The following is a 62,636-nucleotide window of genomic DNA, read 5'->3' on the forward strand; positions in this document are numbered from 1 at the left end:
TTGCCATGGCAATAAGCCTGGCAGTAATATCTCTAAACCCAGCAAGGATTAATCTGTACACAGATGGCCGGGGGACAGCGTCTCTTCCTGACCACTGTGGCAGCCAGCGTCATCACCATCAGCAATATGGCCTTCGTCCTCATCATCATTGTCACCAAGGCTAGTATCATCATAAACATAAACATCAACATCAATCTCGTCATCTTCATCATCATCATAATCATCATCATCACTGCCATCAAGACTAGTATCATCATAAACGTCTCAAAGGAAGGAGGAGGAGGAGGAGGAGAAGTATAAAGGAAGAGGGTTAGAGCGCGGCAGAGTTGGGAACAGGCTGGATGTTCTGCCTGGGTGCCTCTGCCTTGTCTTCAGGGGGAGCAGCTGAGGAGCAGGGACAGGTGGGCCACAAGACAGGGGAGGAGGAGGGAGGAAGGGGAGGGGACACTACTACAGGACCAAATAGAGGGCATTCAGAGAGAGAGAGAGAGAGAGAGAGAGAGAGAGGTGGGGAGAATGAAAAGCGATAAGTGGAACTTCATTGAAGGTGATGAGCCAAGAAGAGAGGAAAAGATCAAGGTAGAAGCAATGAGATTGTCATTAAGAGACAGAGGAGAGGAGGCAGAGAGGGACAGAAAGAGAGCGAGAGAGAGAGAAACATAGAGAGAGAGACAAAGAAAGTGCAAGCGAGAGGCTTAGACAGAGAGACAGAGGCAGTCGCTGTGGGGTGGCTGACAGGAAGTGAAGCGTGTCCTAACAGGAAGCAGCAGATCTTAGCTGCACACACCAATGAAACACTAGCCTTCCTTGGCGGCCTCGCACACTCTCACACACGCTGACGGGTTGGCAAGGCTGCCGTAGCACGACACGGGCGATGTCTGGTCCTCTACTCAGCGCTGCACGCCACCATGCCTGTCGACATGGCAGAGATACGTCAGGCTGACAAGCAGTGAATGCCGGGGACAGATCACTTAGAGCAAGGCTGGGATACTATAGGCTACGCATCTAGAAGTTAACACGAGGATAGAAAAATGCCTAAACACACAGCATCTTACAATTAGTCACATTACTAAAAAGATTGTCCATAACTTAACATGAAGTTGTGATTACATATATTAGGTTCCATGGTTCCATGTTGTCCTAATATCTTGTATTCCTCTGATGTGACCCTAAAACCGAACCAACTCTAACCCATTGTAAACAAGACAGTCCTTACATAACCAGAGGAACAGGGAGAGACAATATAGGCCTATATTATCTCCCAAAAGAACACTGGACTCTCTCTGTCGTAAGAACTCTGAGAGCTGTACAGTCCTTATGTAATTCTCAGTCAGCTCAGATCCTCTGATTTTAAGGCTGGCCCCTCAGTTAGGGAACCACTTTTGCTAGCTTCCTAAGTCTTTAGGGCCATAGGGAATACTATGGCAGACCATGGTGATAGTCCTTGTAAGACAAAAGATCAGAGAGTGTTTGATGAGTGATGATCCTGTCTTATTGCTGTGTGTAACACTGGCGGGTCGTAACACATGGAAATATTGATCAGTGAAAACGGGTAGTCAGCGATTTCTGATTTGATCTTTGGTCTTGATGTTGATCATCCTTAGCCACTGAAGAGGTTCAGTTGTCTTCCATTGAAAATAAGCCTCAACCATAAAGTTACTGCAAACAATGTTAATATTGTGGATTTACAAGTTTGCATTTACAGCTCACAAGAGAGATACAATATTCACCAAAATCCTACTGTAGATTAATAGCGTCCACCGACTACTCAAGCAGGCCTGATATAGCGCTCCATGATTGAACATGAGTGCAGTTACATTTTCCATAGATTTTGTATCAATCCATGTCATCATTTGAAATGTAGCTAGTAAATCTGCATCTATGCATTACCAGCAGCATAGAGTAATTTCCTCCACTCATAAATTATTTAAACAAATCCCTATTTTTTTGTATATCAGCTCCAATTCGATGTATTACTCAACATAATTCCAAGTGCTGCGTTTGCTCGACTTTTATTTGTTAATGCACCTACCTCTAAGACTACTCATGCGAAGCAAAACATTCTGCCATTTTCACCTTAAAATAGCTTTTTCCATTTTCCATGGCTGAATACGCAATGATAATATTCATTACCATAATCTTTACTTAAAATATATTGTCTGTCTACTGGCTTTGTTAGGTTCATGTAAAACTCTGTGAGGATTTCACAAGAGTGTTTTCATTTTTCAACAGGGATATTAAATGGATTAAGCATATGTTCGCTTTCTACATCGTCCTTGAACGTGCAGTCAATTTCAATGACAGTATCTATCTCTCACATGCATGCACACGCAAGCACACACACCAAAACGCATAAGGCTTAATGCAGTGGCTGTTTCTGAGGACATGAGAGAAATACTGAAACTGTAGCAAGGCAAGCTTAAAGTGGTTTTGGCCGAGAGCTGCTTCAGATAACATCATTACAAAATCAACAGGAAGGTCAGTTACATCAGAAACAGAGCATCGGAGGGCAGTGCTTACTTAAAACACGGATGTGCTTCTTGATGTACTCAAAGACGGCCCTCAGACAATTTTTTGTTTTTATGTGCTCTTGCCTTTCCGGGTTCGATACTAGCCCCATTATGGAAAATAAAAATAGTCTTTGTTTTCCTCTCTAATAGAAAGATAATGATCCTAACCCCAGTCTATTTCCAGTCTATTCAAGTCCTGCTCTGTGTCTGGGGGGGACCCATATCTCAGCGGAGGAGGAGGGGCTGGCTACTAGGCTACTCCCTAGTCCAATCCCCGATGTTTTAATGACATCAACCTACCACTCTAATTAGGAATTGCTAGGAAATATGTGTAAAGCTAATTACATTTCAACCAAGACCCTTCAACATGAGAGAGTACCCCCCTGACAGCAGATATGGAGGAGAGGAGGACAGAGAGAGATGGGAGGACGGGGGAAGGAGGGAAGGAGGGAAGGAGGGAAGGAGGGAGGACATTATGGAGTGTGTCAGAGTGAATTCATGAGTAGTCGAGGAGGGAGGGGAGACAATAAGATGGAGAGAGGTAAAATAAGAGGAGTGAAGAAGAGAAGAGAAAACAGAGAGAGAAGAGATAGAGAGTGGAGAAGAGATAGAGAGTGGAGAAGAGATAGAGAGTGGAGAAAGGCAGGGAGCACCAGAGGTCTTGGTAGACTTTCATAACTATGGATAAGAGAGTGAGTGACGGGTGATCTGTGTCTGTCAGTCTGTCCCCTCACCACTATGGCCCCTCAGAAAGGCCCCTCAGAAAGGCCAGTCAGTCTGCAGCCAGGGGCACTGAGTATCTTCCTGTCTCCTGTTAGTGTGTCTGCATCCCAAATGGCACCCTATTGCCTTTATAGTGGACTACGCTACATGGGAACAGGGTGCCATTTGGGCTGCATCCTGTGACTTCATTGATAGTAATATCTGGGTGGATGACAGTAGCAGGATGTCATGATGACGTAACGAGGCTGTGGCTAATCGCCTGGCCTTTCCGCTACCTTACTGTAATTAGACGGTCATTACAGTTTTTCCCAATTGCTAAAACACAATTTTGCAAACTAGGCAGGTTTTTATCAAAATACTTAACACAATTCACAAAACCACACACCCAAACTGCAAAATACCTCATATATCCTGCAAAATGAAGCACTGCAATCAAAACTACATATAGCATTATCAAAATCAAACGTTTGCACGAAATGGCACACACTTCATTCATATTACCAGATTTTTGTCTAACCAACTACACACTGTTGGGCATAATGAAAAGCACTCTCATCTTTAGTATGCTTTGCCATGATACTAAAATAGTTCAAATTGTAGAAAATTCTTCAGATGCACCGAAATATCTACAGATACACACACATGCTGTTGAAACATTATATATTTTATTTTTCACCAAACAAGTCAGTGCAATATATGCACAGCAGATATATTTACATTGGACTGAACAAAAATATGCTCACAAACAGTAAACTGAAAAAGAAAATTGCAGAAAAAAAAGTGCAGAAAAAATATATAGAAAAAAAGAGTCAAGAAAAATAATTAGGCAGCATCTTGCCGCACAGCTGGGTCTGTCCACAACGCCTCGTCCACGTCACAGCTGGGTCTGGCCACAACACCTCGTCCACATCACAGCTGGGTCTGGCCACAACGCCTCGTCCACGTCACAGCTGGTCTGGCCACAACGCCCGTCCACGTCACAGCTGGGTCTGGCCACAACGCCTCACAGCTGGGTCTGGCCACAACGCCTCGTCCACACGTCACAGCTGGGTCTGGCCACAACGCCTCGTCCACGTCACAGCTGGTTCTGGCCACAACGTCCACGTCGCCTCGTCCACGTCACAGCTGGGTCTGGCCACAACGTCCACGTCACAGCTGGGTCTGGCCACAACGGCCACATCACAGCCTCGTCATCACATCACAGCTCACAGGGTCTGGCCACAACGTCCTCACAGCTGGGTCTGGCCCACGTCACAGCTGGTTCTGGCCACAACGCCTCGTCCACGTCACAGCTGGGTCTGGGGCCACAACGCCTCGTCCACGTCACAGCTGGTTCTGGCCACAACGCCTCGTCCACGTCACAGCTGGGTCTGTCCACAACGCCTCGTCCACGTCACAGCTGGGTCTGGCCACAACGCCTCGTCCACGTCACAGCTGGTTCTGGCCACAACGTCCTCACAGCGTCCACGTCACAGCTGGGCTGGTTCTGGGCCACAACGCCTCGTCCACATCACAGCTGGGTCTGGCCACAACGCCTCGTCCACGTCACAGCTGGGTCTGTCCACAACGCCTCATCCACGTCACAGCTGGGTCTGGCCACAACGCCTCACAGCGTCCACGTCACAGCTGGTTCTGGCCACAACGCCCTCGTCCACGTCACAGCTGGTTCTGGCCACAAAGCTGGTTCCCTCGTCCACATCACAGCTGGGTCTGGCCACAACGCCCACATCACAGCCTCGTCCACATCACAGCTGGGTCTGGCCACAACACCTCGTCCACATCACAGGCAATATCTTCCCTTGCCAGACATCAACGGAAGAAGCGCCTTGAGTGCCTTATCCATCCCTGAATCGCACCCACATCCATCTCATCACATGTGCACAAAGGGCTGCTGGTCGTATACCTTCCACCGCCATGGCGAAAATAACTCTTCTATGGGGTTCAGAAATGGTGAGTATGGTGGGAGGTATTGCAAGAGAAATGGTGGGTGGTCAGCCAACCAGTTTAGGACTGGGGCTGCATGATGAAAGCTCATGCTGTCCCATACTACAAAGTACCGGGTTCTTTGATGGTCTGCATCATTCATACACTCTGGTGGTATGAGAATGTTGTGGAGTCTGTCCAGAAATGTGAGAATATGGGCTGTGTTGTATGGTCCAAGGTTGGCATGAAGGTGGAGGACACCATGCGTATTGGAGATGGCAGCGCACATTGTGATGTTCCCACCACGTTGGTCAGGAACATCTATAATGGCTCTGTGGCCAATGACGTTTCTCCCCCTTCTTCTGCTCTTTGCTAGGTGGAACCCAGCGTCATCTATAAAGATGAACTCATGTGGGATTGAGCATCCATTTCCAGTACTCCCTGAAAACAAAGAACAAAAGCAGTCAATATGGTGTTATCCAGTACACTGGGAAACAATGTTGCATGTAGTGTACTGCAGTCAATATTGTACTTACATCCACATATGCTCGTCTGGCCTCTTTGTTTCTTTGAGAGTTTATCTCAAACGGCACCTTATAAAGTATTTTCATTCTGATTTGGTTTCGCTTGAGAATACGAGCCAATGTGGACAGACTGACTCGTTGAATGTTGTTGAATATGGTGTTGTCTTGGATGATGTGGCTTTGAATTTCTCATAATCTGATTTCATTATTTTCCAAAACCATGTTTACAATGTTAGCTTCCTGTACCCCGGTGAACATTTGGCCCCTTCCTCTACCATGGTTGTGTCTCTCAGTCCTTTAGAAAAACAGAAAAACAAAAATATAGGGCTTGGACAATGCAGCCTAAAGATATTTCCCCCACAGTAGAGTAAATTCTACAGGAAATTTGTGCAGTTAGTGTATGACATCAGCCGTTCATGAAGTAAACAGGTGTCACCCAACTGATACACTATGACATGGGGTGTACTACATAGTGTGAAAGACATTTTGGTTACATACCTGTACTCCAGTCTAAATGTCCGGACGACACAGGCGACAGTAAAACGGCTCATGTTGGGCTGCACTCTCTGCCCAGCCTCTCGCATTGTCAGCCCATGGTTGATGACATGATCAACAAAGATTGCTCTGATTTTATTTGAAAGTTGTCTTCTTTGGCCATGAACTCCTATACCAGCTCTACCCCTACCTCTCACTCTTCCTCCCCCTCTCATTCTCACCCTCCCTCTTCCTCTTCCTCTCTCTGCAACGGCTTCCATTGTTGTTGTAAAACAAAAGGTGGTCACCTGTGGTCTTTTCATAGTGCTTACTTCCTGATTGAAGTGGTAACAATTAACCATTGAGGTGTTTGGCCAGGTGGCACATGTATTGGCCAATTAGCTCATGTCGTGTCATTTTGAATGGCAGTGTTTTGAAATGGCAAACATGTGACTTTATGTCAGATTGTTGTGTCTTATGCAGAGAACCGTGTGCAGTGCATTTAAAAAGTGCCATTTTGAATTGCAAAATGTGTGTAAAGCAGAAAATGTGTTTAGACTTTGGAGACTTGAGAAGAGGTTTTGCTCTCTGTGTGTCAGTTTAAATAATTGTGCTGTGCATGTCATTTTAGTGTGTTAGCAATTGGAAAAAACTGTAATCAGCTTATCATCTGAGAGAACACAGGGGCACCCAATAACAAGGGACGGGAGAATGAGAGGTCAGACTGGATGCTTATACAACAAATCCATAATATGACACTTACTCTCACATAACAGGTCAATGGCATATTGTGATATATAGGCATAACAGATTTGTTATCGGCTAGAAGACAGCATATATGATTGATGTTGACTCATTGCATACTCTGATAGAATATGAATCTGTCATAAAGTATTTATTAGCCAATGTCATTTGTAATGCTTCCTAAATATGTGTATCAAAACAAATGTTATTTGTCACATGCTTGGTAAACAACAGGTGTAGACTAACAGGGAAAGGCTTAGTTACAGGCCCTTCCCAACAATGAAGAGAGGAAGACAATACAGCAATAATAGAAAAGTAAAACACAAAAGTAATAATAAATACACAGTGAGTAACGATAACTTGGCTATATACACTTTGGGTGTGTGTGTGTGTGTGTGTGTGTGTGTGTGTGTGTGTGTGTGTGTGTGTGTGTGTGTGTACGAGAGAGAGATAAGAGTGTGTGCTTGTGTGTGTGTGCGAGAGAGAGCGATAAGAGTGTGTGTGTGTGTGTGTGTGTGTGTGTGTGTGTGTGTGTGTGTGTGTGTGTGTGTGTGTGTGTGTGTGTGTGTGTGAGAGAGAGAGAGAGAGAGAGAGAGAGAGAGAGAGAGAGAGAGTGTCCATTAGAGTGGTTTCACACAGCTAATTTCACACTAGAAGCAGCATGGTGCATTATAGATCCTGCTGACTAGTAGAGCACCGAGATAGAGGGGGATGGGGGATTGAGGAGAAAAAGGGAAAAGAAAAATATATCCCATTGATGCTGAATTTATACATTAAAGCCAAAGGCTTTCTGGCAGAAAAAGTAGGGAAAGGGGGATTGAGAGGTGAAAAAGAAAGAGGAATGTGACTTAGGGATGCTAAGGTTAGAGAGAAAGACAGAGAGAAAGACAGAGAGAGAGAGAGAGAGAGAGAGAGAGAGAAAGAAAGAAAGAAAGAAAGAAAAGGTATATGGGAAATGGGGGAACAAAAATGGTGGAATGTATTGAGAGAGTTTTGGAATGAATAAAGGGCAGAGGGAGAGAGTGTGAGAGGAAAAGCAAGGGAATAAAAGAGAGAAAGTAAGGGAATAAGAGAGAGAAAGCAAGGAAATAAGAGAGAGAAAGCAAGGGATTAAGAGAGGAAAAGCAAGGGAATAAGAGAGAGAAAGCAAGGGAATACGAGAGAAAGCAAGGGAATAAGAGAGAGAAAGCAAGGGAATAGGAGAGAGAAGCAAGGGAATAGCAGTAATGTAAACAATAACTTATGCAAATTAACCAATTCATTTGAGAGGAATTTGTTTTCTTTGTTTTAGCAAAGTCAAATAAACTGAACTGAAAGCACGTAACCACACCCACCAAACCACCTCAAACCACTTAGACTCTGATCCCCTTTAGTATCAACTGGAACAACGCTTTATCAGTGTCAGAAGTCATTTAACCTTTTACACACACAATGGGCATGACGGAGGCTTAAACGTGCAGACCCATAAACCGTAGCATCACACAATAACCTATATCCATATCACAGCACCAAGTAGCCTTTAATCTCCAATGCATTATTCATCCTGCACTTAATGCTACTTTCAAACAGAGGTCCCTAAGGGAATCCCTGACATCTCGTCTTTCTCAGAGACGGCCTGGATGACCAGAGAGGAGTTATGGGCTTGAGGAACTTGTATCTACGGAGTTAGTGTCGCTGCAACTCTAACCTTTCTCTCATTACAGTTCAAAGTTACTCAGCCACACACACTCAGCTCTCAGGGCCGCACATCAGAAGAATTCAGATGGTGGATGTTTAAGTAATGTGTGTGCGTGCGGATCTGCAGTTTCATTCCCTTACACAAATTAAACCATGAAGTGTTCTTATGGAGACTTCATATATAGTGGATTCTACAGTATTTTGCGATTTTCGTCAACACAGCTAGGCCATTGTGAGCGGCAGACTGCTGTGGAGATAATGAAGTAATTTAATTGAGTTAAACAGTAGACTGGCTCAGCATCTTGCAGTCATTAGCATGCCTCACTGTGGTAATTACAGCTGTCAGCTCTAATCGCGACAGTAGCGTGGTTCAGCGAGACGCCAAGCTGAGGTAATGCCGCCATTATCCAGATCCTGGGGACTGAGCGCTCCATATGAGATACCGTCACATCTTATTTGTATGGAATTGACACACTTAATTGCGCAAGGCAACGGTAGGACTAGGTTTGTGTGCGTATGTGCATGCGTGTCTGCGCGTGTATGTGCGTGTGAGTGAAAACTACTGCCAATTTTCACGTCTTTAATTGAATTTCAATTCACTCTTTGAATTGACTGAATTAAAAACAAAATAAATCCCAACTCTGCTATAGACAACAAAACCAACTGGATCAGGGGGGGTTCCAACTGGATAAGAGGGTTTCCAAATGGATCAGGGGGGTTCCAACTGGAAAAGAAGGGGTTCCAACTGGATCAGAGGGGGTTCCAACTGAATAAGAGGGGTTTCCAACTGGATAAGAGGGGGTTCCAACTGGATCAGAGGGGGTTCCAACTGGATAAGAGGGGGGTTCTAACTGTGTCAGAGGGGGTTCCAACTGGATAAGAAGATTTTATAACTGGATAGGAAGGGGTTACAACTGGACCAGAGGGGAATCCAACTGGATCAGAGGGGGTTCCAACTGGATCAGAGGGGGTTCCAACTGGATCAGAGGGGGTTCTAACTGGATAAGAGGGGGTTCCAACTGTATAAGAGGGGCTCTAACTGGATAAGGGGGTCTAACTGTGTCAGAGGGGGTTCTAACTGGATAAGAAGGGGTTCCAACTGGACCAGAGGGGGATCCAACTGGATCAGAGGGGGTTCCAACTGGATTAGAGGGGGTTCTAGCTGGATAAAGGGGTTCCAACTGTATAAGGGGGTTCCAACTGGAGGGGTTTCGGGATCAGAGGGGGTTCCAACTGGATAAGAGGGGGTTACAACTGGATCCGGGGGTTACAACTGGATAGGAGGGAGCTCCAACTTGATCAGAAGGGCCTCCAACTGGATCAGAGGGGGTTCCAACTGGATAGGAGGGAGCTCCAACTGGATCAGAAGGGCCTCCAACTGGATCAGAGGGGGTTCCAACTGGATACGAGGGGGTTCTAACTGGATAAGAGGGGGTTCCAACTGGATAAGAGGGGGTTCCAACTGGATCAGGGGGTTCCAACTGGATCAGAGGGGGTTTCAACTGGATAAGAGGGGATTCCAACTGGATCAGGGGGTTCCAACTGGATCAGAGGGGGTTCTAACTGGATCAGAGGGGTTACAACTGGATCAGAGTGTGTTCCAACTGGATCAGAGGGGGTTCCAACTGGATAGGAGGGGGCTCTAACTGGATCAGAGAGGTTTCCAACTGGATACAAGGGGGTTCTAACTGGATAAGAGGAGGTTCCAACTGGATAAGAGGGGGTTCCAACTGGATAAGAGGGGATTCTAACTGGATAATAGGGGTTCCAACTGGATAAGAGGGGGTTCTAATGGGATCAGAGGGGTTCCAACTGAATAAGGGGGTCTAACTGTGTCAGAGGGGGTTCCAACTGGATAAAAAGGGGTTCCAACTGGACCAGAGGGGGATCCAACTGGATCAGAGGGGGTTCCAACTGGATAAGAGGGGATTCTAACTGGATAATAGGGGTTCCAACTGTATAAGAGGGGGTTCTAATTGGATAAGGGGGTCTAACTGTGTCAGAGGGGGTTCCAACTGGATAAGAAGGGGTTACAACTGGACCAGAGGGGGATCCAACTGGATCAGAGGGGGTTCCAACTGGATAAGAGGGGTTCCAACTGGATCAGAGGGGTTCCAACTGCATAGGAGGGAGCTCCAACTGGATAAGAAGGGTCTGCAACTGGATCAGAGGGGGTTCCAACTGGATAGGAGGGGTTCCAACTGGATACGAGGGGGTTCTAACTGGATAAGAGGGAGTTCCAACTGGATAAGAGGGAGTTCCAACTGGATCAGAGGGGGTTCCAACTGGATAAGAGGGGGTTCCAACTGGATCAGAGGGGGTTCCAACGGGATCAGAGGGGGTTCCAACTGGATAAGAGGGGGTTCCAACGGGATCAGAGGGGGTTCCAACTGGATCAGAGGGGGTTCTAACTGGATAAGAGGGGGTTCCAACTGGATAAGATGGGTTCTAACTGGATAAGAGGGGGTTCCAACTGGATAAGAGGGGGTTCCAACTGGATCAGAGGGGGTTCTAACAGCAGACATACTGGGAGGAACTTTGGAGACACAGCCAACCAGATAATTGCTAATTAGTTTGGGCCTTTAAAAGGTGAAGCTCTAATCAACATTAGGACTGGAGTAAATCACCAGAGAGGCTGATCTTATTTGCTAGTTGCCAGTGACAACCGTCTGTTGGTCCGGAGCTGCCCCAGTGGACTCTGGGAGAAGAGAGGAGGAGAGACGAAGGGGATGTTAGTGTTTCTTCCATGTATCGAGCCGTCTCCTCATCTGTCAGGCGTGTTTTTCTCCTATGCTGGCAACGTATGTGGAAATGGGAATGATGGGAGATGGAGTGAAGCCATTGGGAGAATGGGATTGTGGAATAAATGGATTGGAATGAGACAGGGGAGATGTTGCCTCCCTTTTACATTCTTACTTAGGCTATTATATCACTCTCTTTCAGTTACTGTAACTCTCAAATTCTTTAAGTTGCCTGTATTCCCCAGGCATACTTTCTAAAATCATTCACTCAACACACCACCGACAGTCCTGCACCACCAAATGATTAACCGATCCACCAATTTCCAGATCCTAAAATGAATCTAGAGGGACTGACCTTCTCTCAGACTGTTAATAATAGCTTACCTTACTGTCATTCTTCAAGTTATTTTGGCTGTGGTCTAGGTAGGAGACATTGAGAGGAAAGGGCAGAGACTAAACAGATTCACACAATGTCTAGTGCTATTGCCAAAGAGAATGATTCAACAACAACAATATCTGTGGTGATGGAGTATCCGGCCTCATTTATTCTGGAAAGGCCTAAATCACGACATATCTTGGTGTCAAATTACAATAGCTTCTTGAACGCAAGGGTTGTACAACGTATAATTTGGTGAAATCACCTGTTGCACTTTTTGTGAGACTTTTTGTGAGACTTTCTTCGCACATAGCACGTAGCTATGACCCCAGTGAAATTGTCTTCTCACCTCTGCCTGCTCAAATGTTGTTTTATAGTGTCACAGACAAATTAGTGAGGGACCACTAAAAAGGTCCTACCTGTCACATTTTTCAAGATGATCAATAAAATAGATGTGATGTCTAATCATATACTTTTGGGGATCAAGTGATATGATTGCTCCTCCACACTAGAGCAGGGTGGGCCGTTGAGAGCTGAAAAGTAACTAGCTAATCAAATCAACAATATATTTTTTTGAAGTGCAAAACTCTACACATACGTGAGGCCCTTCAGGAACAGGAACAGGAACAGGAACAGGAACAGGAACAGGAACTGAACTATGAAGTCCAAATTCAAATAATGCGACATCACACACGGATGAGAGTGGAACTAAAGCACTCCTCTCACCACTCTTAGGTTTATGGTTACAGCATATCAACATGCCTAGTAGATTTCCTCTCCTTTGCATTGTGCAAATGTCTCTCTTCTTTCTCAATGCCCATGTCCTTTGTATCTGTCTGTCAGTTGATGCGGCGAAGCTGTAGTCAGGTGACCCTCTTGGTCGCCACATCGCTTTACAAGAGTTCTATCCCTGTGGCTCCGCCCTCACTACAAGCCAGGCTCCTCCTCTTCCTGAGCCAGCGTTTCCATGACATCGAGACTCTCCTCAGCTGGAGCTCCTGGTTCAAGAACCGAGGTCAACGTCAGCAGAATTTGTATGTGTAACAGGAAAACACACCGATTATTCTAGCTACATGCATTTCTATCAGCACGCCATTATCCCAAATCGTTCCCTATCCCTCCCCCTTGCCCATTACCCTTCAATGCACGATCTGTAAGGCGTTGGTGAGCAAAATGGTGGACACTCCAACGCTGCTTTTTCTATCCAGACCCTTTAGATCTGCATGCAATGAAGGGTTAGGGCTAAGGCGAATGTGTAGGGAGCGAAGTGGAACTGGCTGTCCCAACTCCATAAACATTGCTCTCAGCCCAACCCCTGTCTCCTTCCCCTCACAGTTTCTATGGTTACACCCAGCAGAACTATGGGGACTACGTTGCAGCTGCTTATTACATCCTTAGCCTCAAGGGAGGATTCAGGTAACTGTTATGCCATTTTGGGCTGCCCATAACTGCCTGTGCATGCCCCCTTTTTGACCTGTTGGTGAGTATTAGTGTGCTTTGTGTTTTTTTGTTGTTGTTCTATTTGCTGATCACCGTGTTGTTCACTTGTTGTTAGTGATGACTAGTCTGTTGTCCTCCAGGTTTGCAGGACAGTCAGAGTGGTTCCGATCAGACAGAAGAGGGAAGTTCAACTGGGATTTCATGAACCGCCGGGACAGCGCCATAGAGGAAGTGGATGTCAGCAACACACTCATTAACTACACAGGCCTAGAAAACCTGGGTACATACCACTTTATTCATGTCTGGGGGGTGGGGATTTGTATTTATTTCACAATGCAGGTTCAATAAGAAAGTTACCCTTCATAAATATTCATGGGTATCTTTGCATTTTGGTTCAAATGTATTTTTATTTATGTACAGTCGTGGCCAAAAGTTTAGAGAATTTTCACAAAGTCTGCTGCCTCAGTTTGTATGATGGCAATTTGCATATACTCCAGAATGTTGTGAAGAGTGATCAGATGAATTGCAATTAATTGCAAAGTCCCTCTTTGCCATGCAAAACATGGCCACTGCATTTCAGCCCTGCCACAAAAGGACCAGCTGACATCATGTCAGTGATTCTCTTGTTAACACAGGTGTGTGTTGAGGGTTGACGAGGACAAGGCTGGAGATCACTCTGTCATGCTGATTGAGTTTGAATAACAGATTGGAAGCTTCAAAAGGAGGGTGGTGCTTGGAATCATTGTTCTTCCTCTGTCAACCATGGTTGCCTGCAAGACAAAAAGGGCTTCACAGGCAAGGATATTGCTGCCAGTAAGATTGCACCTAAATCAACAATTTATCGGATCATCAAGAACTTCAAGGAGAGTGGTTCAATTGTTGTGAAGAAGGCTTCAGGGCGCCCAAGAAAGTCTCCTAAAGTTGGTTCAGCTGTGGGATCGGGGCACAGCCAGTACAGAGCTTGTTCAGGAATGGCAGCAGGCAGGTGTGAGTGCATATGCACGCACAGTGAGGCGAAGACTTTTGGAAGACGCCTGTTGTCAAGAAGGGCAGCAAAGAAGCCACTTCTCTCCAGGAAAAACATCAGGGACAGACTGATATTCTGCAAAAGGTACAGGGATTGGACTGCTGAGGACTGGGGTAAAGTCATTTTCTCTGATGAATCCCCTTTACGATTGTTTGAGGCACCCAGGAAAAAAAGCTTGTCCGGAGAAAACAAGGTGAGCGCTACCATCAGTCCTGTGTCATGCCAACAGTAAAGCATCCTGAGACCATTCATGTGTGGGGTTGTTTCTCAGCCAAGGGAGTGGGCTCCCTCTCAATTTTGCCTAGGGACACAGCCATGAATAAAGAATGGTACCAACACATCTTTCGAGAGCAACTTCTCCCAACCATCCAGGAACAGTTTGGTGACGAACAATGCCTTTTCCAGCATGATGGAGCACCTTATGGCCAATCCTCAAGAGGTGGGTGGACAAACAAAAACCCATCAATTCTGACAAACTCCAAGCATTGATTATGCAAGAATGGGCTGCCATCAGTCAGGATGTGGCCCAGAAGTTAATTGACAGCATGCCAGGGCGGATTGCAGAGGTCTTGAAAAGAAGGGTCAACACTGCAAATATTGACTCTTTGCATCAACTTCATATAATTGTCAATAAAAGCCTTTGACACTTATGAAATGCTTGTAATTATACTTCAGTATTCCATAGTAACATCTAACAAAAATATCTAAAGACACTGAGGCAGAAAACTTTGTGGAAATTAATATTTGTGTCATTCTCAAAACTTTTGGCCACCACTGTACCCTATGCCTGTCACGGCTGTGGTAAGAACGGGACCAAGGTGCAGCGGATGTTGAGTTCCACATATTTAATACAAAGAGAAACTTAAACAAAACAAAATATATCAATAAACGAACAACTAAAAGTGACTACGTGGTGCACAAACACAAAACGATATCCCACAAACATAGGTGGGAAAAATAGCTAGTTAAATATGATCCCCAATTAGAGACAATGATTACCAGCTGCCTCTAATTGGGAATCATACAAAACACCAACATAGAAGATATAAACTAGAACACAACATAGAAATTATAAACTAGAATACCCCCTAGTCACGCCCTGACCTACTACACCATAGAGAAACAAGGGCTCTCTATGGTCAGGGCGTGACAATGCCAGTGGTATTCAACCTGTTGGAACCAAAAATCTCAAATTGGGACTCATCAGACCAAAGGACAGATTTCCACCAGTCTAATGACCATTGCTCATGTTTCTTGGCCCAAGAAAGTCTCTTCTTATTATTGGTGTCCTTTAGTGGTGGTTTCTTTGCAGCAATTTGACCATGAAGGCCTGATTCACGCATTCTCCTCTGTGAAGCATTTGGGATGCAATTTCTGAGGCTGGTAACTCCAATGAACTTATCCTCTGCAGCAGAGGTAACTCTGGGTCTTCCTTTCATGTGGCGATCCTCATTAGAGACAGTTTTGTCATAGCGCTGATGGTTTTTGCGACTGCAGTTGAAGAAACGTTCAACGTTTTAGAAATGTGCTGTATTGACTGAACATCATGTCTTAAAGTATTGATGGACTGTATATACGATGTTGGTACAGATTATTATTATACATTGTATTGGTGACACAATTAAATATTAAATTAAATGTATTTATTTGTAAAGTATGCTTCATGTTGTACATCTGGATCAATACAGACATTTATGGAGCAGACACAGAAAACCAAATGGACAGATGTTATGGTTAGCATTTTAAAACGTGTGTGAATCTTATTAACTATAAGTGAGGGATGTAAATCCTATAATCCTTTGAGACTGAAGAGTGGAGAGGAGACTTTAAAGGTGAAGTTGAATAATAGGAATAACCATTCAAGAGGTAAACAGAGAGATTAACATATTTTATAGATTGAGGTAATTATGTATTAACTACATGATATACTGTTGCAATCATACTGTAACAAAAAAAATGCTGTCATGAGTTCATGCTTAAACTACTTCTGCAGGTACATATAACCATATTGAGTCATTTCAGCGATATTATTTGCTTATTTTTGCTAAATGATGACAATGTAACCGATTGTGTTTTACTTGCACGATACAAAACAGCTCGGCTAATATATAAATCCAACTGCGATCTGCAAAAGTAGGCCGACGCGTGCGCATGTGCTTGTTTATTGTTGGAATATTTCTTATGCGGAAGTTAGCAACACGGAATTAATTCGCGACGTACAACAACAATCATATCGCAACTGTACGAATCAACTTGCATATTTAGCAAGTTAAGTTAAACATACGGGAGCAACACACACAATAGCATACACATCTGTGTAGGATTAGTCTAGACGGATAAATGTCTGATGTACCAGGTATACCTTTTTTCGTCTTGGACTGGCCTTGGCTCGAAAATTAAGTGCAGCCAGCCAGCTAGCTAATGTAGCTAGCTACATTGCTAGCTAGCTGCCTAGGTAAAGCTAGCTAACTAAAGCGTTCAGCATTGTTAGCTACTTGTAAATAGTAACATGACATGGATTTGTTTCGTTTTTTTCCAGAAGCTTCTAACAGAGAAGAGGTCGAGGAGAACACCCCTGAACCAGAGGCAAGAAATACTACATCTGTGGTTAGGAATTGTCAGTGTGTGTGCATGCCTTGCCCTATGGATGGATACCTGGCTGGCTAACGTTAGCCAATAACTAGCTAGTAGCAAGTTGTCACGACTAGTTTGTCAGGCACACGGTTAGTAGAGAACCTGTCATGACTTGTCACCAATCGTAGACTGTGTACTCTGCATCCATTGACATGTTGACACACTGACACTGTATTGGCATGCAATACAATGCACAGCTTCTTATGATGTGCATAAAACCAAACAAGGATTATATTGTAATGTTCTTGATCAAACGAATGTTTCCATGTTTACACTGAGTTTCCTCTTGATTTCTGCTAGGAGCAGTCAGACGATAGCAGTGACGACGGCGAGGCATCAGGGGACACAGAGAGTAAGTGTCAAAAACCTCAAGGTTTTGCTGTCAACACCAAAGTCTCATATTTTCATCAGAATAATTATTTGTTTATTCTCATACAGTGGATTTCCTGCGCAATCTCTTCTCTAAAACCTTGGGCATATCTGGAGAGAAGGTTTTGGATGAGCTGACTCTTGAGGGGGTGGCCAGTTACATACAGAGTGGCAAATGTGAGTCTATTATTAATCTCTAACCCAGCGTGTGCACATTTCATGTAGGGGTTGATGACTATGTAGCCCAGCAAGCAGTGCATCTGTCAGCATCTAGGCCTAGTATAAATGTGCCATTAGTCAACACAAGAAAATAGACTGTATTAGGAATAACATCATCTGTCTAGCCTGAGGCCATATAATTTGCTTGCTGAAAAACATACCCATATTTAAGTATGTTACTACAACTACCTGACTATGTGATACTGCTTCATTGGTTAACAAATGGTACAATCCAGGAAGTTAAAGGATTCTCTCTGCTCCTCTATCCTCCACAGGCAAAAACATAATCTGTATGGTGGGTGCAGGGATCTCTACATGTGAGTAACTCCCCCTCTTGCATAACCGTGGGCTGAGCATAACATAATTAGTCTAGACCTGTTTTGTTGGACAAATAAGACACTTAGCCTAAATACAAATAGATTTCCCTCTAAATTGTGTGTATAATGTATCCACCACTTTTGTGATGATGACACTGCCCCTCTGTCCCCCTCAGCGGCTGGGATCCCTGACTTCCGCTCCCCAGACACGGGGCTCTATGCTAACCTGCAGAAGTACAACTTGCCATACCCTGAGGCTATCTTCCAGATAGACTACTTTAAGGTCTGAAGCGTTCTGTCGAATTCTTTTGGCTTAAGAAAGTAATTAGCTTGCTACACTAAAGATCTGCGCAGATTATTTTGTTATTTGCTGCTATCACCACTCAAGATGTACCTCTTTCTATATCAGAAACACCCTGAGCCCTTCTTTGCCCTGGCCAGGGAGCTGTACCCAGGACAATTCAAGGTAAGATCTAGCTTATTTTCTGGCCTTTCAGTTTCTTAACTTTATTTCCTGAATTGTGCATTGTGCCTGTTTATTTTTAGGTATCACTAACAGCAGTGTTGTTGTATGTTAAGCCCACAGTATGTCACTACTTCATCAAGTTGCTGAAGGACAAAGGGCTACTCAAACGCTGCTACTCACAGGTTCGGTATTCTTTCATATCCTTTGTTCTGAGTTAGTCACCTACAGCCTGTATTGAAGTGTTTTTGAAGTGTCATCAACCCCTCCATTTCTGCCTGTGCAGAATATTGACACCCTGGAACGTGTAGCAGGACTGGAGGGAGAGGACCTGATTGAAGCCCACGGCACCTTCTACACCTCACACTGTGTCAGCTTTATGTGCCGCAAAGAGTACGACTTGGACTGGATGAAAGGTTAGTGTATGTGGTACGGTAATATCTAACTGGGGTGGTTTAACAAAACACTGTTATACTACCTAGGCAGACACTCATTTACATGGATATGCTAATTAAGTTGTCATTTAAAAGGAGCGTTGGTGCTATTCAAACAATTGTTGAATTCTAATCTTGTTTACCTCTGACCTGCAGAGAAAATCTTCTCGGATGACATCCCCAAATGTGACAAGTGCAGCAATCTGGTTAAACCAGGTGAGTGACTGCCTTGTCATTTCCTTTTACTTCTTATCCCTCCTTACTTGAATATGCTCTCTCCCTTTTCAGTTCCTTATAGTTCAATGTTCATACCTGTTTATTACACTTTCTTTGTAAAATACTGGATTTCTCCTTGTTCTCCATTTTCAGACATTGTTTTCTTTGGTGAGAATCTACCGAAGAGGTTCTTCACCTCAATGGCCATGGTGAGTGTGGTCTGGGTGTTGACTTGATAGACTACTTAGAGTTTGTGCCTCTGTCTTTTCCATGAATGTGCATATTAGGGTGTGTACACCCATAATGAAGTGATGAACCATAATGAAAGGCACAGTACTGGTTCCTGTTACCGTCGTCTCCTGTTTCTATTCTCCTCCAGGACTTTCCTCGCTGTGATCTGCTGATTATAATGGGGACCTCCCTGCAGGTTCAGCCCTTTGCTGCTCTGGTTGGCAGGTGAGTCTTTCTGTCTGACTCTTCACAGAACCATGATTATAATGTTATCTGATAGACTACTATATTGGTATAGTGTTGCGTTTCAACATGTGTCCTCTTCAACCATGTGCTCAAGCATCAACGAGCTCATAAATGGTGTGTGATGGAATACATGTTTGTGTTTGCAGGGTTTCAAACAGCTGCCCCAGACTGCTCATTAACCTGGAGAAAGCAGGTGGTGTAAGTCCTCTGTCCCTCTGGATTTGCATTAGACTTTCCTTCCTCTATCCACCTCTGTATGTTAACGTGTATATCTTTCTGTCTGCGTCTCCCTGTAGGCAGATCCTATATTAGGGATTATAAGCATTGGCGGAGGGATGGACTTTGACTCAGCGAAAGCATACAGGCGAGAAGCTATCACTTTCACTTGAACTACAGTGATGATGGTGGACATGGTGTTGGAGGTTTTGCTGATGAATATTCATTAGTTATGATTTGTTTCTCTCAGGGATGTGGCTCATATTAGTACATGTGATGATGGATGCTTGGAACTTGCTGAGCTACTGGGATGGAAGGTAAATATACTGTACATGCTTAGTAAATACCCATATTCTATGGACCCATTCGTGATAAGAGTGAGACAGAGATTGTTGACTTCGATGAAAGTTCTTGAAACCTTAAAGTAGTCTTTTTTTTTTCTCTCTGTTTTTCGCTCACCATTCTCACACTCCCACTCTCCCTCCCTCCATTATCTCTCTTTCTCCAAGGCGGAGCTGGAAGAGATGGTGAAACGGGAGCATGAGAAGATTAACAGCAAAGCCGAAGAGGAACAGACAAATCAGAGCTCTGGAGCTGCAGGGAAGGCGGAGTCAGGGAAGGCGGAGTCAGGGAAGGCGGAGTCAGGGAAGGCGGAGTCAGGGAAGGCGGAGTCAGGGAAGGCGGAGTCAGGGAAGGCGGGGTCAGGGAAGGCGGAGTCAGGGAAGGGGGAGGTAGAATAACTAATGAGACCGGCCGGCCGGCTCCAACCCATCACTTGGCTTCAGTCTGGAAGCAGAGTTCCATACATTAACCAGGACTGTGCTCCCCTGTCTGTTTTGGATTTTCTCCCTTTAGTTTGCACTTTACTAACTTCTCTCTCCTCTCCAACCTCTGTTTGACATAAACCCACCTCCTGATTCCTACTGTGTGTATTGGTCTATCTTTTGACAGTTCCCACAGATGGAGTTTATAGCAATACACACTAAAATGAGCATACGTTTCCTTCTGAGGGAGAGAACTACAGGCACTGAGCTGTCAGCATGCCAACAAGCTCTGTTGAGTCATATAGTTGATGATTTTAGACTGAAATGACAAAGTATAGAGGGCATGGCAGGGTAACAAAGATGATGAATATCTGAGGCATCCACTGATGCAGTGACACAACTCCTGTAAATAAAATGGGGGAAAAGTATAATATAGCATTTTATGACTTACTATTTATAATCAATTATAATTATGGATTTGTTTTTCATGACATTGCTTTTTGTGCTCCTTGTTTCTATCAATTGTTTCAATATAATTATTTTTAACAATATGTTTTAATCTATTAAGCATACCTGTGACATTTAGTTTCTCTACTTCCTGTAGCTGTTGGTGTAGGACGGTTTCTATTTCAGCACAAATGATGCAGCAGGAAGTTACCACAGTGGTGTGAGATGATGTCGCAGTACATCTCTGGTGTTGACCAAATGCAACTCGATGGTTTCTAAAAGATTGCTTGTGATACAACAAGTAAAAACACTAAATAAAGTGTCAGTCAGTCTCCCGCTGAATTTGGTATTTTTCATACACATACAGTACATTTAAGCATTGATCTCAAACCCAGCTGGTGCAACGGATGTTGATTGGTACAATTGATGTTGTCTGTGACAGGGTGCATGCGTTGTTTATTTCTATGTAGTGTATTGTAGCCATTAGTTGAACAGAAAATACTGTTGCACACTTACACTTAGAATCCCATCTTTTATTCACCATCTCACCCTCCATACTCACACCACTTCCCTGACTCAGCTCTTAAATGGCAGTGTTTGTGAATCCATTTTGTTTGTGTTTTCACCTCTATAAAGTGCAACACACAGATTTGTCTGTGAGTAAACGAGCGAGAGATCAGTATTATTCAGGTCTTGAGGAAAAAAGGCTAAGCAGACTCATTTCTTTCTATGTTAAGTGTGTTAGCAAGGTTAACCACATGAGGGGGGTGGGAGATGGAGGAGGAGAGAATGAGAAAACAAAAATAAGTTGAGAACATGTGAGCAAGTGAAAGTGCAACATCAAATGTCAAGGTGTGTAGTCGAGTGTGGTAGAGGCAGGTAAAGCATCGACACAATACATACTTCTGACGGAACAGCGAAATACTATCTCGCTAAGGTACGAAGTCTGCATTAGGATTTTTTTTTACCCTGTCATTTTTCATCAATAAGATAAATTGTTGAGCAACGTAGTTAGACTGTGAAAGGACAATCTGTTGGCACAAGGTTACAACATGAAGAGATCTGTGGAGTTTCTGTCGGGCTGAAGGGAAGCCACATAAAGTCACAGCTACTTTGAAAAGAGCCATATAGGGCCTATTAACAGTAAGTAACCCTTATTAGTGTCAAACTAATGTATTTTGGGTGAACTATCCCTTTAAATGTGTGTTGAAGAAGGATGTTATCACTCTTCTATTCCAGAATAACTTTTTCAAATGGTCATTTTTTTCTCATGTTCTTTAAAAAAAAATCTTTAATGTTGATGTATTGGATTTAATCTTAATCTATTTGCGGTTGGCATACACTAAACATTTTGCACACTATGTTTCTGTGGTGTCCTCTAGTCTGGGATGATGAGGGGATTGGAAGATCAGGATGAGAAGGATGCCTCTCACAGGTGAGGATCTTTTCTCCACCCCATGGATTGGATCGTTATTAGGGACCTACTCGGGGTATAGATCTCCGTTTTATACAAGCTCTGGCGGTTTCCAGGACACTGATTAAACGTCGTCCTGGATTGAAAGGCATTTTAAATCTTACTTGTTTTTTAGTCCAGAACTAGGCTGGTAAACCGCCCCTGTATGCTGTAACAGCATATTATGGTGCCTGTAATTACCCCCTGTTGTGCCATTATCTCTAGAGGTGTGAGTGGCACGGTGAGGACAGAGAATGAGGTTACTGACGGAGTTTCAAGGAGGCCCCTGACTCTGCTGGACAGGTTGCGACTGTGTCAGGACGCCTGGGCCCCTGGGGGCCCCTGGGATAGAGACGGTGCCCATGCTGCCCTCTGGGGCCGGCCTGCTGGGGTGAGTTCCCCCCCACTACCCTCAACCATGAGGTCAGATAGTAGATAGTGGCATGGACCTACACAGTATGTGTCTGTCCCAAATGGCACCCTATACCATATATAGTGCACTACTTTTGACCAGGGCCCATATGGCTCTGCCATTTGGGATGGGGACACACTGTGTAGGTCCATGCCACTATCTACGATCTGACCTCATGGTTGACCTCTCTGTATTCAGGCCCGTAGGCCTAGACTCCAGGTCACCTTGGTACATTAGGTTAGCATGTGGACAGGCTGCGATATTACAGATGAAATGGAAGCAGGCACTTACAGCATGTCGAGTTGCACTTGCAGTTCTCCTTACTTTGCATAAAAGCAAATGAATGCAGAAGTGCTGCATGTGTGAGAGAGTAAGAGAGGAGAGACACAGATGGACTGAAAGAAAGAGGAGCAGACTGAGTAGTGGCGTAGAAGTTGATTGTTGCAGAAAGTATTTTCGGTTTGCTAAAGAACCCCAGCTATTTTAAGGACCCTTTCTTAACAAGACCAGCCTCTGAGACAAGTGAGTACGGTGAGACAATGGTGATCCAGTATCTGGATACAGCATCCTATTACACTGTAAAAACGACTGTATGTCAGGGTTTAGGTTGAATTGGTGGGATAAGAAAAGCACTTTAGCAACGTTTTTTCCCCCAACACATTATCCATGTGGATAGGCAGTAGCACTGTAAGAAAGAGCAACACTTACATGTTATTCTTGACTTTTTCAAAATGCTGTTGTGTTACAGCCTGAATTTAAAATGGATTAAATTGAGATGTTTTGTCACTGGCCTTCACACAATACCCCATAGTGTCATAGTGGAATTATATTTTTTGACATTTTTACATAAGAGCTGAAATGTCTTGAGTCAATATGTATTCAACCCCTTTGATATGGCCTAAATAAGTTCAGGAGTAAACATTTTCTTTACAAGTCACTTAATAAGTTGCATGAACTCACTGTGTGTGCAATAATAGTGTTTAACATGCTTTTTGAATGACTACCTCATCTCTGTACCCCACACACACAATTACATGTAATTTCAAACATAGATTCAACCACAAAGACTAGGGAGGTGCCCTCGCAAAGAAGGGCACCTATTGGTAGATGGGTAAAAAATAGAAAAGCAGACATTGAATATCCCTTTGAGAATGGTGAAGTTATTAATTAAACTTTGGATGGTGTATCAATACACCTAGTCACTACAAAGATACAGGTCTACTTCCTAACTCACTTGCTGTAGAGGAAGGAAACGGCTCAGGGATTTCACCATGAGGCCAATGGTGACTTTAAAACAGTTACAGAGTTTAATGGCTGTGATAGGAGAAAACTGAGAATGGAAAAACAACATTGCAGTTACTCCACAAAAGTAACCTAAATGACAGTGAAAAGTATTCAAAAACATGCATCCTGTTTGCTACAAAGCACTAAAGTAATACTGCAAAACATGTGACAAAGCAATTAACTTTGTCCTGAATAAAAAGTGTTATGTTTGGGGCAAATCCAACACAACATATTACTGAGTAGCACTCTTCATATTTCCAAGCATAGTGATGGCTGCATCATGTTATGGGTATGCTTGTAATCGTTAAGGTCTGGGGAGTTTTTCAGGATAAAAAAAAGAAACGGAATGGAGCTAAGCACGGGCAAAATACTAGAGGGAAACCTGGTTCAGTCTACTTTCCATCAGACACTGGGAGATGAATTCACCTTTCAGCAGGACAATAACCTAAAACACAAGGCCAAATCTATACTGGAGTTGCTTACCAAGAAGACATCAATTGTTCCTGAGTGGACGAGTTACAGTTTTGATTGAAGTCTATTAGAAAATCTATGGCAAGTCTAGAAAATGGTTGTCTAGCAATAATCAACAACCAATTAGACAGAGCTTGAAGAATTTTGAAAATAATAATGGGCAAATGTTGCACAACCCCAGTGTGGAAAGCTCTTAGAGGCTTACCCAGAAAGACTCACAGTTGTTATCGCTGCCAAAGGGGCTTCTACAAAGTATTGACTCAGGGGTGTGAGTACTTATGTAAATGTAATACTTTAATATTTCATTTTCAATAAATGTGCAAAAATATTTTTTAACATGTTTTCACTTTGTCATTATGGGGTATTGTATGTATATGGGTGAGAATCTATTTAAGCAATAAGGCACGAAGGGTGTGGTATATGGCCAATATACCACGGCTAAGGGCTGTTCTTATGCATGACGCAACGCGGAGTGCCTGGACACAGCCATTAGCCGTGGTATATTGGCCATATACCACAACCCCCCGAGGTGCCTTATTGCTATTATAAACTGGTTACCAACGTAATTGGAGCAGTAAAAATAAGTGTTTTGTCATACCTTTGGCATACAGTCTGATATACCATGGCTGTCAGCCAATCAACATTCAGGGCTCGAACCACCCAGTTTATAAATATCTATAGTCCCATGTTGAATTCAGACTGTAACACAACAGTGTCGAATAAGTCAAGGGGTATGAATACTTTGTGAAGGCACTATCTAGTCATTGCAAATGATGACATGAACAAAGTTAATTTCTCTTCCACAGGTTTAGTTGATGATATGCGTCGATATTTAAAGAACTTGATATTAAATATCGTTTGCCATGCATCAAACTGCTGATACCTATAGTTTGTTTTTGACTTGACTCAAAGTGAACATACCAATGTGTCTTTCGCTATCACAGTCAGTCATCTATTCCTGAACACACTGTTCGTCAAACCCACTTCCTGCAGTGTGTCTGTAGGTCTATTGCGTGTGTGTGTGTGCGCATGCTCACTTATTTCGCTGTGAGTTTTTGGTGCGTACATGTATTTGAATATGTGTGTGTTATTTGTGCTTGCACATTCTCTGCCACTTAGTTAGCGTTGGTGTGAGGTTAGCCTGGCTTGCTCACTTCTCTAGGCCTTGAATGACTGTTCCACAGAAAAATCCATCTTGTCCTTTTCTGTGAAGCTGCTCTGCACAGTCAAAGTTTCCTAACAACCAGACACAGTGTAATGAGGCTTCTCGTCACCTCTCTCTCTCCTTTCACAGAGCTTCCTGGTGTTGAGGGACTCTGCCTCCCAGCCCGTCCTGCTGTGTGTGGCCACTGGAGGAGAGAGTGGACATGTCAGAGACAACCCCATACATCGCACTGGTGCAGGTAGGCAAGACAGACACGCATGCATTTTGTATTGACCAGAACCTCAACATTCACATACTTCCCTGTTTAAAAAAAAGTTTATCTCAAATTTGTTTTTTGCCTTATAATAAACTCTCTGTTCTTCTTTCTCAGCTTATCAGCTATCTCAGTCATTTTTAGGGTTCTCTGATCTGGCCCAGTTAGTGGTGTTCTACTCTATGAGCAGGTGAGTTACAACAACCTACGCTATATACTGTATACTAACTACAGTATTTATCAGTTATGCATCTGATGTATTTCATTAATCTCTCTGTCTCTCTCTCTCTCTCCCAGGGACGTGTTGCCAGTGTGTCTGTTCATCCCTCCGTGGCTCTACAGTCTAACAGATCAGCCACAGTCCAACAGTCTGTCCCAGCTGGGTCCCAGTAAGTCTAAATTCACCCTCTCCATCTCTCCTCTTCCTCACCTACGCTCTCTTCCACTTATCATCTTCCTTTCACTCCTTCTGCACAACTATCTCCTTGTCATCCATCCTAGTCACTTCATATCAAACGTCTTGTCCTCTATGTGCTCCTACTTTTACTCTACCTCCTCTTACTCCTCTTGACGACTACCACCTCCTCTTCTCTCATTCTAATGTTTGATCTATTTTCCTCCCTCTCTTTTTGTGTGCCTGTTTGTATATAGAATCCTGGCTGTGTCCCACCTCTGACCTCCAGCCTGATCACATGACTCAGAGGGCTCCTGGTACTGCCATGTGCACCATACAGGTAATCAGTTGCATTCATAGCTTCATAACATGTCTATAAAGGTTGGGACCTATTCACTGTCTTGTATTCCCCTTAAAGTGACATGTAGCTGGAGACCCACTCTAGCGGATGTGTTGCCATGGTTTGACATGTGGTTCACACAGAAAAGCGGATGTCTGCTTTGGGTTCTCCTAGTGCTTTGTAATGTTACCCAGTCAATTGTCACTCTCAGCATCATAGATGAGATGCAGTGTACCTCAGTACAGACTGACGTCACAGGGCCTTTTGCTCTTCATTCAAAGAGTTGTATCTTACATTTGAATACTGCATGTCCTTTTTCAAATCTATATACAGTGAGGAGAACAAGTGTTTGACACACCTCCGATTTTGCAGGTTTTCCAACTTACAATGCATGTAGAGGTCTGTAATTTTTTATCATAGGTACACAACTGTGAAAGATGGAATCTAAAACAAAAATCCAGAAAATCACATTGTATGATTTTTAAGTAATTAATTTGCATTTTATTGCATGACATAAGTATTTGGTACATCAGAAAAACACAACTTAATATTTGGTACAGAAACCTTTGTTTGCAATTACAGAGATCATATGTTTCCTGTAGTTCTTGACCAGGTTTGCACACACTGCAGCAGGGATTTTGACCTTCACCAGATCCTTCAGGTTTCGGGGCTGTCGCTTGGCAATGCAGACTTTCAGCTCCCTCCAAAAGATTTTTTATTGGGTTCAGGTCTGGAGACTGGCTAGGCCACTCCAGGACGTTGAGATACTTCTTACGGAGCCACTCCTTAGTTGCCATGGCTGTGTGTTTCGGGTCGTTGTCATGCTGGAAGACTCAGCCACGACCCATCTTCAATGCTCTTACTGAGGGAAGGAGGTTGTTGGCCAAGATCCCGCGATACATGGCCCCATCCAGCCTCCCCTCAATACGGTGCAGTCGTCTTGTCCCCTTTGCAGAAAAGCATCCCAGAAGAATGATGTTTCCAGCTCCATGCTTCACAGTTGGGATGGTGTTCTTGGGGTTGTACTCATCCTTCTTCTTCCTCCAAACACGGCGAGTGGAGTTCTAAAAGCTCTATTTTTGTCTCATCAGACTACATGACCTTCTCCCATTCCTTCTCTGGATCATCCAGATGGTCATTGGCAAACTTCAGACAGGCCTGGACATGCGCTGGCTTCAGCAGGGGGACCTTGCGTGCGCTGCAGGATTTTAATCCATGACGGCGTAGTGTGTTACTAATGGTTTTCTTTGAGACTGTGGTCCCAGCTCTCTTCAGGTCATTGACCAGGTCCTGCCGTGTAGTTCTGGGCTGATCTCTCACCTTCCTCATGATCATTGATGCCCCACGAGGTGAGATCTTGCATGGAGCCCCAGACCAAGGGTGATTGACCATCATCTTGAACTTCTTCCATTTTCTAATAATTGCGCCAACAGTTGTTGCCTTCTCACCAAGCTGCTTGCCTATTGTCCTGTAGCCCATCCCAGCCTTGTGCAGGTCTACAATTTTATCCCTGATGTCCTTACACAGCTCTCTGGTCTTGGCCATTGTGGAGAGGTTGGAGTCTGTTTGATTGAGTGTGTGGACAGGTGTCTTTTATACAGGTAACGAGTTCAAACAGGTGCAGTTAATACAGGTAATGAGTGGAGAACAGGAGGGCTTCTTAAAGATAAACTAACAGGTCTGTGAGAGCCGGAATTCTTACTGGTTGGTAGGTGATCAAATACTTATATCATGCAATAAAATGCAAATTAATTACTTAAAAATGTGATTTTCTGGATTTTTGTTTTAGATTCCATCTCTCACAGTTGAAGTGTACCTATGATAAAAAATTACAGACCTCTACATGCTTTGTAAGTAGGAAAACCTGCAAAATCGGCAGTGTATAAAATAACTGTTCTCCCCACTGTAGGTTTTAAAGGCCCAGGGCAGTCGAAATTACGTTTTTATTGTGTTTTGATATCATATTGTACAACAGAAGAAGCTAACACTGTAATTATACCAGTAGCTAGGTTTCCTTCCAATTAGGGAATATTCTAGAATCTGCATGAAGAAAATATGCACATTTTCCCACCAGTGCTGTTTTTCCACCAAACGGACTTGTTGTCGATAGAAATCAGTGCGTGATGACATAGTGCACACAAAATGTACATTTTCGCTTAAGTTTTCAAGTACAGAACAAAAATTGAAAGTTCAATGTGCTTCCATCGCATTTTCAAGTCTACTTTTGTCACAAAAAGTGCTGTGTTAAATAGCAAATGTGACTACTCTGGTCTTGGCACATGTGTTCTAGCCAACAGCTCACAGATACAGTGAGGATAGACTACTTTAAATGATGAGATTATTATGGATAAGAGCAAGAATAATTGTATTTATCAAATGGCAGTCAAGTATCGATCATCATGTCACCAGAATAAGACCCTCAACATTTATTGGAAAGGAGCATTAACATCACAATGCACTTTCACCACCCTGTGAAGTTTATAACTTATTATTATTTATTTTTTTACCTCCTTTTTCTCCCCAATTTCGTGATATCCAATTGCGATCAAATTACTATCTTGTCTCATCGCTGCAACTTCCCAACGGGCTCAGAAGAGGCGAAGGTCGAGTCATGCGTCCTAACCTCTCTTCTTAACTCCCGCTTAATCCGGAAGCCAGCTGCACCAATGTGTCGAGCAGGTGCCAGGCCCGCCACAAGGAGTCGCTAGAAGGCGACTTGATTGAGAAAGATTGTTTTGCTGAAAAAAAAACGTTTGTTTCTTTTTGACCATTTTAATGCAAACTAATATAGTAAGGTATTCATTTGTTCCCCAGAAATGATTTGATATTGAGATAAAAATGGCCTTTAATACTGAAACCATAAACCATTGTATTGTATAAAATTCAAATCATTCTCCAATGATCATTTTTAATTTTCGGAAAGATCCTCATGTGGTTCATGCCTTTTAAATACACAGTCAAGCTCCCTCTCAACGGTGTCTTCTGTTCAATAGCTGACAGCAGCCAATGGTGCTCTGTGCATCATCAACCCACTCTATCTTCATGAGCATGGCGATGACTGGCTGACCCATCAACCAACCAGCCCACAGCGAGTTAATCGGACAGCGAATTATAGGCGTGAGAGACGACTGAGTACAACAAGACCTTGGTCAGGGTCGGGCCTTCTTACTAAGAGAGCTATCTCAATGGAGCAGGAGTCCTACAGCTCCAGGTCTGATAATCCAGGTAAAGTGATTTTGCTGTTAAAGGCCCAGTGTGGTTAAAAACATTATTTACCTATGATTTATATTTATTTCCACACTATGAGGTTGGAATAATAAAATTGTGAAAATGATGTAAGAGCTGAAATGATTTGATATTGAGATAAACAAAAATGGCTGCATTGGACCTTGTTTTATTATTGTCCATCCTGTCTGTGGGAAAATGTCACCGCATGAATCATCCTTCTCACTGTAGGAGCTAATGAGAAATCATAGAGCCATTATGCCAAAACCAAAATCAACCAACGACGAACTGACATGTTTGGTCTTGTCTCCTTATCTCCATGGTCTCCTGTAGTTCAGGCTACCCCGTCTCCCCCCACCCCAATAGGAGGGGTGGTTATGAGGAGGCCCAGTAGGGATGCTTCCATTGAGTCACTCGACAGAACCTGGACCCAGGACCGCACTACCAGGCCCCCCTCAGACCCAAAGCCCCTGTTCAGCCCTGCCCCTCAGTCCCCTCACAGGGTGTCCTGGGTTGAGGACAGGGTATGGCTCTCCAAACCGCCACCCCCCTCCCTCCTCCGCCCCCCCTCCCTGGAGATGGACTCGCTGTCAATCAGCAGCATGGAGGAGGAGCCGGAGTCGGTCACCACCCCTTCCCACTCCCCCCACCCCTCGCATCGTTTGGCCGACAAGGTGAAACACCGCCTCTCGGCTGTGGGCCTGGCCATTGGTGGACTGGGGTCTCCACAGAAGAGGATGACCAAGCGGGTGCAGGAGCTCAGCAAGCGGAGGGGCGGTTTGTTTGCCGAGGCAGTGATGGGATTCGTTGAGATGACCCTGGGGGCGGCGTTTATCCCTGGAATGACAGGTGCGGACCTGCTTCAGGAGGTGCGTACGGCTCTCACTGCCCTGAGAGAGACACTGCTGGACTGTCCTGAGATACACATCCTCATAGACAGTATGGCAGACACACCCGATGGGGAGCTGGGTGAGTCCATCCATTAACAAATTAGTGTTCGAAAACAGAATATCACTACTATTATACAAAAAAACGGTACGCTTTAGTTCAGGATGCACTACAAAGCCAAAACAGACAAATACTCAACTACATAATTTTCCAGAATTGGTTTCTAACACCTCAGTCTCTCCTTATCCTCCATTATCTCTGTCCTCTATCTACATTAGATGCCATACTGGAGCTCTCCCTACACAAGGTGGCCCTAAAGCCTGTGAGCGCCCACCTGTACACCTGCCTCCAGAGCTGTTGGGACCATGACGGTAGCCTGCGGAAGCTGAGGGAAAACCAGCGGCTCCTGGAAGGCCGGGGGGTGGAGGAGCTGGAAGGGACACCTGGGGCGGGGGTCCCTGACCATGTCACCCTGGAGAAGATCCAGCAGAGGTGGTCAGCCATGCACCAGTCTTACTCCCCCAGCAGGAAGGTCCATATCCTGCTCAAGGTCTGCAAGACCATCTACCACAGCATGACGTCCAATGCCAACCCAGGTGGGTGGTGCAGGGTAGACCTGCTCAGCCTCAGTATGTGTATGAATAGAGTTGGTTAGGGTATTTCTCTCTATTAAGGATAATGTTTGGAGTTCTTTGACCTTTGACTCCCTCCTCCCCTCTGTCTCAGGAGTGGTGTATGGGGCTGATGACTTCCTGCCGTGTCTGACCTGGGTGCTTCTGCGTAGTGATGTGGTCACTCTGCAGCTGGACACTAACTACATGATGGAGCTACTGGACCCCACACAGCTGCAGGGAGAGGGTACGAATTATACAGACGTATCATGCAGCCACAGAAACATGTACAGTACCAGTCAAAAGTTTGGACAAACCTACTCATTCAAGGGTTTTTTATTTTTTACAATTTTCTACATTTGACTATTTTTCTAATAATAGTGAAGACATCAAAACTTAAATAATGCATATGGAATCATGTAGTAACCGAAAAAGTGTTAAACAAATAAATATTAAATAAATATTTTAGATTTGAAATTCTTCAAAGTAGCCACCAGCAAAGCACCATCACACGTCCTCCTCCATGCTTCACGGTGGAGGTCATCCGTTCACCTACTCTGCATCTCACAAAGACACAGCGGTTGGAACCAAAAATCTCAAATTTGGACTCATCAGACCAAAGGACAGATTTCCACCGGTCTAATGTCCATTGCTTGTGTTTCTTGTCCCAAGCAAGTCTCTTCTTATTATTGGTGTCCTTTAGTAGTGGTTTCTTTGCAGCAATTCGACCATGAAGGCCTGATTCACACAGTCTCCTCTGAACAGTTGATGTTGAGATGTGTCTGTTACTTGAACTCTGTGAAGCATTTATTTGGGCTGCAATTTCTGAGGCTGGTAACTCCAATGAACTTATCCTCTGCAGCAGAGGTAACTCTGGGTCTTCCTTTCCTGTGGCGGTCCTCATGAGAGCCAGTTTCATCAAAGCTCTTGATAGTTTTTGCGACTGCACTTGAAGAAACTTTAAAAGTTCTTGAAATGTTCCGCATTGACTGACCTTTGTCTTAAAGTAATGATGGACTGTCGTTTCTCTTTGCTTATTTGGTCTTTTACCAAATAGGGATATCTTCTGTATACCACACCTACCTTGTCACAACACAACTGATTGGCTCAAAAGCATTAAGGAAAGAAATTCCACAAATGAACTTTTAACAGGCCACACCTGTTAATTGAAATGCTTTCCAGCTGACTACCTCATGAAGCTGGCTGAGAGAATGCCAAGATTGTGCAAAGCTGTCATCAAGGCAAAGGGTGGCTACTTTTGAAGAATCTCAAATGTAAAATACATTTATTGTTTAACACTTTTTTGGTTACTACATGATTCCACATGTATTATTTCATTGTTTTGATGTCTTCACTATTATTCTACAATGTAGAAAATAGTAAAAAATAAAGAAAAACCCTTAAATGAGTGGGTGTGTCCAAACTTTTGACTGGTACTGTATGTGTACATGGACACATACACCTTATAGTAACCCCCTTTCTGTCTCTGTTTCTCTACCTTATGTCTGTCGTCTCTCTATTCTGCAGGAGGTTACTACCTGACGTCCCTGTATGCTTCTCTTTTCTACATCAGCAGCTTCCGCCCTCGTCTCGTCACGCGCCAGCTCAGCACCGAGGCCCAGCAATCGCTGAGCCAATGGCATCGCAGGCGCACCCTGCACTGCAACCAGTCACGACGCAGCATGAATCGGAGGACCCTCCGGAGACCTGGGCACAGTGAGAAGGGCAGGGAAAACTCCAGTTACGCAGAGATGGAAACTGGCACAGGAAGTGTAACTGATGCCCCACCGGCGCCCTCTAGTGTTGTGGCCAAGGCATTGCACATAATCTCAGAGGTGGTGGTCGCAGTGAGGGAGGAAGAGGGCAGCAGAGCAGAGGGCCAAGGATCCCCAGCTCCACAACTCCAGGCCTCGCCTCGGAAGGAGAAACCGATTACAGTAGAAGAGTTGGACGGACATCCAGCAGGGAGTGAGGTGGACTGGGAGGGAGGGGTCAGACCATGGAGGTGTGTTGTAGAGGGTTTAGAGAGTGAGGAAGGGCAAGCTAGTCTCCATAGGGTCCATGAGGAACTCTGTGCCAGGTCAGTGGAGCTAGATGACCAGACAGACACACAGATAGGTCAGCAGAGGTCAGAGTGGACTGGGCTGCCAGTGGGAGACTGATGACCCAGAGGAGCCAGTCTGTCTAGAACCCTGGGCTTTGCCTGCAAACATATTGTAATGTAAACTTGTTGAGCAAAACATTTATTTTACAATTCCTGGTTTCAGTTGCATTGAAATTCACCCAATAAGGCATGAAGATAATGGTCTGACTAGGCTGAAATTAGGTAATTTGAAATATGTGCTTTAAAATTTTTGTAGAATATATTTCCCACGAGTGTTGCAAATTGTGACGTTTGTAATATTTTCATTGTAATTCCTTAGAGAAATTACTCTCAGTGGGGCCAATTAAATGGTCCATTTGGGGCAAATGATGGAGGCTAGGCCATCAGCAGGCTGGCTCCATGGTTAGAACACTTGATGTATTTTACATGTTGACCACTAGGTTGCAGTACCACACCTTTTCTGTCTGTTTCGTCTTGGTTGCAGTAGTAGTCAAGCATGATAACAGTGGAGCTCGTAAGCATAAGGATGTTGAGAAAGGGAGAGAAATGTGTTGAGATGCCTGAAATAACAGCTATAACGAAATGACTGTTGATCTGTATTATGTTGTGTGTAATATATACTCTGATTTTAACTTGTCATTATATTATTTGAATCTACATTATTTGACCATGCATTAGAATGCTGTATGGCGGGAAAGACAGCATTATAGACATCTGCACAGTAGAATACTTTGATGCTAAAGAGTGAACAGTGGAGCAGACAGGTCCTTATTTATACAAGCACATGTATTACAGACACATGGTACATAGACACACAAACAAGCGCGCACACACGGACCTACTGTAATATATACATATGCAAATGAACGCACGCACACGTGCCCTCCTACACATTCATACATATGGAAGCGCCTCATTCAGAATTTTAAATTAGAAACCCAATCAAATTTGCCTAATGAGACATTGGCATTCTGCCTGCATTTCGATCTTTTAACCAGGTCTAAGAAACATCTGGGCTCTTCATCAGCCCAGTCAAACCTGATGGGAGCGAGACTTAAAACAGCTACTACACACACCTCTGACATATGATCACGTGATATATTATGCATACATAGGCCTACATTACACATTCAGTCCAGCCATAAATTAGATATATGGCGGTGGCGAGCGCACAGATGGCAGACGCCGGAGGCATTTAAAGCTAGGATTCGCTAGCTAGCTGCAGCTAAACATAGGAGCCGTCCTGCTGCAGAGAGAGAAAAAGATGGTCACACAAAGATACCCACTCACATACGCAAAGTGCATGCACATCCAAGCACAAGGCAACGCCAGGACAATATACAGACACACACATACTGAAAAACATGAATATTCACACTAACAGTATATCACAATCACCTGTTCGTCACGCTAAATGTAAACCAGTATCAGTGTGCCTGGTGTGTTTCCCCTCCCCCTTGATTGACAGACATCTAACGAGCAGCTGCTCTAATGGGCCTGGCAGCTTCTCCTAATAGTGATAAATAGATGAGAGGCATTTGTGAATCAGGACCAAACACTTTTCAATCAATTATTCACAACATTACTCCAATTTATGCATCATCAGGCTGCTACACATCCCGGTTGTTCCCAGGCTGGAAACAGTGTTTGAACTCGGTGGTAAATGACAGTAGGCGCTGAAAACTCTGGTTTTCCTCTCTCCCGCTGACAGATAAAATGGTTCCTTTTTTTCATCGCGTCCTGCATGAGTTTTAATGAAGGCTTATGAAAGTGAGTGGAGCGTCATCGTACGTTCCTGACCTGTCTGCTCTGACTATGGTCGTTCCATATGGGACATCACGTCACCGAGCTGCTCAGTCTGTCACTGTCTCTCTGGCCTCCACTCTTATTTTGTTTGTCCCTTTGTCCTATTCTGCTCTTTCATTCGTTGTCACAAACCGCTTCCCCTTGTTGAGGTATTGTAGTTGGACACTTTTCCTCTAGATTTCTCTTTCTCCTCCTCCCTGTGCGCTGCTCTCTTCTCCTGGTCTGAACTCTGACAGGTGTGTAATTGAATGATTGATGATAAACCAGAGGATCCTCCTCCTCCTCCACACACAAACACATGTGCACGCACACACATTCGGCATTTTGCATTCCTGCTTAAAAACAAACCACATACACACGGACATCTGAACTTCTATTTTCTTACCAATAGTTTATTTGTTCGTCTTTTCGTGCACCTTTTCATTCCTTCAGAACTGATGGCTACGTCATGCATACATATAGAGTATGCATAGGTCTTTTTTTTCTCAAAACAAAATCCTCAAAGCATTTATGTAACACAAATCATCTGTAACACACCTCTGCCAAAATCATGCTGTGATTCACTATATTTGTACAATTTTTGTCACAAATATTGAAGACATTTGGTTTAGGTTAGGTTTCAGTTATAATGACAACGCTGTATGCCCCCAAAATGTGTGTTATAATATTTCTTCCTGCTCCAGCCTTCGAGTTCCTCCACTTTAAGGTTATTTCATTATTAAGATAGACTTCGTCGTCATAATGACTTCACACTATACGTTTCCCTCACTGAGCTCTGTTGCTGTACACACTGTTCTCTCTCCCTTCTCTCTCCCAGTATTGGCACATTTATGCAATGCAATTTCCACTAGCTAATGGATTTTGTGTTTGTGTGAGGCTACGGACTCTAGCTATCAAAAGCAATCATAAAGTGAAAACAGTATGAATAGCATCTCACTGCTGCTGTCTGTCTGTTGGCTCTGAGATCTCCTTCTGATTATCATACAGTCAATTGTTTTCTTTATGGGACCATAGTGTTTAAATAATAATAATAGTACATTTTATTTTAAGTGCTTTTCAAGCTCCAAAGTCACTTTACATAGTCAAGATAATAAGAAGGATGAACACATTCATAAATGAACTCCTGCATATGGTCAGGAAGCTCGATGTGAACAATAGACCTGCAGTGCAACAGATTATGAACCAACTGTGTGTCCACGGATTGGGGACAAAATGTACAGCTGGGACATGACTAGCATGTCTGGAGGGTAGCGTGACAGGATGGACAAGGCGAATGAGTGTGTGGACAGGAAAATAAGTGATGGGACTTAGGGTCAGCCCTAAGGGTCAGAAAGCCAGGCCATTTCCTGTTGACCCTTGTATGAACTCTGACCCCTGCTGCAGGCTGCATCTATCACATGACAGAGGTAAGGTGGGGATTGAATGGATGGCCGGGTGGAGGAGGAGGGTTTAGGCCATGCCAAAAGCATTTGAATTGTGTTTGACATTTAATGAGTAATCACTTTGGCTTGGATTTGAACCTTGTTGCACATGGCCCTGCAGATGGGAGGAGGTATGAAGTGAATGAGAAAGGAATGTGGAAAGATTGAGTGAAAATGAGGAGAAAAAACAAACAAAGATCTAAACTAAAGGAGAGGGGGAGAGAGGTCAGGGAGGATGCTTGGCTAGTAGAGAAACAAGAGAAGGGGATACAATGCAGCTGCAAACATCCGTTGAAAATGAGCCAAATAGCATATAGTGACAACATGTAATTGTACCAGGAAGAAAATACGAATATTTTCAAGATGACCTATTACCGATTTGTGTATTTCACTACTGTGTATAGCTTTCACATTTAACTGCAAATAATTAGAGGGCAAACTCAAAGAATAAGTAATTCACACATTTTTACAAAAGAAAGCTTTTAATACTATAAGTATAATCATAACTGTAACATCATTATCATCAATTATCATCATTAACATTTGGAAATAAATTATTTGATCAGACCCATACAGGACTGAAGAAGATGCAGCATGTGTAAAGTCCTTTGGCTGTCCTCCTTAAACCCAATGGCAGACAACATGGACCATGAAATGGTTCGACAGGATCGTGTGTGTGTGTGTGTGTGTGTGTGTGTGTGTGTGTGTGTGTGTGTGTGTGTGTGTGTGTGTGTGTGTGTGTGTGTGTGTGTGTGTGTGTCTGTGCGTGTGTGTGTGTGTGTGTGTGTGTGTGTGCGTGTGCGTGTGCGTGTGCGTGTGCGTGTGTGTGTCTGTGCGTGTGCGTGTGCGTGTGTGTGTCTGTGTGTGTCTGTGCGTGTGTGGGTGGGTGGGTGTGCGCGCGTGCGTACGTTCACTGTTTGACCTATGATGTGGATCCCACAGTAAACCCCACTATTCATGTCTGACAGGATCTTAAGGAGGTAAGTGATCAACTCATTCCAAACGTATTTAAACAAACCAAGGTACTGAGAGAGACAAATTGAGCTCATTCATATTGTATTCGAGTCATGCAGAGTGACGCCCTGGAAGATCGCTGTTCACAGGACTTTTGTGAGGTCGCGTCTGTCTGACACACACATAAATACAAAAATAGATCTAAAAAAACTCAAATTAAATTAAATAAGGTGGAGAGGGGTCAGAGTGCATCACTCTGGCGTCCTGTCCAATCACAACACTTCAAGCCTGCGCTGTGTGAGGTCATAAGGCTGGGAGGAGGGGCGTTGAGGGTTATAGAGGTTAAGGTGACACAGGCAGACCAGGAGCTGTGTGTCCGACATGTGTCCTTCTGTCTTTCTGCTTGGTTGGCCAGTAGGCCAGGTGGGAGAGAGAGGCAAGTTGGCTGATCAGTGGTCCGTGTGGGGTGTTCCTCTATGCTCCTAGAGGGGGCGCTATCCTGGGAGTCAGACAGCTCACTGTCAGCATAGAGTATGTAGAGAGGGAAGGGGCTGAGGACGCTCGCCTCTTCCACCCTGAAGAGGGTTTGGCTCACACTCAAGGGCTCAGTATGGTGTGTGTCTGTCTACGTCTGTGAGATGGAATGTAAGTATGTTATTGATGGTATAAGAGGGGCCAGCGGTGGTATGTTAAGGGCAGTGTATGAATGTTGCAGACAGTGAGTTGAGTGGGTTGAGTGACTATGTGGAGGTCAGGGAATGTAAACATTTGGACTGCGCCATGCTGTCGTAGTTAGCGTGTGGCGGGTGTGTGAGCCCCCATCTCCCCCAGGATGGCCCCTCTCTCCCCTCTCCTTCACACCCTTCCTTCTCAGTTAGTGGGCGTGTATGTCCAGGCCCTGGCCTATAAGGGGATCGGCGGGGTGGGGGTGGGGCGGCGGGTGCAGCAGCATGGCGGGGTGGGGGCCGGGGTAGGGGTGCAGGGTTGGGCCGGCGTGGGGGTAGCCAGACTGGGACAGCAGGGCCCCGGGGTACTCTGCTGGAAGAGACGGCATCCCCTGAAGACCTGCGGAGAGAGAGAGAGAGAGAGAGAGAGAGAGAGAGAGAGAGAGAGAGAGAGAGAGAGAGAGAGAGAGAGAGAGAGAGAGAGAAAGAGTATATACCACCGAGTGTGCACCAAACAATTGGTAAAAACACTAGGGTCATGCCCACCTGGCATGACCCTAAAACACTAGTTCACCATAGCGAAACCTTTTAAAACGGAAAAACTGAAAGGAGTCAGTTTTATTCTCTTTGTTGCCTAAATGAACATGGCCCAGTCGTCCTTATCTCTGTCTCTTACCTGCTGCCCTGAGAGCCAGGTGGGCTTGGCCGTCCAGTCCGTAGCCCCCCAGTGCTGCTCCCTCTGGGCTGTAAGGACCGCTTTGACCTGGTCAACCAAACACACACCCACATCATTCACCTAGCCTGAATGTCCATATAGATCAGCTATACACATATTCACTCAAAATACACACCGATAGCATTCATACAACCTAGGAATGTATAGCTACATCAGTAACAATACATTAGAGCGGGAATACAGTGATAATAACATGGTATTATTACCTGAGCGATTTGACTGGTCAATCATGGGCTGTACTATTCTCCGTCTTGCATTGATAAACCTGGGGAGGAAAAAGGGGATACGAAAAAGCGGGAGAATAGAAGCAGAGAACACAAAGAGAAGGAGGATGGGATAGAAGGAGAGTCGGTAGAGGCAGAGAACACCAGTTAATAGAGAAAAAGACTAACGCGTAGGATATTAACCTTTCACTTTTCAACCACTTAAACCCTTTCATGGTTCACCGTCAAGCCACATTTAGAACAGAGGGCATATGGATCTCTGGGTGATAATGGATTGATCAGTATTGATGGGGTCAGTGAAGGTCACGCTAAGGACCGAGCGACGAGGGACACAGTAGTAAAACACACGAGCTGGTCATTGGTTATTGATCAGGGGGGTACTGACCAGTTGTTGACCTGCAGGATGGTCAGTCCTGTGTCCTGTGCCAGCTGCTTCTTCTGCTCCTCCGAGGGGTATGGGTGCTGCGAAGGGACATTCAGAACAACGGCATTATGGATTTGCAAAACTGGTTAAGATTCAGCAAGAGCATGTTTAGCCTTTGCTTTTGGCATACATTATCATTCCATAAAATCATCAAATGTATAATTTTGGCTCACACATACACCACACACAAATGACCCCACCACTATCTACGTAGAATGAAAAACCCAAATCATGTATGAAATAAATCAGCTAGACCTATAACCATTAGATGAATACTAATGGCTGCCATTACATCTAAATTCAAGTCAAATTCTATGAACTGACGTGACCCTTAAATTGCAGCAGCCCCTTTCCCCTTCTCTCTCTCTCTACCTCTCTCTCTCTCTCTCTCTCTCTCTCTCTCTCTCTCTCTCTCTCTCTACTCTCTCTCTCTCTCTCTCTCTCTCTCTCTCTCTCTCTCTCTCTCTCTCTCTCTCTCTCTCTCTCTCTCTCTCTCTCTCTCTCTCTCTCTCTCTCTCTCTCTCTCTCTCTCTACTCTCTCTCTCTCTCTACTCTCTCTCTCTCTCTCACTACTCTCTCTTTCTCTCTACTCTCTCTCTCTCTACTCTCTCTACCTCTCTCTCTCTCTACTCTCTCTCTCTACCTCTCTCTCTCTCTACTCTCTCTCTCTCTCGCTCTCTCTCTCTCTCCTCTAGAACAGTCATAATTAGTGAGAATGACTAGAGTTTTTAAGTATAACTACTAATTATCAGAACTACTACATTTCACCATTAATTGTTCTCTCTCTGTTCAGAACTATTCAACATTTAACGTCTTATTCACACATTATCTCTCTGTCATTTAATTATAATTTCAACTTCATTTTTTTTGCATTACCCTGTACTATGTCCCTTTCCTCCTTTCATCCGCTCCCTCTTCTCTCGGCTCCCCTCCTCTGCTTTTCTCTGCTTCTATCTGTCATTCTTCTCACTATTATTTCTACTGTCTCTCTTTTCTCACCGATAAATGCTGGAAGAGCCATGCCCTCATGATGTTGGTTGCCAGTTTGGGGAAAATTCCCCTCTTCTTGTTGTTCCTTCTGTCTCGGTCCGTCTCGTCCTCCTCTCCCGTACTGGGGGAGGCCACGCCCCCATCCAAACCATCCCCTGCCAGAGGACAATAGAGATATGGCATTAGCACAGTACGCGTGTGTGTGTGTGTGTGTGTGTGTGTGTGTGTGTGTGTGTGTGTGTGTGTGTGTGTGTGTGTGTGTGTGTGTGTGTGTGTGTGTGTGTGTGTGTGTGTGTTAACATGTCCAATTGATGTCAGGTTTATGTGTGTACGTCGATTATGTTGTCAGCATAAGTGATTGTAAAGATGAGTGTATGTTTGTGCAGGTGTGTGTATGAGTTAGTGTGTTAGAGGTACCCGTATCGCTGCAGTTGTCTGTGCTGTGTGAAGGCAGGCCACATGACATGCCAGGGGTCCCTAGTGGAGTGGACGCACAGTCATCTGGGTCCCGCAACCACGACTGATTCTACAGAGAGCGAGGGAAGGAAAGAGATAGAAACATATTGAGATTAACAGGAAAAGATGTGAGAATGTAGCAAAAGAAATGAACATTTATTCCCTCTTTAGTGACAAGTATTTTGCCCAATAGGCAAAATATAGAAGTATAGAGATATAGAGATATACTGAGAAATCTGAGACTTTTCAGCTCATTTTTCATCATTCAGGTGTCACCTACCTGCTCTGACAGACTGGTGCAGGAGCCAGTGAAATCCTCCACGTCAGACTTGGACCCGCCCTCCCTGTCATCCAAAATCAGGTCTGTGGGCATCTTGCCCTTCAGGCAGGTAATGTAACGATTGCAGAAGTTATCACACAGGTCATGAACCTGGAGAATAGAAGATGAAGAAGAGGGAGAAGAGATGCTGTCAGGAAATAGCATAGTACTGTAATGGTTTAGGTGTATGATGGCTAATCATGTTTGGTTTGCCTGCTTTCAGCAGTCACTAGTCTGAATCATAAAGGGTAAGAGGAGACAGAGACAGAGAGAGAATAGATTTTAGATGAGTGAAGAAGCATACCTTTTCCAGCTCCAACAGGTGGAAACGTAGTACCTGAATGGCCTGGATCATCTGAGGACAAGAACAGATTGGTAGCTATGAACACAATGCGTTTGAGTTATTCTTAATCGATCTCTAAATTACTGTGTGTGTCGATACATGTAGGTTATGAGCATTTGGTTCTTTTGCTGTTACAGTATATACATTTGTATTTATTTTCATACCAGGTTGTCCAGTTCAGGATTTGTTGAAAAAATGGGCTTCTCTGAGCGAATCTGAAACACACAAGTAACGGCGTCCACGGTCATTTGGATAATGGTTGGAGCTCGGAGTTTAAGATTTCCCCTGTACCCTGTAATTGCACCTGCAACCCTGTACATGTGACTATTAAACTTCTAATCTAAAATCCAATCCTGAATCACTGCCGGCTCGGAGGGCTGTAACTCACCTGTTTGGCGAAGGCTGCGATGTCATCGTTGAAGGAGTCTGAGGAGCATACATCACTGTGATTGGTCAGGCCTTGGAGGTGGGGTGGCACTGAGAGGGCTGTAACATCCCGCGGGGAGCAGGTGGCCAGCTCGCACTTCTCAAACACCAGGGCCAGAAGTGGAAACAGGGGATGTCTGTGCACACAGAACACACAGTGTTATCACATTATGGACACGCACACACACACACACCTCACACACATGCATGTACACAATACATACACACATCCAGGAAAATGCATATAGGCACAGAGCACACTGATAGTAAAAATACATGCATTCTGTTAGAATGAAATGAAACAAACACACACTCTGTACTGAAATAGTTATTTTCTGCTCACCCATAGATCTGGTCCCTGTGGTGTTTGAGGGAATCTGGGACAGTGTGGCCATAGTGAGGGGGGGGCAGTGACCTCATGACCTCTCCATACCCCCCCACGGGCATGCCCTCTGACCCTGAGTAGTGCACCAGGTCTTCATACTGAGGAACAGGGGGGAGAGATAGAGAGAGAGAGAGGGAGGGAGAGGGAGAGAGAGAGAAATTAGGAGATGAGGCCCCCTGTGAATATGGAAGCAGATCACTTCGAAGCTGTATCTAATTTTCTCTCCTCCTTCATAAACACTGACTAGAGGCTCCTTGCTGAGCCGTTTTTCAGAGGGAAAAGCTACATCCACCCTGGGACAATTGACATGAGATAAACAAACACACAGAGATTCATACATAAACATGAGCCTATGCTCTCTATCTCGCTGTCAGTCTCATATCTCTCTCAACATTACAGAGCTGATGTGTGTTCAACTGTAGCTGACTTCAGTCTCCAAGGCTTTTCAGCAAAAGCCAGTGGTTTTCTCCTGGATTAAAGCATGGCCAATCATAGTCCCATATGGCTGCGTGATCACAGCGTGCACCTGCTCTGCGGTTTTGTCGTGCCACCTTTTGTTTTATGAATACTCGCTATTAACACAATCACCACTATCAGATTCCGCGCCTTTGTGTACTCAGGAGCTCTCTGATTACAGTGCGACTGTAGCGGCTGTGCGTCATCTGATCAAAGCACCAAAATCAAGAAGATTAATTCTTCAAATGTTCCTAAAAGGCATGAGGCTGAGAGAAGGGCTTCATATGTGAGAAATACTTACAGTGTTAATACGAGTATAATTTATTGCAATCCTCGTCGTAATCAGGATAGTTCAAAGAGTAGAGCTTAGTTCGCTATACAATATATAGGCATAGGCTATATAGCTCTTTTTTTTTCAGCAATTCAGTTGAACATATGTTTTACCACATAGGCTATGACATACATTAGAAATATTAATGCTAACAATTAACCACATACCAGTGGATGGATAGCATAGCACCATGCGCTTCCTTCATATTTTGTTATTGCAGTTGTTTTAAGTAATAAAACTGTTAGATTAAACTATACAAATACTTGTTTGAACTTGCAATGTCCAATATATTCAATACATACAAATCACTTTCCACCAGATTGCCTATTGGCACAAACTAAGTTTGCAAACATTCGACTATAGGCCTATTTGACCAAATCCATTCTACAGTTTCATTATTCAGACAAATACAATGTATTTCATATGAGTAGCCTATGTTCAAAATAAAAAGCAACAATGGGAACGTAAATTAAAATTCGTATGCCATGTTGTCCCAACACCCTGCTTATTTCAATCAAAAGTGATAGAGTTTGTGAGAATAGTTTTCCATTTAACATACATGTAGGCCTAATACTCGTAAATCGTTATGTGAAAACAGAATGGTCTGCAGGTTTCCAAACGGATGCCTTTTCTTTCCGTTATTGAAGGTCGCCTAATAGCCATATGCTCAAATGACAGACTAGTGTCACCAATTGTAAACAGTGGGATACACTGTATATTTTACAGTGCATGGGACAACATATATCATTTATCAAATTCACTTCCCATTGCTGCATATAACCGGAATTAGGCTAATTATGGATAATTGACTGACACACTTTCTTGACCTTGTTTCAGTGAACTAAAGTAGCCTATAGGCTATGTCTGAATTGTAATCAAATTGGACAAAGAAAGTACCTGTTTTGTTGACTTTAATTTGCGTGAAGTACTACATTCTTAACAGGATTACACTAATATAACGAAAAGCAAATGTAAAATGCTAATAAAAAGCGCTTGCGTAATTGTCATCTGTAGGCCTAATTACAGTAAACCGAAACATTCTATCCGGAAAAGTTTATTTGATTTGCACGACCCGAAGCCGATGACACTCGGACTATATGACAACATTTCTTAATTTCCTCACTCAACTGCAAGCCGAACGTGTTATTAAAACACAGATAACAAATATCCTAAATTTCATCTGACCTATTATTCTTTTTAAAATTGTAATTACATACAGAAAAGTGCAACAGTTCACTCTATGGGAGTTTGACTAGTTATTCAAAAAAGATGGTACCCTATGTCTGCAGCCTTTGGTATTCCGCAGGTTATTGCTGTGTGGGTGTGTGTGTGTGTGTGTGTGTGTGTGTGTGTTGTGTGTGTGTGATACAATGTCAGGAGTAGCCTACTATGGCAATTATCTTTAGGAATGGAAAAAGAGTGGCCACTGACTGCATAGTGCACATAGCAACGAGATCTGCGAGCCGTGGACTCACTGTAGCAAACGAGTTGACCTACTTAGCGACTTGGTCTGCCTCTCCCTGTCTCTTTTTCCTCGACCTACACTCACTACACATCATACTGTATATAGACATATCATGTCTTTCCACTTTCACAGCCACTTTTATTGGCCCTATAATCGACTGTTAATTGCTGCAGAAAATACACATTTTCACTTTTAAAGAAACTATATTTCAAATATTTCACTATACATATTGAAATCCAGAAAACGTTTATGGCTATCAAGGGAGACGTTGTACACCCTATATAAAAGCTATTTGTTTATAGTCCTAAACCTCTTGCAAAGTAATGAGAATAGTATCATTCTGACACTTGCTCATTTATACGTGACCCTATACTGAAATATAAAGACAAATGAACAGCAAATTTATAAGCAAGATAATATATGTGAAATGTAGCCTATATTAAATGTATATGATGTTTCCACATGTCAAACTAGGCTGCTTGACATTATGTCGACACGTTCCCTAATGATTTAGGTCAGGTCAGTCTATTAAGGAATATTCAGAGTATGCACAATTATGTCAATAAGGTTATTCCTTCTGATAGATTGATGTGAACTCCTTGACATATTGCTGCTGCCTTCATTGGCCCTGTATAGCTGGGAGCTTTGGCCTACGCGAGGGAGGACAGGGAGGGAGGCGAGACAGGCAGCGAGGGGCGCTACATCAAAACGTAAGGACCGAGCAAAGAGGCAAAATTCTACATAATAACCAAACTAGCAAGATTATTATCTGGAGAGAAGGATACGCACTACCGTGACACTTCAAATGATGAGTGAGTGTAAAGTATGCAGTAGAATAGAGTAAACAGCCATCATACCCTCTTATCCATGCGACACGGAAGCCAATCCTACTCTGGGAAGGATGAGACCAGACCGGCTGTCCAGCGCAGGCGTTCTGCCTCCTGTATACAGATTATTTGATGAAAATAATGCGCTCTTTAATATACTAATAGAGGTGAAATTATAACAGTTGTAGAATCAAACCTTTAATCTCATCATTATTAATTAAGAAGGGGTTTGGTTATAAAAAAACAACAGCTGACCCTGAGTGTACCGTGATTAGGCTATAGCAATAGCCGAGGCTACTATGGGCTACAATACACTACATGTAATTCCGAAGTGAATCGAATCGTTACTTTTATTGCAATCAAGCAGCTTTATGATCCAAACTTAGAGGTGCACGACCATAAAAGCGATGTGTATTGAACAGCTATCACGAATAAGAACATATAAACCAGTAGGCTATTTTACATGTAGGCATCAAAGATTATAGAAATACAGTACACTATTTTAGAAAAATATGATTTCAGAAAATATCCCACCGAAACCTAGATTTGACGTGTAGGTTATAGTCACTCTCAGGCGGTGCTCGTGGTATCCTGCATTGGCTTCGGTTTCGAGAGCGCGCTGGTGGGTCCGCACGTTATGTCTTTGGGTCCGGCTCGCAGGCGAGATGAGGAGAAATTGCGTCCTTTTTGGCCGTTCTCGCTGTCCATGGGCTGTCGCGACAGGCTGGAAATTTTCACAGCGACATGGGCGATGTTGCTTTAAACATTGAGAGAGGCAGAGACCGTGAGGGGAGAGATGGTGGTTGGGAGTTGTTTGGGGGGTCAAAACACGACGGGGTCTCTAACCCCCACCTTCTTATCACACACACTCGCGCATTACAAACCCAGGATCCCCTCGTTTTATTCCAATGGCACGCTCTACACTCACATAGCATGCATTGGCACAGTTTATTCGCTCCCTTCCATGACAAGTTAATATCTGATAACTCCAAGATTTGAGCGCGAGCACAGCATTTTCTTAATATTATCTCGTCGTCTTTATATTCCATACTCTGCAGGATAGTGCGCGCATTAATTAATGGGCGCCATACAATCGTTATTCCTACTGAAAATAATGTCCGTATTGTTTCCAACACTCGCCTCAAGCATCTGCGGTATCCCAACTCTCAGTAACTGCATTTGTTGTTTTGAGTAGCATGTCAAATTAAGTACAATTCACAGAAAATGCTGATGATTCTTTCTGATAGGCTATATTAACATGTTGGTTATTGGCCGCACAATTCAGAATTCTGATACCATTCTGTAATAGCCAGGTTAATTTAACAACCCTGGAACAACCCTCCACAGTGCATTTTCGTATCATAAAAGTAATTATAGAATAGGCTATTAAATGTCCTATCGTTTTTACGCATGATAACATTATTGTATGATGACAAATCAGGTCATAATGGGTTTTCAATAGGATAGGCCTATGGCAATACATGTATTGGCCGATGATGACTATAGTAGTGGGTTTTTGTTGAATCAATGTAATTGATATGTCTTCTCCATTACAGTGCCCTAATGTCCCCACTTTGCTTGGAACAGCAGGCCATTTTATTGTTCAGAAGATGTGTAAAAACCAGGCTATCCTTCTAAAAATAGTGTTTTCTTGTTTTAACTGGAGGGGAAACTTTCACAGCTCCGTGGACCTCGTCTTGTGTTGTAAATTACTATAACGTTATATAATAATTATTCAAAACGGTTCTCTTTCCCCTCTCCCGCGGCGAGGGACCAACAGGCGGCCGAACTTCAATCGGCAGCGCGGTTGCAGGTACATGGGCCGGGGCAAGGCTTCACCGCGGGCGGCTTAGGGCATGACTTAGGGTGCAGCCAGCGAGCGCCGTAACATCAACCAATCTGCGGCCTTTTAACACCGCGGGAGGTTATTTCACAATAGCGATGATCATAGCCTTTAGACCCAACTAACATTGAATCCATAGCATCAATGAAACATGTGAACGGACAGGAAAAGTCACGGACTACACGGCTTAATATGATATTTCTAATTGATTGACAGGGATACATCCATTTCAATTTATATTCTGATTGTTTTATGTTTGTCATCATGGGTTAAAATAATGTATACATTTAATAGGCAACATTTTACAAACATAAATGTAATCGATGCATGTATGGTGCGTGTTTCAATATTGTGTGTAGGGCTTCATGAAGAGATTACTTGTGCATAGTGGCCAACTGCAGCAAATTCGGGGGTAGACTGGGACTTGTGCCCTATGCCCTTACCTTTGTCAGTCCAACATCCAAGCCATTATTGTGCAAGATCCAAACATATTGATGAGGTTGCTGGTGTTGTTGGGATGCACCACTAGACTATTCCCTTGTGGGAGCACACCCTTGTGCCTCAATGAAGTCCATGTCATCCCATTTTTGACACCAATGCAGTGACTTTAGAAGTAAAGCCTCAGGACTTAAAGGGGGAATCTGCAGTTGAAACAACAACAAAGCGGCCACCCTATGTATTTTGGGTTCTGTTGGAGTACGACAGTTGAATTGAACTCAGGATATGAGGCATTTCTAACATATATTCTTCAAGAATCAATGGGCAGCCTATATATCATTCATTTAAAAGTCAAACAATGGATGCAGATTGCCCCTTTATAGCCTCAGCCTAGCACCTCTTCAGCACTGGCAGTTTGAAGGGACTCCCGTCACTAGCCAGCTACCACCCGGTTACTCAACCCTGCACCTCAGAGGCTGCTGGCCTGTGTACCTAGACATGGAATCACTGGTCACTTTAATATTGGAACACTAGTTACTTTAATAACGTTTCCATACTGCTTTACTCATTTCATGTGTATATACTGTACTCTATTCTACTGTATTTTAGTCAATGCCACTCCAACATTGCTCATCCTAATATTTATATATTTTTAATTATTTTTTAAAAACTTTTAGAATTGTGTGTATCGTTAGATATTAGAGGTTGGCCGATTAATGGGAACGGCCGATTAATTGGGGCCGATTTCCAGTTTTCATAACAATCGGAAATCTGTATTTTTTTTTTTACACCTTTATTTCATCTTTATTTAACTAGGCAAGTCAGTTAAGAACACATTCTTATTTTCAATGACGGCCTAGGAACAGTGGGTTAACTGCCTTGTTCAGGAGCAGAACAACAGATTTTTACCTTGTCAGCTCAGGGATTCATTCTTGCAACCTTACAGTTAACTAGTTCAACGCTCCAACCACCTGCCTCACGAGGAGCCCACCTGTTACTCGAATACAGTAAGAAGCCAAGGTAAGTTGCTAGCTAGCATTAAACTTAATCAATCATAATCACTAGTTATAACTACACATGGTTGATATTACTAGTTTACCTAGCTTGTCCTGCGTTGCATATAATCGATGCAGTGTGCGTTCGCGAAAAAGGACTGTCATTGCTCCAACGTGTACCTAACCATAAACACCAATGCCTTTCTTAAAATCAATACACAGAAGTATATATTTTTAAACCTGCATATTTGGCTAAAAGAATTCCAGGTTAGCAGGCAATATTAACCAGGTGAAATTGTGTCACTCCTCTTGCGTTCATTGCACGCAGGGTCAGGGTATATGCAACAGTTTGAGCCGCCTGGCTCATTGTGAACTAATTTGCCAGAATTTTACGTAATTATGACATAACATTGAAGGTTGTGCAATGTAACAGGAATATTTAGACTGATGGATGCCACCCGTTAGATAAAATACGGAACGGTTCCGGATTTCACTGAAAGAATAAACGTCTTGTTTTCGAGATGATAGTTTCCGGATTCGACCATATTAATGACCTAAGGCTCTCATTTCTGTGTGTTATTATGTTATATGATATGATTTGATAGAGCAGTCTGACTGAGCAATGGTAGGCAGCAGCAGGCTCTTAAGCATTCATTCAAAAAGCACTTTCGTGCATTTTGCCAGCAGCTCTGCTGTTTATGACTTCAAGCATATCAACTCCCGAGATTAGGCTGGTGTAACGATGTGATGTGAAATGGCTAGCTAGTTAGCGGGGAGGGCGCTAATAGCGTTTCAAACGTCACTCGCTCTGAGACTTGGAGTAGTTGTTCCCCTTGCTCTGCATGGGTAACGCTGCATCGACGGTGGCTGTTGACGTTGTGTTTCTGGTTCGAGCCCAGGTAGGAGCGAGGAGAGGAACGGAAGCTATACTGTTACACTGGCAATACTAAAGTGCCTATAAGAACATCCAATAGTCAAAGGTATATGAAATACAAATGGTATAGAGAGAAATAGTCCGATAATTCCTATAATAACTACAACCTAAAACTTCTTACCTGGGAATATTGAAGACTCATGTTAAAAGGAACCACCAGCTTTCATATGTTCTCATGTTCTGAGCAAGGAACTTAAATGTTAGCTTTCTTACATGGCATATATTGCACTTTTACTTTCTTCTCCAACACTTTGTTTTTGCATTATTTAAACCAAATTGAACATGTTTCATAATTTATTTGAGGCTAAATTGATTTTATTGATGTATTATATTAAGTTAAAATAAGTGTTCATTCAGTATTGTTGTAATTGTCATTATTACTAATACATTTTAAAATTGTAAGATTAATCGGTATTGGCTTTTTTTGGTCCTCCAATAATCGTATCGGCGTTGAAAATTCATAATCGGTCGATTACACCCGCAATAACATCTGCTAAGTATGTGTATATAACCAATATAATTTGATTTGATTTTAAATCCATTTTTGTTGTTGTTGCAAATTCCGATTCAAATCTGTTCTTTTTCCTGCAGTCTGAACAGCCAAAAAGCACATGGAATTGGATATTTCAATACACATTTAAAACCACCTTAGTAAGTAGTTTGAAATCATATACAAATCTGATTCCTGGCCATGTGACTTCCTGACCATGAACAGTCAAATCTGATTTATTTGCCCTCAAGTGGTTTTTAGACTTTACAATGGCATATTTTGTTGCTTGCTAGCTACTCTGTTGACAGTTTGACAAGAACATGTGGTAACTAACTAGCTTGTTAATGGTTTCCAAACAAATTTGTTAATGTGCTAGAAAGTTAAACAGCTATCTAGCTAGCTTGTTGACTGCTGTGGCTAGCTAGCTAGTTGACTGCTGTGGCTAGCTAGCTAGTTGACTGCTGTGGCTAGCTAGCTAGTTGACTGCTGTGGCTAGCTAGCTAGTTGACTGCTGTGGCTAGCTAGCTAGTTGGCTGCTGTGGCTAGCCAAAAATAACTCACTTTAAAAGATCATCTTATCCTTTGAGGCTTTAAAAAAGTGTTCTTACACTATGATTTTGAACATGCTGAGCAACTGGGAAACATCCATGGTAGGCATTGTTGTCACCTTAGCTTGCTAAATAACTTCTTAGTGAGCACCACCACCAATCAACCCACACCACTGCGCAGACACCCGTCGTTACTATGACGACTAGTGTAGCCATGTCAGCAAATGACTGCTGTCTGAACCACACACCAATCCAATTTGGTCACTTGTAACTTGCTGTTTGGACAGTCAGTATTCCAAAATGGATTTGAAAAACAAAACTGATTTGAGCATTAAGGCCTGCAGTGTGAACAAGGCTTAAGTCCAACCCACCTATGCAATTAGGGGTCAGAATCTTTTGACAAGGATGCTGGTGTACTAAGGACCGCACACTATATACGATATCTTCAGTGTAGGGAGAGGATGTTAAAAGGAGTAGTTCTGAGTAGCCTATATTGCAAGGCTGCTGCAGTTGTTTGTCAGGCCCTGTCAGGGTTGGAGCAGCTGCTGCTGTGCATTTGTGTGTGTGTGTGGGGTGTGTGATTCAAAGCTAGGCCTTACTGCAGACATTGCCCAAGGCTAAAGAGCATAGAGAGGCTGAGCAGGAAACAACAGCAGGATATGATGAAAAAGGTGTGTGTGAGTATGTGCTTGGGTGTATATGTGTTCCTGTTTGCATATCCATGTTCATCTGTGTGTCTATTTTTGTGTTTTCTGGATAGAACTAAGTCATTTGAGAATTGTTTCTTAACCAAATATCACAATTTTCTGCTAGACTGATTAAAATTTGCCAAAACATTACATTGATTAAATGTTTCTTATTGACATTGTGCAAACCCTCCGCCCCTACTGGACCTGTACATCACATCAGCCAGCCCATTGGGAGATCTCCTGGTCTACTGTGGCGTATTCACTAGGAACCAAATGGAAGCAAACGGGGAGGGACTAACCTAAATTTGTTTCTATTGCAAAACCTTTTCCATAACAAAAAGTTTACTGCGATGTGTACGAATAAATACACTCCTGCTGTATCCATTGCATATTAATACATCTAAAAAGAAAAACACACTACCGATCAAAAGTTTTTGAAAACCTACTCTTTCAAGGGTTTTTCTTTATTTTTACTATTTTCTACATTGTAAAATAAAAGTGAAGACATCACAACTATAAAATAACACATATGGAATCATGTAGTAACCAAAAAAGTGTTAAAAAAAATCAAAATATATTTTATATTTGAGATTCTTCAAATAGCCACCCTTTGCCTTGATGACAGCTTTGCACACTGTTGGCATTCTCTCAACCAGCTTCACCTGAAATGCTTTTCCAACAGTCTTAAAGGAGTTCCCACATATGCTGAGCACTTGTTGGCTGCTTTTCCTTTACTCTGCGGTTCGACTCATCTCAAACCATCTCAATTGGGTTGAGGTCAGGTGATTGTGGAGGCCAGGTCATCTGATGCAACACTCCAACACTGCTTCTTGCTAAAATAGCCTTACACAGCCTGTAGGTGTGTTTGGTCATTGTCTTGTTGAAAAACAAATGATAGCCCAACCAAATCTCACAAAGACACAGCGGTTGGAACCAAAAATCTCAAATTTGGACTCCAGACCGAAGGACAAATTTCCACCGGTCTAATGTCCATTGCTGGAGTTTCTTGGCCCAAGCAAGTCCTTTCTTATTATTGGTGTCCTTTAGTAGTAGTTTCTTTGCAGCAATTCGACCATGAAGGCCTGTTTCACACAGTCTTCTCTGAACAGTTGATATTGAGATGTGTCTGTTACTTGAACTCAGTGAAGCATTTATTTAGGCTGCAATTTCTGAGGTTGGTAACTCTAATGAACTTATCCTTTGCAGCAGAAGTAACTCTGCGTCTTCCATTCCTGTGGCGGTCCTCATGAGAGACAGTTTCATCATAGCGCTTGATGGTTTTTGTGACTGCACTTGAAGAAACTTTAAAAGTTCTTGAAATTTTCCGTATTGACTGACTTTCATGTCTTAAAGTAATGATGGACTGTCATTTCTCTTTGCTTATTTGAGCTGTTCTTGCCATATAGTGGACTTGGTCTTTTACTAAATAGGGTTATCTTCTGTATACCCCCCATACCTTGTCACAACACAACTGATTGGCTCAAATGCATTAAGAATGAAAGAAATTCCACAAATTAACTTTTAAGAAGGCACACTTGTTGATTGAAATGCATTCCAGATGACTACCTCACTGCTGATTGAGAGAATGCCAAGAGTGTGCTAAGTGTGCTAAGCTGTCATCAAGGCAAAGGGTGGTTATTTTAAGAATCTCAAAACTAAAATCTATTTTAAAAAGATAAATATGAAACACTTTTTTGGTTACTACATGATTCCATATGTGTTATTTCCAGTGGTGATTTTAGCATTTAAATCTTGGTGGGGCAAAAACAAAAGTGGGATGCATGCCAGCAAAGACACTACTTTTTTTGTTTTTTATTTAAACTTTATTTAAATAAGCAAGTTAGATAAGAACAAATTCTTATTTACAATGACGGCCTACACAACACAACACTAAATAATACATTAATTGCACTATAACGTGACAAATGGTGCCCACAAACTGTTAGGGTCTACATAAAGCTGTCCCAACAGCAGAGTCCCAACAGCAGTCCCAAAACCTTACCACTGCTACACCTGGCTTTCAGCGGAGACTTGTCTGGCAGCGAAACTGTTAATTCAGCCTCATTAACTGCCTTTAAAAAAACATAGCTGATATGGCTGACTTGCTTAAACAAATGTGGTTTCTACTGACAATTGAGATGTACAAACTATGGCATAAGGGGACGACAATCAGATAAGAGGCCATCCGTAATTTCGATTAAGACATTATTGTGAGAGCGACGACAGACGTAGTCAATATAACTATTTGTTCAGCACTGTTTTTTAAAAATGTACAGCGACAGAAATCAGAACATGGGCCATTCTTACAGTGTACTCCCTGTACAACAAGTCAGAACCGTAGGATAAATAAAGGGGCAGACAATGAAAGCTCTTACAATATTTAATGATTACGTTTCTCTAATAATCACCCCCAATTGATTTGGTTAGTCACTCTCACTCAGATATCATATTAAAAACTGAAATGATTTCTCTCCACACTATGGCAAAATGTATAGAATTGCAGGACCTCAACACTTTCTGTCTACTGTCAAGATGGGTGCCACTAAAATGTTTGCTTAGGGCCCCCAAAACACTAGGGCCAACTGACTGCATGTGTGGGTATGGTTGAGGATACACAGATCTGCGAACCACTGTGGCCCCTCATGATGAGAATCAGATTTTTTGGGGTCCCCCAGCCCCATCAAAGTTGCCCATCTCTAACATAGACTGTGTCTCGTGTCCAGCATGTTAACGGTAAAACGATGGGCTGTTGACATAGCTGCTTGTGGAAGAGGAGGGAGCCCCTGGGATAAACACTACCGGTTGCCCTTGGTTTGGTAACCTTGGCCAACCATGCTAGTTGACACGGTTGACTCCGCCAAGAAGGGAATATGGTTGCCGTGACCCTGGGTTACCCACGGTCCAGCGGGAACTTCAGAGTGAGGGGACCTGCCAGTCAAGGAGCGGCACTTTCCAAAGGGGAGGAGAGGTGGGAGAGAGAGGGATAAAAGCACGGAGGGGAGGGGCAGAGTGCTTTTTTATGAGCTTGTGCCTCTCCAGTTTCTGTGTTGTCTGGCCGCATGGACATAAATTCTCTATCTCGCTCTCGCTTTCTCTCTCTCTCTCTCTCTCTCTCTCTCTCTCTCTCTCTCTCTCTGTCCCTCTTTCTCACTCTCTCTCTCTCTCTCTCAATTCAATTTCAATTTAAGGGCATATGTTTACATTGCCAAAAAAATGAAGTAGATAATAAACAAAAGCAAAATTAAGCAATAAAAAATGTACAGTAAAAAATACACTCACAAAAGTTTCAAAAGAATAAAGACATTTCAAATGTAATATTATGTCTATATGCAGTGTTGTAATGATGTGCAAATAGTTAAAGTGCAAAAGGGAAAATCAACATAAAAATGGGTTGTATTTACAATGGCGTTTGTTCTTCAATGGTTGACCTTTAATTGTGGCAACAGGTCACAAATCTTGGTGCTGTGATTACACACTGGTTTTTCACCCAATAGATATGGGAGTTTATCAAAATTGTATTTGTTTTCAAATTCTTTGTGGGTCTGTGTAATCTGAGGAATATATGTGTCTCTAATATGGTCACACATTTGGCAGGAGGTTAGGACGTGCAGTTCAGTTTCCACTTCGTTTTGTGGGCAGTGTGCACATAGCCTGTCTTCTCTTGAGAGCCTGGTCTGCCTACGGCGGGTGGCCTTTCTCAATAACAAGGCTATGCTCACTGTACATAGTCAAAGCTTTCCTTAATTTTGGGTCAGTCACAGTGGTCAGGTATTCTGCCAAAGTGTACTTTTTGTTTAGGGCCAAATAGCATTTTAGTTTGATCTGATTTTTGGAAATTCTTTCTAATTTGTCAAGTAATTTATTTTTTTGTTTTCTCATGTTCTGGGGCTCTGTGGGGTCTGTTTGTGTTTGTGAACAGAGTCCAAGGACCAGCTTGCTTAGGGTTCTTCTCCGGGTTAATTTCTCTGTAGGTGATGGATTTGTTATGGAAAGTTTGGGAATCGCTTCCTTTTAGGTTGTTGTAGATTTTAACTGCTCTTTTCTGGATTTTGATAATTAGCGGGTATCGGCCTAATTCTGCTCTGCATGCATTATTTGGTGTTTTACGTTGTACGCTTAGGATATTTCAGCAGAATTCTGCTTGCAGAGTCTTAATTTAGTGTTTGGGTTTTATAAATGTATTCGTGGTCCTGGCAACTGGACCTTTTTTGGAACACCATTATTTTTGTCTTACTGAGATTTACTGTCAGAACCCAGGTCTGATAGAATCTGTGCAGAAGATCTAGGTTGCTGTTGTAGGCCCTCCTTGGTTGGGGACAGAAGCTCCAGAGCATCAGCAAACAGTAAACATTTGACTTCAGATTCTAGTAGGGTGAGGCCGGGTGCTACAGACTGTTCTAGTGTCCTTGTCAATTTGTTGATATATATGTTGAAGAGGGTGGGGCTTAAGCTGCATCCCTGGCCCACCCCCCGGCCCCGTGGAAAGAAAATGTGTTTTTTGCCAATTTTAACCGCACCGTTGTTTGTGTACATGGATGTCATAACGTCGTATGTCCCCCCCCCCAACGCCACTTTCTATCAATTTGTGTAGCAGACCCTCATGCCAAATTGAGTCAAAAGCTATTTTGAAATCAACCAATCATGAGAAGACTTTGCCTTTGTTTTGGGTGTGCAGGGTGAATACGTGCTCTGTCGTATGGTAATTTGGTAAAAAGTCAATTTTACATTTGCTCAGTACATTGTTTTCGCTAAAGAAATGTTTGAGTCTGCTGTTAATGATAATGCAGAGGATTTTCCCAAGGTTGCTGTTGACACATATCCCCCGTTACTTATTGAGGTCAAATTTGTCTCCACTTTTGTGGATTGGGGTGATCAGTCCTTGGTTCCAAATATTGGGGAAGATCCCAGAGCTGAGGATGATGTTTGTGGTCTGTATATTTTATCATTTAATTTAGGATACCATCAACCCCACAGGCCCTTTTGGGTTGGAGGGTTTGTATTTTGTCCTGTAGTTCATTCAATGTAATTGGAGAATCCAGTGGGTTCTGGTAGCCTTTAATATTTGATTCTAAGATTTGTATTTGATCATGTTTACGTTTTTGCTGTTGGATGTTTGTTATAGATTGGAGAAGTGGTTTATCCTTACATCTATCAAGGCACATGGCGAGACCCAGATGCAGACACAGGAGGCAGATGGTTGGAGTCTTACAGTGTTTAATAATCCAAAGGGGTAGGCAAGAGAATGCTCGTGGACAGGCAAAAGGTCAAAACCAGATCAGAGTCCAGGAGGTACAGTGGCAGACAGGCTCTTGGTCAAGGCAGGAAGAATGGTCAGGCGTGACATCTACGTTTGTTTAGAATTTTCCCAGAAGTGGTTAGATTCTATGGATTCTTCAGTTACTGTACATTGAGCTGATTTCTGATGTGCTGTTCTTTATTTTTCCATAGTGTATTTTTGTATTGTTTTAGTGATTCACCATAGTGAAGGCATGTGCTAAGGTTTTTGGGGTCTCTATGTTTTTGGTTGGATAGGTTTCTCAATTTCTTTCGGTTTGATAGGGAAGCTGAGAAGTCAAATACATTGTTTAGGTTTTCTACTGTCAAGTTTACAGCTTCACTATTACAGTGAAACATTTTGTCCAGGAAATTGTCTAGAAGGGATTGAATTTGTTGTTGCCTAAGTTTTTTGGTAGATTTACACACTATTTTGCTTCCATCTATAGCATTTCTTAATATTCTTCAGTTCCTTTGTCTTTGATGCCTAAATGATTGAGCATAGTTCTGTTTAAGTAGAGTGTGATTTTGCTGTGATCTGATAGCGGTGTCAGTGGACTGACTGACTCTAAGATACTCTGGGTTGAGGTCAGTGATAAAGTAGTCTACAGTACTACTGTCAAGAGATGAGCTGTAGGTGTACCTACCATAGGAGTCCTCTCAAAGCCTACCATTGACTATGTACATACCCAGCTACAGTCAGCGCTGCAGGAGTTGTGTTGCAGGAGTTACATTTTTGTTAGTTATATTGTCTAGGGGGGCATATGGGGTAGGCAATGCTGTCAGCTCCAGGTATGTGTTTGTCCCCCTGTATGCTGAGGGTGTCGGGTTCTTGTCCAGCTCTGGCATTTAGGTCGTCACAGACTAGTACATGTTTCCTGATCCTGAAAATTGTTGATCTCCACCTCTAGGATGGAGAAGTTGTCATTATTAAAGTATGGGGATTATACTGGGGGGATATAGGTAGCACACATGAGGACATCTCCCTCTCTCTATCTCTATCTCCCGTTCTCTCTCTCTCTCCCTTTCTCTCTCTCTCCCTTTCTTTCTCTATCTCTCTCTTTCTCTCTCTCTCTCCCTTTCTCTCTCTCTTTTTTCTCTCTCTATCATCCTACCAGCCCATTTTCATCACCATGAAAATATTGTCTGTGAACTTATTCTCTCTCTGCCTGTCTGCATTTCTGTCTCCACCTGCTTTGACACTGTACTTCATTCACTACACTTAAACACTCTCTCTCCCACTCCTGCCCTACACTCCTCCTCTCAATCCCTCCACCATTTCATGTTTCCCTTCTTTTGGTGAAGTCATCACTGCCTTTCGCCAGCCATTCTCTCATTTTCTCCCCTTGTTTCTCTCCCTAGTTCCCCTCTCTCTCTCTCCCTCCCTCCTCCACTCTCCTTATAGATGGAGATTAAGTCTGGGCTGGAGCCCCATCCGTTTCCCTGACTGTTTGTTATTAAGGAGATGGATGGAGGCTTGCAGTGCCAGCTCGACGCAGCCGCAATTACAGCAGGTCCAGTGATAGATGGAGAAAGAGCGAGGAGGGAGATAGAGAGAGCATCTATCACGCCCTTTAATCTACCTGTCACTGCTGGGGAAGGAGGCTGGGCCTTGGGTGAGGTGGGAGGAGGGGGAGTGAGGATGGAAGAGATGAGAACTGGCCAATACAGCGCCTTGGCTATTGGTTAAAGGTTTCATATCCTTCTTTTGCTCTGTCCTTCCCCCAAACAATTACATGAAAAGACCCCCTCCAGTACTACAGTAATTAAATGTCCTCATTAACTAATTGATTGTCTTGAGGTTATGGAATTTTGTATTGAATTCTGGATGTTTGTGTGCCAGTGTGTGTCTGGCTGCTTAACAGTGTTGCATCAGATACTGTATGCTGTCACGTTATGTGGATATGTGCTGTTGATGGGTAATAACTTCTTTTATTTACTGGTCAGGAGACGAAGCCTCTAGAATGTCATTTGTTTGGTTTGAAGGGAATTTTTTTTTGCATTGAGATAATTTAATGCACCTTGGTAGTACTGTGTATCTACATGTTTCAAATACCCAGTACACACATGTGCAAACACACACAATTAAGCGCATGCACTAAGACACACATGCACACACGTACACACACATCACGCCATCACACATTGTGCTATGGCCCATGGCCTGCACACACCAGCACACACCTGTTGGTGGTATCAAAGAAGCGACCACCTTAAAAGAAGCGCATGGTTTTGACTTGTTTTTCTCCTCAATGTTAGAGAAATATTATGAAAGCTAACCCGAGCCGAGCCTCTCACTCCCCTCCTTATTCTCATCTGTCCAGGAGAGTGAGGTATGGGATGGAGGGATTCATTCTCTTCCGTTGGCCATGGGAATGATAGATGGACAGATGTGGGGAAAAATGAAGGGAGGGAAGAAGAAAGAGGGGAGGGGGGGGGCAAAGGAGAGAAGCGATGTGGTCTGCATCCCACATTAATCAGATCTCCCAGAGCCATGCTAACCTCGGATGGAAATGTAAGTAATGGCAAGAGATGCAATCTAATCTTAGCAATAATATCTGAATGAATCTCTGGCAATGGGTCATTATGCAAAGGAAAAATGTATTTGTTTTGATCAAGGTTCAGGTGTGAGGACGGAGGCCATAGCAGAACCAGCAGATAGGTCATACTGTTCACAGTTGGGCTTAGCCGAGAGTTACAGGAGTGACCGTGGGTTCCATTGATAGTGGGACACCTCTCTCCTTCCTCTCAGTGTGCACAATGATTTGAAAGAAAATGGCTGGTATAGGAAATATGGGGAAAACTCCCTCTAACCCACGCCTCGACCAATCCAATGCCTTTAGATTTGTGGGAAGTAGTGAACGAGTGTAAACTTCAGGAGATATTATCGGGACACACGCATTGTGTAGTTCTACGGCGCAGAGGAGAGGAGACTGGAGGTTCAGTAACAACACTGAGAGTCAAGAGAACAGGAAAAAAAACAAGAGTGCTGAACATAGAGCCATTTAGAGAGTGCTCTCCCCATTGGCTCTCATGTGCATTAGGGAGCCCATAGGCCAAGAAGGGTGTGTTTTTGTGTGTGTGTGTGTGTGTGTGTGTGTGTGTGTGTGTGTGTGTGTGTGTGTGTGTGTGTGTGTGTGTGTGTGTGTGTGTGTGTGTGTGTGTGTGCGTGCGTGCGTGCGTGTGTGCGTGCGTGCGTGTGCGTGTGTGCGTGCGTGCGTGCGTGCGTGCGTGCGTGCGTGCGTGCGTGCGTGCGTGCGTGCGTGCGTGTGGGGGTGGGGGTACGTGTGTGAACGTCTATCTGTCTGTCTGTGTTTGTTTGAGAATGTTTTCAAAACTGTCAGCATGGAAACAGACCATGGTTTGTTTACCCCTAACAACAGACAAGCTGAACATGGAATCATTTATCAGTTCTTCCTCAAGTGGCAGATTCATTTTTCAAGTAGAACGTGTCAACACCAACACTAGAGAATGCGTTGGAATGCAAACTAGCAAGCTAGTAAAACGTCCCTGTACAGCTACATACATGGACGTTCCTTTATGCAAGCACCTAATGTCCGTGAGTTAATGTGTGTGCTGTGTCCCTTTATGTCCAAATGCGTGTGTGCATGCGTGTGCATGTGTGCTCATTTATAGGTGGTTGAGCGTGCACTTGTCTGTGCACTAGTGTGTGCGTTTTCAATCATCATCTTGAATCAACTGTAAGTGCAGATGTGCTGTGACCTGACTAAGATCAGATAAAGTGCGTCTCACCCCCCCCCCCCCCCCCCACCCCCAGCTCCATTTGTCATGGGCCAGCTGTCGGGCTGCTGTGATTGGTTGTTGTGGGAGACAGATAGCCGATAGGCTCTGATTAATAGAACTGACTCTGGAACTTACTCATTGATCAAGGGAACAGGCGAGGGGGAGGGAGAAGACGGGAGGGAATGGAGAGAGAGAAAAAGCATTCCCTGTCGCTCTGTCAGTGCTTGCTGATACCGTGATTGCGTCTGTGTGTGTGTGTGTGTGTGTATAATAAATACATAATGTAACATTGGTGATAAAAGAGCTTGGAATAAAACCTGCCGGCACTGTAGAGATGAGGAATATTGGTCAGAAGGCCTAAAAGCACAGTGACTCTGTACTGGTACCCCCTGTATTTAGCCTCGTAATTGTTATTTTACAGCTGCTATTTAATTATTTGTTACTTATTTTGATTTTTTTGTCTGTATTTTTCTTAAAACTGCATTGTTGGTTAAGGGCTTGTAAGCATTTCACTTTAAGGTGAACACCTGTTGTATTTGGCACATGTGACAAGTAACATTTGATTTGATCATATTTGGTGTAGGCCTATACTAGTATAGATGTGATATAGTAATGTTATTAAGTGCGAGAATCTCAGGTTGGTCTCTCTCACTCTCTCTCAATTCAATTCAATTCAATTCAATTCAAAAGGCTTTATTGACATGGGAAACATGTTTACATTGCCAAAGCAAATGGAAGAGACAAACAAAAGGGAAGTAAACAAGGGAAACATTAGTAAACATTACACTCACAAAAGTTTGAAAGAACATAGACATTTAAAATATATTATTTGCTATGTACAGTGTTGTAACAATGTGCAAGTAGAAAAAGTATGATGAAATATGAAATAAAGATATAAATATGGGTGGTATTTACATTGTTGTTTGTGCTCCTCTGGTTGCCCTTTTTTCATGGCAACAGGCCACACATCCTGCTGCTGTGATTGCACACTGCTGTATTTCACCTAACAGATATGGGAGTTCATCAATGTTTGATTTGTTTTCAAATTCTTTGTGTGATCTGTGGGAAATATGTGTCTCTAATGTGGTCACTCTCTCTCTCCATGTTGGAGAATATGTGTGCTTTTCATTCAAATAGGAATATATGCACGACATGGAGAAAAGCATACTGAGCCACCTGGCTAGTCCTCGTGTGTACTCACTCCCAGAACAGGAAGTAGTAAAGGTCTTATCATACCCCACAACCTGGGTATAATTCAAACATCCACCAGAGAGAGACAAGCAAGAAGGAACATGCTGGGGTGTTAGTGAATCTAAGCCACACTGTATGTGTGTATCTAAACATTGAGGGGCTCCATGCGGTTGGGTACTGTGGGAAATGGACTGCTGTGTAACTGCTAAGGACGGTCTGTGTGTGCTTGAATGTGAATGTGTGCATGGAAGTACAGCACTGAGAGTGTATCTGAGAGTGTATGTGTTATTATGTGTGTGTGTCCTAGTAAAATAAACTGTAGTTTATTATCACTAACAGGAGTTGTGTGTGCATTGTGTGTGTGATTGAGCTCTCTCTGTAGGGTGGTCAGTAGTGGGAGGTCGTGACCTGGTCGAATCCGGGGGAGTGGAGATCATCAATCAGCGAGGGGCAGGCCTGAGCAGCAGGACCATCACCACCCCTCCACCCCACGGGGTAACAGATGGCCTTGGGACAACTGGCTCTCGCTCACCTCTCTCGTAACTCCCAAACACACACAGTATCTGCACCAACTCAACAATGCACACAAAAAATAACACATACACACTATTTTGCATGCACGGATGACACACACAAACAGATCAGGCACCCACACACTCAAAGTGCAAAGATAATTAAACATACACAAAGACACACATGGTGCTAAATACCTCAATATGCTGGCACATATATTGTTTATGTTAATGTATTCATGAAGACCACCACAAACATGCATGTAAACAAACTCAAACACACAACAGTCTTCAGAGTTTTATAAACTGGAAATGTGCCATTGACTGGATATATGAGTATATCCAGTCAATGGCATTGGCGCCCCCTGCTGAGATTAAAGATTTAAACAGTTAAAAAAGGTGATATTTTAGTCAAGACTATCTTTGTGTATTTAG

The 62,636-nt window shown here is 43.3% G+C and overlaps 3 protein-coding genes across 10 annotated transcripts; 2 read left to right on the forward strand and 1 right to left on the reverse strand.

Annotated features, from left to right (window-relative positions):
- The first annotated feature begins 16,325 nt into the window (after positions 1–16,325).
- Positions 16,326–21,047, forward strand: sirt2 (sirtuin 2 (silent mating type information regulation 2, homolog) 2 (S. cerevisiae)). Of its 3 annotated transcripts, XM_042296006.1 has the most exons (17): positions 16,326–16,515; positions 16,699–16,745; positions 17,094–17,145; positions 17,232–17,339; positions 17,657–17,698; positions 17,875–17,981; positions 18,108–18,164; positions 18,278–18,346; positions 18,448–18,577; positions 18,752–18,811; positions 18,965–19,020; positions 19,191–19,267; positions 19,435–19,486; positions 19,585–19,652; positions 19,755–19,821; positions 20,014–20,124; positions 20,215–21,047. In XM_042296006.1, exons 1-17 carry the CDS (start codon positions 16,500–16,502, stop codon positions 20,242–20,244), a joined length of 1,149 nt encoding a protein of 382 aa, XP_042151940.1. In that variant the 5' UTR covers positions 16,326–16,499; the 3' UTR covers positions 20,245–21,047. The 3 variants fall into 3 exon arrangements, with proteins under 3 accessions (XP_042151940.1, XP_024298194.2, XP_024298195.2); XM_024442426.2 differs by having other exon boundaries at positions 20,014–21,047; XM_024442427.2 differs by having other exon boundaries at positions 16,702–16,745; positions 20,014–21,047.
- Positions 21,048–21,178: 131 nt separating this feature from the next.
- rinl (Ras and Rab interactor-like) lies at positions 21,179–33,947 on the forward strand. 5 transcript variants are annotated; one of them, XM_024442424.2, is made up of 12 exons: positions 21,179–21,858; positions 22,098–22,150; positions 22,394–22,559; positions 25,630–25,738; positions 25,871–25,943; positions 26,051–26,142; positions 26,405–26,487; positions 29,481–29,712; positions 30,046–30,681; positions 30,879–31,196; positions 31,327–31,458; positions 32,739–33,947. In XM_024442424.2, exons 2-12 carry the CDS (start codon positions 22,104–22,106, stop codon positions 33,371–33,373), a joined length of 2,523 nt encoding a protein of 840 aa, XP_024298192.1. In that variant the 5' UTR covers positions 21,179–21,858; positions 22,098–22,103; the 3' UTR covers positions 33,374–33,947. The 5 variants fall into 5 exon arrangements, with proteins under 5 accessions (XP_024298192.1, XP_024298193.1, XP_042151938.1 ...); XM_024442425.2 differs by having other exon boundaries at positions 32,788–32,976; XM_042296004.1 differs by lacking the exons at positions 21,179–21,858; positions 22,394–22,559 and having other exon boundaries at positions 22,123–22,150.
- Positions 33,948–37,377: 3,430 nt separating this feature from the next.
- LOC112266085 (homeobox protein meis3-like) lies at positions 37,378–46,491 on the reverse strand. Of its 2 annotated transcripts, none has more exons than XM_042296008.1 (13): positions 46,084–46,491; positions 45,574–45,657; positions 42,423–42,562; positions 42,042–42,216; positions 41,818–41,868; positions 41,615–41,665; positions 41,272–41,421; positions 40,953–41,061; positions 40,545–40,690; positions 39,507–39,583; positions 39,104–39,162; positions 38,838–38,924; positions 37,378–38,561 (listed from the first exon to the last, which is right to left on the reverse strand). In XM_042296008.1, exons 2-13 carry the CDS (start codon positions 45,583–45,585, stop codon positions 38,371–38,373), a joined length of 1,248 nt encoding a protein of 415 aa, XP_042151942.1. In that variant the 5' UTR covers positions 45,586–45,657; positions 46,084–46,491; the 3' UTR covers positions 37,378–38,370. The 2 variants fall into 2 exon arrangements, with proteins under 2 accessions (XP_042151942.1, XP_042151941.1); XM_042296007.1 differs by having other exon boundaries at positions 46,078–46,490.
- Positions 46,492–62,636: the final 16,145 nt, after the last annotated feature.

The sequence above is a fragment of the Oncorhynchus tshawytscha genome, linkage group LG13 (genome assembly GCF_018296145.1).
Source record: "Oncorhynchus tshawytscha isolate Ot180627B linkage group LG13, Otsh_v2.0, whole genome shotgun sequence".
Classification (NCBI taxonomy): domain Eukaryota; kingdom Metazoa; phylum Chordata; class Actinopteri; order Salmoniformes; family Salmonidae; genus Oncorhynchus; species Oncorhynchus tshawytscha.

Excerpts from the sequence above, each read along its gene's own strand:
- LOC112266085 (XM_042296008.1), bottom strand. Across the intron at positions 41,869-42,041 it reads TCGCAGCCTTCGCCAAACAG|ATTCGCTCAGAGAAGCCCAT; the intron begins GTGAGTTACAGC and ends TGTGTGTTTCAG. Across the intron at positions 41,062-41,271 it reads GCACCAGTCTGTCAGAGCAG|AATCAGTCGTGGTTGCGGGA; the intron begins GTAGGTGACACC and ends CGCTCTCTGTAG.
- rinl (XM_024442424.2), top strand. The coding sequence starts at position 22,104 with ATGATGAGGGGATTGGAAGATCAGGATGAGAAGGATGCCTCTCACAG. Across the intron at positions 25,739-25,870 it reads CATACATCGCACTGGTGCAG|CTTATCAGCTATCTCAGTCA; the intron begins GTAGGCAAGACA and ends CTTCTTTCTCAG. Across the intron at positions 25,944-26,050 it reads GTGTTCTACTCTATGAGCAG|GGACGTGTTGCCAGTGTGTC; the intron begins GTGAGTTACAAC and ends TCTCTCTCCCAG.
- sirt2 (XM_024442426.2), top strand. Across the intron at positions 16,746-17,093 it reads AGAACACCCCTGAACCAGAG|GAGCAGTCAGACGATAGCAG; the intron begins GCAAGAAATACT and ends GATTTCTGCTAG. Across the intron at positions 19,487-19,584 it reads ACCTGGAGAAAGCAGGTGGT|GCAGATCCTATATTAGGGAT; the intron begins GTAAGTCCTCTG and ends GTCTCCCTGTAG.